General features: G+C 37.7%; 3 protein-coding genes across 3 annotated transcripts; all 3 read left to right on the forward strand.

Moving 5' to 3' along the window:
• The first annotated feature begins 23830 nt into the window (after positions 1-23830).
• Positions 23831-26672, forward strand: LOC111891069 (uncharacterized membrane protein At1g16860). Its single transcript, XM_023887158.3, has 4 exons — positions 23831-24798; positions 25442-25597; positions 25701-25912; positions 26088-26672. The coding sequence occupies exons 1-4, from the start codon at positions 24079-24081 to the stop codon at positions 26278-26280; spliced, it is 1281 nt and encodes a 426-aa protein (XP_023742926.1). The 5' UTR covers positions 23831-24078; the 3' UTR covers positions 26281-26672.
• A 3817-nt stretch (positions 26673-30489) lies between these two features.
• Positions 30490-34473, forward strand: LOC111891018 (EH domain-containing protein 1). The gene is made up of 16 exons (XM_023887104.3): positions 30490-30693; positions 31000-31079; positions 31617-31685; positions 31781-31838; positions 31944-31999; positions 32103-32145; positions 32231-32292; positions 32384-32509; positions 32597-32699; positions 32857-32906; positions 32980-33108; positions 33191-33442; positions 33533-33612; positions 33698-33824; positions 33913-34056; positions 34131-34473. Exons 1-16 carry the CDS (start codon positions 30609-30611, stop codon positions 34314-34316), a joined length of 1650 nt encoding a protein of 549 aa, XP_023742872.1. The 5' UTR covers positions 30490-30608; the 3' UTR covers positions 34317-34473.
• A 10008-nt stretch (positions 34474-44481) lies between these two features.
• Positions 44482-46557, forward strand: LOC111891004 (tropinone reductase-like 3). The gene is made up of 6 exons (XM_023887086.3): positions 44482-44722; positions 45226-45342; positions 45492-45626; positions 45715-45840; positions 45932-46033; positions 46159-46557. Exons 1-6 carry the CDS (start codon positions 44585-44587, stop codon positions 46306-46308), a joined length of 768 nt encoding a protein of 255 aa, XP_023742854.1. The 5' UTR covers positions 44482-44584; the 3' UTR covers positions 46309-46557.
• Positions 46558-72089: the final 25532 nt, after the last annotated feature.

Raw genomic sequence — 72089 nt, forward strand, 5'->3', positions numbered from 1 at the left:
TACCTATGAAGATGACAAGCAACAAGCATCCTATGAATGCATGGAGCTGTATATTTTGGGGAGCACAAAATAATTAGTTTAAATGTATCAATATTATTGGTTTTAAAGAAACAATAGATATATGTATACAAAAATATACCACATGTCTAATAGCCACAAAAAAGAGCTTGTAAACGATCCATCACATCAGTTTTGATGTGAGTGTATGTATGAGGGTTGGTTCGCCTAAGTTAGTGTAGGTAAACATGTAACACCCGCAGATTCATGCTAGTCATTTAAGTGTTAGAAATGACTTTTTGGATAAAAAAATTATTTAAGAAAAAATAATCTTAACAAAGTTATAGTATATGTGACAAGGATTCCTCACATATAAAGAACGCTGAAATCCAACTTTGTATGAAGAAGTTATGCTTCTTCGAAGTTTCGCGATTTAACCGACACGGCTCTACATATCACAAAATGTGGACTTTTGATAGATTACGTATTATCCTGAGTGATCTAAAAAAATTCATAATAGTCATAAAACCGAGAGCGTACATATAAAAAACATCCAAATTGGACTTCGTGAAAGGAAGTTATGGTTTTTCTAATATTTTAGTGTGCAATATACGACTCAGAAACCAAAATTAAAATCGTTCAATTGTTAGGAAAAACAATCTAAATGAGAGTTTGATATCTCGTTAATACCTATCCGTCTATATAAATATAGTCAGGAACGGATATCGTATGATAAAGTAATGAATTTTTAACGAATTTTAACAGGTAAGTCTGTTAAAATTGTAAATTTAAAAATAAAATTCAAAATCAGTAGACAAATTCTAAATGAGATTTGTAGATCTCTTCGATAGCTACACGTGGATATAAAACCTGTATTAAATGAAGCTCATATGAGCAAGTTATGAATTTTGTAAGAAAACAGAAAAAGTTGTGGGCAATTGTGCGGACAGACAAGATGTGTGGTGCGCATCCAGGGCCGACTCTATGTAGAGGATTTTTAAGGTAGCGCTTAGGGCCTCGAATTCTAAGGGGCCCCATATTCTTCAAAGTCCAAAGGTTTAGTCCATTAAAAAATTCAATCCGGTAACCACAAAATAAATGAAGCAGAAGAATAAATCAACGATCGTTGCACTCATGAAACTGAAACGACTTTGCATTCTTCTACTGATTCTGATTTCTGTGAAATATTCATCTCATCCGTTTTCGATTTCCGAGTATAGTAAAGGCCAAAGGGCCCCAAATTTTTGGCTCGCTTAGATCCCCAAAATGATTGAGCCGCCCATGTGTGCATCTGACATCCACCCAAACTCGGCATGTGGCACCACTCAAAGAATGACACATCATCACCCCGACCATTTGCGCAACGACCCGCAACAGTGTGCGCTGCGCACGTATATTTTTTCGACTATAAATACTTGCCTCCGTATATACTTCTCATATCCCACCCCTATAGCTCAATCCCTCAAGTTCCCTCTACATTAGATCCAACTTTCCTAAGTTTCTAGTACACCAATAAAGGACTACGACCCCTGAGTGATCGACATGTAGTAGCCTTCGAGTAAAAGCTCTGTCAGTGCAATTTCCGGACTTTTGTCTAGGGAATCTCTGTAAGTTAAATTACACTCTATATTATTTTAGTGTAATTAATATTTAAATTCATAGTCGTTTTTATGAATTTATAAATAAGATTTGTCAGTAAATCCAACATCATATTACTGATTGACCTACTTACGGGGATGATGTATAGGCTGCATTTAGTAAGGTGTTTAAACTGAAATTTCCAAACAGTATACTTTGTATACCAAACGGACCCTACCTTCGATATGATCCTACATGGTTGTCCCTTATCAACTATATATCAATATACATTGGGATTATTGAGGAATCTATGTTATCATTAGTCATAAGAAATACTAGACCAAGAGTTAGTGATAATTATAGTGCGTCACATCAAATGAAAAACTAAGTGCTAGAGAGAAGAGCCATCCGATTTCCAAGTCAACACTTTAACAGGCGAGTGCATAGTTACTTTCAACTTACACATAGATACAAGTATTTTAATTGCTTAAATGTTATACACGCTTTTCTGCTATGTTTAATATATACATGCAACATGATATAGTTATTACTTGGTTAAAATATCTATACTTTATCGTACTTAATAATACGATTGGGTAGTAATGGGACGTGTGAAATAATAAATGAGAGGTCGTGATAGAGTCGTGTGAGATAGTTGTTGTGATAGGCTAGCTGGAAATGTGCAAAATAATAAGACGTGTTAGCCGTGTCTATTCAAAGTACCATTGCACTATCGTTTCTACCGTGTTTGTCCAAAGTACTAATGTACCGCCATGCTTACCCAAAATATTATCATACTCTCATGCCTAATAATCTAAGAAGTATAAGTGTTGGTTGATAAAGATCCTTTAGGAAAGATCTCTTAAGATCATTATTTAAAGTTAGGAAGTGAGGATAACAAGAATGGGTAATTGGGTTATTTGTTTGCTAAAAAATATTTATTTAAAGATTATAATATTCTGGGTTGAAAACCGTATGTACTCACCAGGTTTCCCAACCTGACCCACTCAGTTTATTTGTATCAAAGATACTTGGATAATGATGTATGTGTCTGCTGAGAGATTCAATGACCGTTAGTATGTTGAGATGTTGTAAGTCTCCGTTTATGCTTATGTTTCTTGAATTAGTTATGACATCCCAGAATTTTAAAATATAAAATCTTCTGAAATGCCTTGATTTTGATATTATATCACGTCAATGATATTTTGGGACCAATCTGCAATAACAAAAGTATTAAATAAGCGTAAGCAAAAAGTTTTAAAATAATTGTGAAAATGGGGATGTCACAGTTGTTATCAGAACATTAGTTTAACTGAACTAGGAATTTTAGGATTTATACACTTAAACTTAAAATGCTAAGCTATGATTGTGAGTTATACGTCTATTATATTTAGGTAGTTTACCTAAATTAACACAAGAACTAGAATACTTTAGGATGAATGCCTAAATTGCTATTATGTGCTAAATGACTTATGCTATAACATGCTTTAGGGTACCAGCCTAGCTTGAATGAATCTATGGTCTGTTGCTGACCGGATCTAGAAATTTTGTGTTCGAGATTCTAAAAGTATAAATAATAGAACTAACATGAAATTTTTGGGAGAGATAAGGAGAATGTATGCGTCAAAACATAACTAAAATCTTCCTTATCATAATAAACTTGCCTCTCGGTATGTTGAACACCTACTTTGATGTACAGAATGATGTGACGATCACGAGACGCGGTAGAGTCGTCAATAATGAAGAAGTTCCATCACTGCATAATGTCGGAGTAGGAGCTGCTCAGCTCACCGTTCAAGATGCTCGAGCAATGATGCAAGATTTGCTCGATCAGCAACGACGTGAGTTTATGGATCTCCTAACTTAAGGGCTACTGAATTCTAGAAGCTGATTTCCAGTGAACAACAAATCAATAATCGATGATCAAGTCAACAATAGACCAGTTCCATCTCGTCTAACGACGGTCCAGGAAGGAAATGATGACTCGGAAAGCCAACAAGGACCACTCCCTCCTCCGGAAGACTCATAGATCCGAAGAAATGATGAACCCAGGGGTTACTGCAAGTATAAGGATTTCATGACTTGTAAGCCTTCATCTTTTAATGGAAAAGAAGATCCGATCGGAGTTATGGATTGGATTTCAGAAATGGAGCTAGCCTTCAAACGTGCGGGTGCACATGAAAGTTGTAGATCACCTACGTAGTGAGACAATTTAAAAGCTTAGATGTTCATTGGTGGAACATAATAAGAAAGATAATAACCCCTAATGAGCCATTACAACTGACATGGGTAGAATTCCAAGTACATTTCAAGCGAAAGTATTGTTTTGCTCAGTTAATACTAGAACTGGCCAATTCCTGACGTTAGAGAAAGGCGACATATCCATCGATGAGTATACTAATTCCTTTACGAGCAACATGGAATCCGCCTTACATATCGTCCCCGATGAGTTATCAAAGATCAATAAGTATGCTAAGAGACTTCCATGGGAATACTCTATAGTACTATAGTCTATAGCCTGATATAAAGCATGAAGCAGTAGTTCCACATAAATAGTAGTATAGTCTATAGCCTGATATAAGAGGCATAATATATGAATAAATGTTGTAAACATTTTCGAAAGTTATAAGATTTCTAGTTGTGTTACATTGTTGTGTGACACTAAGAAATTATGACTTCAACATGATGGATTGGTTAAGAATAAATTTTGGTATAGTGTGCCTTGTAGGTAGGACACTACACGAGAAAGAATTTATATCAAATGTTAGGAAGTAGAATTCGGGTCGAAGATACGTATTAAAATTAGACACATCTTTATGTATTAAAATCGCTTTCATGATTTTTAGGAAAATAGTAACTTGGGGGCTACTAGACAGTTCTTGAGATAAGTATGAATAGGTGTGGAAGGTAGTGTGGTTATGTATTACCGGAAACAAAGAATTCGTATTTGAATCAGGATGAGTTACAAGGTTACCAAGGCATTACTAATCGGATTCATTTTTGTTTGTGTCTATCATTACCATCGTTTCAATAATGACTAAAAAGATGAATGATATTTCGATCCTAGTGGTCATAGCAAACCGAGTCTGACTAAGATAAAAGGTACAAAGTGAGTTACTTGGTTTAGGGAACCAAGCTCGATGTAGCATCTGATTAGAATTCGAAGGGAAGGACAATCGAAGTGATCGAAAGAAGTATCGTAATTGTCGTTAAGACTAAGCACCTAGGGATGAGCAAAAGTGGGTACCCGACCAATTTTCTTGGAACGGGAATCGGAATCGGAACCGTCGGTTCCTAGAATATTAGAACCAGAACCGAAACCACCTATTCCGGTTCTTGAGATTTCAGAACCAGTGATGGAAATCGGTTGGTGTCGGTTCCAAAACCTGGTACCCTGTATCAAAATACATTTAAAATATTTTCAATATAGAGCGTAGTTGTAATACTCCCGAAATAGTTCAGACTAAGGCAAAATCAGTCCTATAAAACCAAGAACTTCAATTTTTTTTATCTAAAAACAGATTAAACAAATCAAGCCTATATAGAACCTTAGCAGCCCACAAAGGTAGGCACGCCAAGGACAACTCAAGGCCTTTCCCTCTTCAATCCTCAAAAGCCTTCCCATTTATAGGGAGTGACCTTCATTTTTTTTCCTTCCCACCACCGAAGTGGGATGTGAAGATTGAAACGTGGGATGTGAAGATTGAAACCAACTTCTCCTTTTTCAGCTTTTACCACTCACATCTATTTACATATACTATTAATTCGTATTTAGTATCTACTGTAAGTTGCATCGTATGCGATGTTTTATATATGCATATCTACTCTAATAAATGAATGTTTTTTTTGCCACATGTCACACTCTCATTCAATTTGTCAAATGTCATTTTGTGGTTATTTTGAATTAATTTCTTTTCCAAATGTCATTTTATAGGTTTTTCTATTTTAATAAATTTCACATCATATTTTAATGTAATAATTACAATAAATCTACTCTAACAAATGGAGGTTTTCTTGCCACATGTCACACTTTCATTCAATTTATCAAATATCATTTTATAGTTATTTTGAATTAATTTCTTTTCCACATGTCATTTTATAAGTTTTTTACTTTAATAGATTACACATAATACTTTTATGTAATAATTACAATAAATATAATAATAAATAAATATCAGTTTCATTAATAAAGTTACCTTCTTATTTCAAAATTCCTAAATTAAAGCTCATTAGTTTATTTTATTTATTTATTTAAATTTAAAAGATAAAAAAATTAATTTTAATAATTCGTTATTTTTTTTATTTCCTTATAAATCTAAAGTTCTTAAATATTTAAATATTTATATTTAATTTTTTTTAATTAACTCATATAATATATTAGTCTTACAAGAAAAAAAACTATAAGTTACTCATGTCCTCGACCAAAATTTAAAAGCAAAGATTTGTATAATTAAATTACATGACATTCATTTTAATATAAAATCTCGAAAAATGAAGACTATAATTCAAGGCACTTAAAACCCAATGAAACCACGTGATGTAATGTATTCTTTTATATATATATATATATATATATATATATATATATATATATATATATATATATATATATATATATATATATATATATATATATATATATATATATATATATATTCTTAAAACTCAAGAACTTTCAGATTTTTCCTTTTATTTTGCATTTTAAAATTGTTTTTAGATTGCGTCTCACGGTCTCACAAAATTAACATGATCTCAAATAAACCTATATATATATATATATATATATATATATATATATATATATATATATATATATATATATATATATATATTTATTGGGAACCCAACGGGTAGCGGTTCAAGAAATATGAGAACCGTATTCGGAACCGGCGGTTATATATATATATATATATATATATATATATATATATATATATATATATATATATATATATATATATATATATATATATATCAACGGGAACCCAACGGGTAGCGGTTTTAGAAATATGAGAACCGTAATAGGAACCGGCAGTTCCGAGGCGGTTCTAGTTCCGAAAACGGGACCCAGTTCTCGTGCTCATCCCTATAAGCAACCAATATCTAGAAACGCTATCTACAATAATGTGGTTGTACCACATTGGAACATGAAGGAGGAATCCCCCGTATTAGAATATGACTCAAAGAGACATGAGTCTAGCTAGTGCATCATAAAGATATGAACATTTGGTCTATTAAGGTAGCAAGAGTAAAGACCTCATCTTGTACGATTATTACTTAGGATGGAAAAGTTACTCGTAGAATCATAATCCAACCTTGTCTTAGTGATGATTATGGGATTTAATCATCATAAGGGAAGATAATTGTAACACCCGCATATTCGGGCTAGTCATTATAAGCGTCAAAAATGACTTTTTGGATAAAAGATTATTCACGATAAATAATCTTAGCAAAGTTATAGACATATATGATAAGGATTCCACACATATAAAGAACGCTGAAATTTGACTTCGTATGCAGAAGTTATCCTTCTTCGAAGTTTTGTGATTTAACCGACACGACTCTAGGTATCGTAAAATGTGGATTTTGAGATGTGGTCAATCTCCGTTTATGTTTATGTTTCTTGTATCAGTTATGACATCCCAGACTTTTAAAATATAAAATCTCATGAAATGCCTTGATTTTGATATTATATCATGTCAAATATATTTTGGGACAAATTCTGCAATAACAAAAGTAAACAAAGAGCTTTAAAATAGCCGTAAAAATGGGAATGTTACAAAACAGGCAGATTGTTAAAGCTTTCTTGTAACATCCTATTTTAGGTTGTTTTCATTTCGGAATGGTGATCAAGGATTGGGTGTTAGCAGGGTTTAAATCATTGAAGAAGTTAGTTTTGAGCTCATTTGGAGGTGGGTGATGTACTGGATGATCCGAGTATTCTGTTGTGATTTGGAGCTAAAGGGGTATTTCGGTAATTTGTTAGTTTGGGCTTTCATGGGAAGTAGATGTTCGTTCGGAATATCTTATGGCTGGTATGATTTGATAATAGTGAAAAACGTCTCGATACCTTTTCACGAATATAGGGATGGTCGGAATCGGAGTTGAATAAAAGAATTTATGGCTTTCAGATTGAATTAGGGTTTGGAGGAAGACCTTAGTACGTTGGGCGTACCAAGGAGGCACGCAGGGCGTAGTGACACGAAGAGATCTATGCCATGCTTACGGGAGTGTACGCTTATTGTACTGAGAGAAGTGGGTCGGGGTGCGAGACCTCGTACATTAGGCGTACGAGAAGGTACATTGGGCGTACGATAGAAAGTTAAAACCCTAATACCTAGTATTTTACCCTATATAAGCTTAATGTTGGCCCCTTTTCTTCATTCCAAAGCCATCCTCCATACCCTAGAAACCCTAAATCGAATTTGTTGTCTCTTGAGGGTGTTCTTGATCTCTTAGAAGGATGTGGTGCTCTTTTATGCTTTTGGGAAGGAAAAGAAGAGGAGTTTGAAGTTGCTTGGCTTGGTGGAGTGACCTTAGATCCATAACTATCATCTTGTGAGGAATCTATTCGAGGTATCAAGTTTCAATCTTGTCTTGTGTTTGATTAGATCTCCTCACCGCTAGTTTATTGTGATTTTGGCCTTCTTTTTGAGTTAATGGATGAGCTAAGTTTTTTAAAGGCTCATCCTTTTAGATCTGAGTTTTTTTGGTATCTTTGAGCATAAAGATGCAAGCTTTATGTGTATTATGGGTTCATGCATGTATTAAGTCAACCATTAAGTTCCGTTCTTGCTTAAGAGTCTTATTTGGTCATATGTGGACGTAAAGTTGGCAACTTTATGTGATATTCTAGCTCAAGGAGGTCAGATATGTGGTTTGGGAAGCTTTTCTTAATGGATTAAGTGTAAATGAGGTTTGGGCTGGATAGGATGAGTACACTGGGCGTACAAGCAGGTACGTGCAACGTACAAGCCTCCAAGCGAGTACGTTGCGTGTACATGCTTGTACGCCCCGCGTACTCGATCTGAATGGACTTTGAGTGTTGGGCTATCGTTTGGGCTTGTATTGCTTGGGGATTGTTGGACCAGCTGTGGATATGTGTTTTGGATTAGGAATAATTTGTTGGGCTTTAGGGTAAGGCCCATGTAAGGGTTTGGCCCAATTTTCCAAATTGGGCTATCAGTGGGCCTTTGTGGTCCAATGGGTTTGGGCCAAGAGTGGGCCTGGTTAGTTGGCTCTTCTTTGGGCCTAGTGTTGGGGTTTAGCCTTGTTTAGTTATTGATTATGGTGTTGGGTTGTTTGGCTCAATTCATGAGCCATTTCGTAGCAGCGGCGGCAGTGTAGGGTTACTCGTGTAGCGGTTGAGGTGAGTCTTCTCACTATACTTACCTGTGTGGTAATTTATGTGTGACCGGAGGGTCTTATTCGTGTTATTGACCAGAGGCTCTTGTTTGTATTATTGACCAGAGGGTCTTATTCACATTACTGACCGGAGGGTCTTATTACATTATTGACCGGAGGGTCTTATTTGCTTATACTATGATATGTGTTATTATGCATCTTGTCTTTGTGACTTATGCTGTTATATTATTTTGTATATATATTGAGTTATGGCCAAAGATTCCATACCGAGACGTGGGAACGGAGGGTCCTTATCGAGATTTAGCCATGAGAGGCTAATTATTTGTGTATGTGGTATTTAGGGAACTCACTAAGCTTCGTGCTTACCGTGTTGATTTAAATGTGTTTCAGGTACTATAGATTCCGGGATGGCGGAGGCACGACTGTACACATTCGCTGGCTCATGATGTCTTGTGGATTCTAGGATACTCTAATATTGTTTTGATAATGATCTATAATTCTGTGATGACTTGGATTTATGAATAATGTTTGGTGAATTAAAAATGAAAAGTTTGTTTTGAAATTTGAGGTGTTACAATTTGGTATCAAAGCCTTGGCTTGAGATTTTTGTGCACACCCTTGGGTATGTATGGACTCAAACTGAGGAGTTGATAACTATTCAAAAGAGATGATTTTTCATCACATGATTTTCCTAGGAAATTAAAGATTTTTGGAAGCAGGTCTGAAGCGGTGTGTACAATTAGCCAGAGCCCGATCGATGATTTCCGAAAATACCCTTACTTGATTATGTGTTGTTATTATGAGCTGATAGAATTGCATGCTAGTTTAGGGCTAAGAATATGCTCAGTATTGTGTGCTAGTGTGCCTGCTTAGGAGAGATGCCTTTATGCATGTTGTGTGAGCTGGTAGTGTTGCATGCTTATTATTAGTGATCTCTAGCAGCTGTGAGGTAGGATTGCCTGAGTTCGATGATGCATTTTGTGTTGTGGTTAGAGCAGTTGGGGTTGTATGCTAGTGTGGTTTCATGTGTGGGTTTGGATAGCCTGTTTAGGTTATGTGCTGGTAGGGGTTGCGTGATGCCCGAATGCTGCTTGCTTTGTGCTTTTAGAGACTTCCATTAATATCAACTAACTATTACTCGAATACGTTAGCTTGCATATTACAAGGATTAGATAATTTTAGAAGGTTAAATTTAGCTATATTGCGCAGCTCTCGTTTGAGTCTAACCAATGTAGGGTGGAATCTTGCAGTCGAAAATTATCTAGTGCATGTAGCATGTGATTGTATTCGAGTAGTTAGTAGGTATTAAAGGGAGTTCCTTTTGTAGCTGATGGTGGAAAGAGGTATGAAGGGAATCCTAGGAGAGCCTAGGGAGTATTTTCAGTCCGATGAGTGCGTTGTTTAGCGGTGAGTTCGCTGGAGAGCGGGCACGTGGAATGGGATTGGTCGATATGGGGAAGTTGAGTAGCTACCTAGAAAATCTGGAACGATCCTTGTGGAAAGTATGGATGGATGTGGAAGGTAGTATTGGGCCCATACTACTGAAAGTAGATGATCCATACTCGAAACAAGGATAATTCCATAGGCTCTAAGTAGAAGGTTGAGGGTAGATAACATGGTTTGGGTGCCATGATTCATTGCAGAGTGTGTTTCCGTCTTTACCGGTTATCCGGTTGTGGTTGTTCAGACTGAGAATGTGTCTGTTGATTATTAGGCTCGAGGGCCATGTCGGTCGGGTTTGAATGGAGTAGACCTTGCGAGGAAATTGATTTTAGATCACGAGGGATTTGACCGGTGGGGTGCCACTTGGAGTCACAAGACTCAAAAGGGAGATGGAGGTGATGCGTTGTTGAGGATTGAAGTTTGAGTCGAGTGATCGACCTATGGGTTGTGATGTCATTTTCTATGTTGAGGATTATATTATTCTAGCCTTTCCATATTGGTCGGAAGGTAGAGCGGACTTCTGATTGTAGAATTTAGAGGTATACCTCGTGGGGTATCAGATAGTTGCGGTATTTGCGCCAAAATATTCTTGTGGTATGACCGCCTTGAGGTATCTATTATGCCGTAAGAGAGTCATCAGTGGGGACTGTGACAGACGAGGGCAAGGAGATGCCTTAATTGAGTATATTAAGGCGTATTCTAGCAACTGTTTCAGGTAAGCAGGATGAGTATATCGGAATGATGACCCTTGTTGTTTATGCTGTGAACCAACTGTGAGAGTGAGGCCTCCTATTTTTATGATGATTCTTGCGATGAGGTGTTGGTTGAGGATTCATAGAATGAAGAGTGTGATAGTCCATTATTCCCAGATAAAGAGTCAATGCTATTTTAGGACTGTCGAACTATTTGCTTGTGCAGCTGAATGAGATTATTGGTGACAGGAGGCAATCACATTGGGAGGTTTCTGAGGTGTCCATTTGATATTCGGAATGCTTGGGGTTGTTTGTTCTTTATCTGGAAGGCCATCAGGTGTTGTGTGGATCCACAAGTCAAGAATGGTATATGTAGTGAGTTGGTTTGATGTCCAGTCTGTTTCGAATTCCAATTGGCGGTATTTCGAACCCTAAGTGGGGGAGAACTGAGTATTTTGTTGAAAGGATCGTCGATATGTTCGAGTTGCGGTTTCAGAAGATTGGGTTATAGGGATCTGCGGTCCGGGTATATGAGACTTGGGTCCAGATGTGATCAAGGCAAGGTGCATAGCGAGATGATACATGTGTTGTGTGTACTCATAAATGAATGAGTGTGTTCACTATAGGTAGCCACAAGGAGCTCGTTTCGGTCAATGTACTTCCGGGTTCGCCAATGTTCGGGTTATGAGGCGTTCGGGTCAAGTTTGGTTGTCGAAAGATTTGTCAGTTCGACATGTAGATTGCTATCTATACTCCAGGAAGAGTAGCGATTGATCTTTCAGTCAACTTCAAAGTTGGTATGTGTGGTTTCGCTTGGGTTTTGTTCAATAAATATTGGGGGTTTAGGTTGTTGTCAATGATTTCTCAATCATTAATGATTTTACGATCTTGAGTTCGAATACTTTAAAGGTTTCGAATTGTACGAGTTGAAGACCAGTGGTCATGGAAAGCTATCATTAAATTTTATGATGGTGTATCGTGGTTTCCGAGTATCTTGTTCTAAAGTGTTGGACTGTAAAATTATTATGAAACTCGGTTTGTTTTAGTGGTAAGTGGAGCATCGAATCAACTATCTACCTTGCCTAATTGTGAGTCTATCTGTTCTTTGTCGTCAGAGGAGATTGTTTAAGGGTATGGAATTGTATTAAGGTGAGGTACTTTGGACGCGCAATCTTCTTCGAGAGTAGGTCAGTGCTTTATCTGGTCGGGTGTGTGTACCCATTAATATTTGGCCGTGGAGTATTAGTTCAATAAACTCAGTGGTGGTGATTTGGTAATGGGGTCGTGGGATGGTTCGGTAATCTAGAAGTTTCGAGGTTGTAAGAGAGTGGATGTATTCAAGTGGGGGTATTCACTTGGGAATATCGGGAAAGACCATGGGGTAAGCCCACAGCAAGTGAGGAAGTGTTGTAAGACTGCGGGGTGTCGTAGCATTCACTAATCAGTGAGGGAGTGTTGTAAGACTACAGGGTGCCGTAACATTCACTAGACAGTGGGAGAAATGTTGTAAGACTACGGAGAGCCATGGTATCCATTAGTCAGTGTGTGATGCAGAGGGGTTCTTAGGCTGGGTAGCCTTGCCATATGAGTCTTTGGGAATATGGTGGTCGGACTAGGTGCGAGACTGGTGGTCTCAACAATGGTCTAGGACCATTATATCTCGGTTTAGTGAAAGGTTGTCGTAAATCAGGAGGATTGGGGTGTAATGCACGCGTAGTTTTACAGATCTCTGGTCATGAGTTGAGTATCAGGTTGGATATGGGTGGTTTCAATTTTGCTGTCAGATCAGGCTCTCGTATTTGAGTTTGGCTCCATCTATGTAGGGGATAGGTAGATTAGGATTCTAGATTTTCAGATGGATTTCATTTTGAGTGGTCATGGTTTACATCCGGTGTATTAGACCTGGGTGGGTCAGTTCGTTGGCTGGGGGAGGATCACAACATGCATGGAATTAGTAAGTGGTAGGCAACAGAGGTCGGAAGTGATGTGTGACTACAGATCGGTTGTAACATTCGCTTGGAGTAAAGCAAACTTAGTGATTGCATGTGCAATGTGATTGGTTGAGATAACTCTATTGGATTGAACGACTGTTGGAGTCGTTTTGACGGATGGGACAGGACAGCCTTTAGCGGTTCAACATTTGGGTTGGGAGATGATCTTGTATTCAGATTTGGTGTTAAGCACTGGAAGCTAGCTGGGGCTTATGTTTGCGGATATCAATGGATAATTTCGGTCGGGAATTATCATTCAGTTCGGGGTCAGAGCTGAATCGTCCTGGGTTTGGTATTGGAATGGTTTTGTCTGATTGGAGGTCATACATAGTGTAGAGTTTCAGCTTCCATGTGGATCGGTAGGTTATTCTTTTAATGTCTGAGGGCAGAGTATTGTGGTTCATTCTTCAGATGGGTTTTGATAGAAGTGTCGGTGGTTGGTCTTCGATACAAGGTGACCCTCCATTTCTGGTGGGTTCGGTTGTCTTGGGGATATCATTTTATGTTCTAAATTTTTGGTTGCGCTTCACAGGTTGTTTGGTATGATATGAGGGTTGGTAAGGAGAGATTTCGAGGGTGAAATCTAATTTAAGTGGGGGAGAATTGTAACATCATGTTTCAGGCAGTTTTCATTTCGGAATGGTGATCAAGGATTGGGTATTAGCAGGGTTAGAATCATTGAAGAAGTTAGTTTTGAGCTTATTTAGAGGTGGATAATGTACCGGATGATTCGGGTATTCGGTTGTGATTTGGAGCTAAAGGGGTATTTCGGTAATTTGTTAGCTTTTATGGGAAGTAGATGTTCGTTCGGAATATCTTATGGTTGGTATGAGTTGGTAATAGTGTGAAGCATCTCGATACATTTTCATGGATATAGGGATGGTCAGAATCGGAGTTGTATCAAATAAATTATGGCTTTCGGATTGAATTAGGGTTTGGAGGAGAACATTAGTACGTTGGGCGTACCAAGGAGGTACGCGGGGCGTACTGATGCGAAGAGCTCTACGCCATGCGTAAGGAAGTGTACGCTTAGCGTACCAAGAGGAGTGGTTCGGGTTGCGAGACCTCGTGTAACATCCATAAATTTCAAAAAAAAAATTAACTTTTTCAAACATCCAAGAAGCATTACTTATTACAAAATGTTTTCAAAATAGTTCATATCAGAGTATCCTAGAAATCAAAATCATAAAAACGTGCGGAGGTGCATGATAAACCCTTTGCCTTCCCGTGATCATCTGAAGTACCTGAAACCAAAACAAAAATTGTAAGCCCGAAGCTTAGTGAGTTCCCCCAAAATACCCGCACAACAAATAAAATATGATAACAACATACTATGGTCCCAATCAACTATCAGGTTGGAACTCCCCAGACCCTCAACCATCGGGTTGGAATGCCAACATACTATGGGTCCAATCATCCTCGGGATGGTATACCCTCGGCACACATCCATCGGGTTGGAATGCCCACATACTATGAGTTCAATCATCCCCGAGATGGAATACTCTTGGTCCACAACCTTCGGGTTGGAATGCCCTAGTCTGTTGGCTCTCGCACAAAGCAGATAAACCTCAACCACCAATCAAACATGTGCGCATATATCAAATAATCACATAGCAGTCTATAGAAAGACAAACCGATCTACAGATCACTAAGCATAATAACATCCTATATACCAGGATATTGATCTAACTGATCATAACCACATCAGAACATCTTATCTACATGGATACCGATCTAACAGATCACACTATCAATAAGCAGGATAACAATCTAAAGGGTCGGCCTTGGTGCCTTCAACCCTTTAGTATAGTGAGGAAAACTCACCTCACATTGTCGATCGAATCTTAAATATCAAACTCCCGAAACACGGCTCCAACCACCAATACCTACAACCACCATTGATCCAATTCCATAAATTCCCAAATTACCAAAATACCCTTAGAAGTCAAACTTAGTCAACCCTTCCTCCAAGTCAAAGTCAACGGTCAAGGTCAACAGTCCATGTTGACCCAACTCGTCGAGTGCAGCTTACAGACTCATCGAGTTCCTTCAGAACTAAAAAAGTTGCGAAAACCCCAGTCAAATCGCCATGTTACCAAGTAACTCATCGAGTCCATGTAGCATCTAGAATATCGGGAAAACCCTAACCAACTCGACGAGTTATCTCGATAACTCGCCGAGTTCATGCAAAATCCAGAAAATGGGAAACCCTCATCCAACTCATCGAGTTGACTATACAAATCATCAAGTTCCTTCAGTCCTTTTCTCATTAAGACGTTTTTAAGTGAAACCAAGGCTCCAAACCATAGATCTAAACTCCTCGGGTGTAGTTACCACGTAAAGTTGCTAACTTTACGTGCATGCAAGGCTTCAAGAAGCTAAAACACTCAAAACTAGCCTTAGGAAGAGGTTTAGGACATGGAGAAGAGTCCAAGCCTCATAAAGCTTGATGCTTTATGTCAATGAGGGCCTAGAGGAGTCCAGATTTGAAGTTATAACTTCAGATCGTGCCGAAAACCAGAAATGCTTCAAGGATAAGCTAGAAATGGCCCTAAACTCTTGAATAAAGAGATCTAATAAGAAAATGATCAAGGTAATGAATTTTTACCTTTAAATGAAAGGCAAAACTATGTAGATGCTGGATCTACAAGCCCCTTCTCGTTCAAAGCTTCTAAGTCTTCAAATTTGTGACAACCCGAATCTTTTTCCGTTAATGTTAGCCCGATTTTGTTAATAAAATTTGAATCTTATTTATTTCCGTCAAATTCTTATAACTTGGAAAATCATTTAAGTTATATAATTGAAATTTCTTTTATGAGTCGGAACCAAAATCACGTGAAAACCCGAGTTCCCTTCGAAAATCATCGAAAATTTGGCCTGACTGGTGTTCACGGCCGAAAACCCATTCTCGGTGAGTGGACCCCACCACCGACCATGAAAACCCCCTATAAATACCTGACTCCTACCCTCATTTACACTTTTTTGTCCCAAAACTCCCCCTCCCCCCCCCCCCCCCCCCCGCTCTCTCTCTCTAACCCCTCAACCGCAAACACTAAAATACCATCTTTCTTCCGAAAATCATCAAGAATCACCTTTGGGCGTTGTTGTGGAACATCTAAAACACATTTTTCGTCGAATCCAACAGTATTGTTCTTGAGTTTACGGACGTACACCCTTCAAATCTTCAAACCTTCAAGGGCCGCAAACCGTTTACAGCCGTACACTCTTCAAAAGTTCATATATCCTACAAGAACACCGTTCACGGCCATAAACCCTTCAAAGGGTTATTCACAGCCGAACACAGTTCATAGTCATAAACCTCTTCACGACCGTAAACCCTTCTTAAGTGGTGAACTTGGTTGAAAACCCACTTTTCCGATTCAATCGAGTCTCGGTAACATTCCTAAACCAAAAACAAGTGTTTTTCTAACACTATAAATAAGAGTTTCACTAATACAATACAATTATGTATTTAATTGTTGATTAGGATCCCGTTAAGTATCGCGTGCATCCACCCGAGGGTCTTCACTCCCAGCTTCGCTATCCGACTTTTCACACAACCAACTGTGAGTTCATACCCCTATGCTTTTACTATTTTTAATGTTTTCAGGGGGAATACAAGCCAAACACAAATGATTTTTGTGAACTTATACAAAAGAATTTCAACAGGTTTAAAACTTATGCAATTGATACAACAAAAAGATTTCCATGTTTTATAAAATATTTAGATATTTTATTCCTTTTATAACATGCCGAGCATAAGGGACATTTTCAACGTACAACCATAATTGCATAGTTTTCAGATCAATACACGAACCAAGTACACAACATACATGCAAACTATAATAGGTATAGTTTGGGATTTCAATACACAATTTTACAAATTCAGAGCTTATACATTAACAAACATATAAACTATGACAAATTTAGTTTATGATATACATTGCTACTTTCGGATTTCAAGGGTACAACATTAGATAATTATTTAAGTATAATTATTGTTTCACTACAACTATACAAACGGATTCAAATTCAAGAGAAACACTATAGAACCACACATAAACTAGTTAATACAGGATTGTGAGACATCTCTTCAATTGTACCCTTCGAGGGTACGTAATAAATCCTATGATTTTGTATAACCAGAGTCTCCTGGAGGGAGAGCGTGAGATTTGTGAATAGATCTATTCGGGACTGACAATCCCACACCTGAACTGCTAGCTACAGTTAGGCAGACATGCATGGGGTGACAAATGTCATATATCCGACACTTGAAGAACGTCGTAAAGGTCACTAGGTCATATCAAGCATGGTTATACGACCCACAATAGTATAAACTAACCGTTGTTTACGGAATTTCATTGTTCATTACTTTTATTGAAATAGAACTATTATACATTATACTGGGAGATTCCAGGGATACAACACATAATATTATTTTAAACAAATAGAACATACTATACATACTGGTGGTTTCCAGGGTTTTTAAACAAAATACAGTAACAAACATATATGTTAAAAAATATTGGATTTACTTGGGAAACACACATACATTTTACAGATTCATCGACAGGTTTTCATTACCAAAACAATTTATGAAGTCACCAGCTTTATGTTGATACTCTTTTCAAAACCGCTTGTATTCTTAGGAAATCAGTAGACAGGTACCTCAACAGACTTTAGAGAAGACGGAGCATATAGAGTCACATCTTTATATTTTACTATACTTTTGATGTATATGAATATGAATCAAATAGATGTAAATACCCTTTTTATATATATTCAATGTAATGGTTGTGTTTACTTTGATTATTATGATGCAAATGTTGTGATATTACATATGAGGTCCTCCACCCCCGAACATTTCCGCCGTTTCGGTTTAGGGTGTGACAAAATCTCTTCAAGAAATGCACCAAACACACACTTTTAGCCTCACACACTCAAAATAGGGTTATATTGATTAGGGTTTGATTATGGACGTGAAAAGGTGGTAAGGAGGCTAGAAGGAAGGACTTAAGGTCCTTTAAATAGGGTGCAAACCCTAAAAATTAGGGTTTTCATGCACATCCTCTACTTGTCGAGTTGGGGTCCCCCGACTCTTCAAGTATATTCCATAAACCACGCAGCCTGATCAGTCTCTACACGACGAGTTGGGGCAGCCAACTCGTCAAGTAGGTCTATATTTATGAATATAAAAGCTTTAAAATTTATACCTGGGAGTTGGGGTGTTACACCTCGTATGTTGGGCGTACGAGAGAAAGTTAAAAACGCTATTACCTAGTATTGTACCCTATATAAGGTTAATGTTGGCCCATTTTCTTCATTCCTAAGCCAACCTCCATACCCTAGAAACCCTAAATCAACTTTGTTGCCTCTTGGGGGTGTTCTTGAGCTCTTGGAAGGATTTGGTGCTCTTTTATGCTTTTGGGAAGAAAAAGAAGAGGAGTTTGAAGTTGCTTGGCTTGGTGGAGTGACCTTAGATCCAGAACCATCATCTTATGGGGAAGCCATTTGAGGTATCAAGTTTCAATCTTGTCTTGTGTGTGATTAGATCTCTTCATGGCTAGTTTATTGTGATTTTGGCCTTCTTTTTGAGTTAATGGATGAGCTAAGTTGTTTAAAGGCTCATGATTTCAGATCTGAGTTTGTTTTGGTATCTTTGAGTATAAAGATTCAAAGCTTTATGTGTATTATGGGGTCATGCATGTATTAAGTCACCCATTAAGTCCTTTTCTAGCTTAAGAGTCTTATTTGGTCATATGTGGACGTAAAGTTGGCAACTTTACAGGATATTCCAACTCAAGGAGGTCAGATCTGTGGTTTGGGAAGCTTTATCTTAATGGATTAAGTGGAAATGAGGTTTGGACTGGATAGGGTGATTATTTCGGGCGTACAAGCAGATACACGCAGCGTATAAGCCTCCAATTGAGTATGCTGCGCATACATGCTTGTACGCACCGCATAATCGATCTGGATGGACTTTGAGTGTTGGTCTTCGAATTTGGGCTATCGTTTGGGCTTGTTTTGTTTAGGGATTGTTGGACTAGCTGTGGATATGTGTTTTGGATTAGGAATAAGTTGATGGGCTTTAGGGTAAGGCCCATGTAAGGGTTGGGTCCAATTTAGAATATTGGGCCATTAGTGGGCCTTTGTGGATATTTTGGTTTTGGGCCTTCATGGTCCAATGGGTTTGGGCCAATAGTGGGCATGATTAATTGGCTCATCTTTGGGACTAATGTTGGGGTTTAGCCTTGTTTAGTTATTGATTATGGTGTTAGGTTGTTTGGTTCAGTTCGGGAGCCATTTTGTAGCAGCAACGGCAGTGTAGGATTACTCGCGTAGCGGTTGAGGTGAGTCTTCTCACTATACTTACCTGTGTGGTAATTTATGTGTGACCGGAGGGTCTTATTCGTGTTATTGACCAGAGGTTCTTGTTTGTATTATTGACCAGAGGGTCTTATTCTGTAACGCCCGTACATCCGGGCTAGTCAAATTAGAGGCAATAAGTGTCGAAAATGAATTTTCGAAAAAAAGATTATTTAGAATAAATAATCTTAACCAAGTTGTAGTATATGTTACAAGGTTTCATTACATATAAATAACGTCGAAATCCGAGTTATAACGAAGAAGTTATGACCCGTCGAAGTTTTGTGACGGAACCGGCACGATACCGGGAAACGTAAATAATGAATTTACGATAGAGAGAAATTTAGCCTTAGTGATCTAAACAAAAGTCGTAGAATACGTTAAACCGAGAGCGTCCATAAAAAGAACGCCCAAATCTGACTTCGTATGAGGAAGTTATGATTTTTTGAAGTTTCGGATTAGCAGTGTACAGCCCGAAATTCGAATAATAGATCGAGCGGTTTTAGCCGACACGACCTAAACGAGAATTGAAGATCTCATTAAGAGTAGCGTAACGAAAAAAAGATGGATGAAAACGGATGTCGGATGAAGAAGTTATGAGAATTTAACGGACCAATCCTGTCCCGGCCTGTTAATAATGTAACTTTTAAAATAAAGTCAAAATTAGCCAACGGAGTCTAAACAAAAGTTGTAGAGTACGTTCCCGCCTTCGTGTGGATATAAATAACGTTGAAAACGAAGTTCGTATGAAGAAGATACGAATTTTTGAAGTTGTAACTCGAATTTACGAAGCTGGTGCAAGGGGGATGACGTGGCTCGATCAGGGCCGTAGCTTGCTGGTCACGGTCTGGTCTTCAGATTCGGACACCTGTCCTTGCTACATCTCACGTACAAGAGGAACGCACCGCATCCGAAGAAGGTTACGCCCAACGGTCTTCGGTTGAACGGTTCCGGAGCATGCCACGATGATCCATCTGAGGAGCGCCACCTGTTGTTCTTATCCGAGCCTTACACCCCGCGTAGCCAAGGACTACGCCCAGCGTAGTCCGAGGCCTCACAGGTTATAAAAAGGCAGTGAGGGTAGCCGGTTTTCTTGCACCAAATCTCACACTCTCTCTAATAACTTTCTCTCTAGCCCCTTTTGAGTCCCCTAAAGTCTAGGTGAAGCCTTAGCACCTGAAGGAAGCCCAGAGGCTCCCGGAGTCCCGAGAAAAAAGGGTCTTTCGGTTTCGAAATCTGCTCTGAGCAAAGCCCGATTTTCTTTAAAATCCGTTGTAAGTGAGCTACGCTTACGTAATTTTTAATATAGCTTTCAAATAATTATAGTAAGGTTATTAGGTCCTTAAAATAATTATTTGGGCTATTATTATGAGTTATATTGAGTGCTATTTAACGCTTATATAATAATAATAATAGTCATACTATTAATTTGTCGCGGTTATCGTTAGACTAAACCCTAGTGGTATTGATACTAGGTTTTATCGAAGGAAATTGTTTTGAGAGTATTGAAGCGTTGTCCGAGTGCTGAGTCACCACCTTTCAGGTGAGTGCATAGTTACTTTAATCTTACACATAAATATGAAGTATTTTATGTAAATTATGTGCTATGTGTGCATATTATCTGAATACTTGCTGTCTATGCTGGATGAACGATTTTATACATGTTTTAAATGATTTAAACTGTATATGTATTTTATATCTACGATAATGTTTGGGGGAAAACATGGGTAGATGTAATAGATGGAATATGAGTTTGATGATGATTTAAGAGGTGTTGTAGACCATGAGGTGAGGGTGAGAGGTGGACGATGTGAAAAGCCTTTTCCCAAACGATGGCCCCGTCATTCAGCAGAGTATGGATGATAACCACGGACTATTCTAGACAGTCCAGTGGAACACTAGCAGGCTCGCAGCCTGTAGGTGTTGTGAACGATGTGTTCACCCGGTGTACTCTAAACCGTGGCGACCATGCAGACTTGGTGCCTAAACCTTGGCGATCATGCAAACTTGATGCCTAAACCCTGACAACTATGTAGATTTAGTGCCCGTTGTGTAAACCTTAGCGATCATGCAGACTTGATGCCTAACCCCTGACGACTATGCAGACTTAGTGTTTGTTGTGTAAACCGTGGCAACGATGAACTTCGTGCCGATTCCTTAGGATGATCCTTAGGAATAAATGAACGACGAATAGCTGATTCTTAGGGTAGATCCCTAAGAATAAAGAAGATAATGGGGATGAGTAATTGGGTTAATTGTTTAAATGTTTAAACATAATAATTATATTATTGTGGGTTGAAAACCCTATGTACTCACCAGGTTTCCCAACCTGACCCACTCAATTTATTTATATCACAGGTGTCGATATGAAGTGACATTACACTGAGAGATTAAAGAGATGTAGATCACTAGTGTAAATAAATATAAGTTCCATTTATGTTTATGTTCCTGTATTGACGATGACATCCCAAACGTTTTAAAATGAATAAAATACGTTTCTTCGAAAATGTTTTGATAACGTATTTATCGTATTTTTTTTTGGGAACAAATTTCGCAACATTTTTATGAAAAGAAGTACTCTGATTTTTACAAAGCATAAACATAATCGGTCTTTTCTGGCCGTGAAAAATGGGGATGTCAAATATTCACATTACTGACTGGAGGGTCTTATTACATTATTGACTGGAGGGTCTTATTTGCTTATACTGTGATATGTGTTATTATGCATCCTTTCTTTGTTACTTATGTTGTTATATTATTCTCTATATATATATTGAGTTATGGCCGGAGAGTTCATACCGAGACGTGGGACCGGAGGGTCTTCACCGAGATACATGACCGGAGGGTCCTTATCGAGATTTAGCCATGAAAGGATAATTATTTATGTATGTGGTAATTTGGGAAACTTACTAAGCTTCGTGTTTACTGTGTTGATTTAAATGTGTTTCAGGTACTTCTTTCAGGGAGGCGGATGCATAATTGTACACATTTACCAACTTATGATATATTGTGGATTTTTGGATACTTTGATATTGTTTTGATAATGATCTATAATTATGTGATGACTTGGATTTATGAATAATGTTTTGTGAATTAAAAATGAAAATTTTGTTTTGAAATTTGAGGTGTTACATTTCTTTGTGCTTACTCTCTAAGAAACTCATCTTGAAGCAGTTATAAGACATAATTACGTATGATCAAAAGTAAGCATCTAAGTACATGCGGACACACATATATGTAGGGGACAAAATTTGAGTTTTTTAATCTAGACTAACTGTCCGAAACGGGTCTCTGGACCTTGTGTCCGTGACTCCGTATTGTCACTTTAAAGTACGAGCCTGACAATTGTACATAGATTCCTGTTTCGGACATTAGTACTTCAAATTGTAAGTTTGAAATGTACGAAAATTATTATTTAAGACCAGAGCTCCAAAAATGAGTATCTGTCTTCGGAATGCATTAATCCAGGGAAAGTGGTCATTTAAAAAAAATTAATTTAATTATTATTTTTAAAATACTCGTTTATAGGGTTATTTTACTCGATTTACCATATATTTAACAATAATTGTAATTTTTTTTTCTTTTTAAAGAATTTTTCATTTCCTAAGTATGAATACAAACTCACTTGATTTATTTGACAATCAGAAACTTTATGATTATTCATTAATGTGAAAATAAAAAATTAAAAAAAAAAAAAAAAAAAAAAAAAAAAAAAAACCTAAACCTTAAAGGGAAATCCTTTTATCTATTTATAAAGTATTTCTATTTCTACCCTCAATAAGTCCAACACATCCAACTCAATATCGTACCCACTTAATTATTGACGGGGGTTACCCAATGGGTCCATTAACTTTTCATCTCTTTTACAACCATTTTTCTTTTATTTTTTTTTACAAAATTTGAAAGCACTCAAGGGCATTTTAGTAAAACTCGTCTAACTTCATGTTTGGAGCAACGAACAAAAGACTGTAGCAGCAAGTGGAAGGGACAAAAGGAGACACATGTCATTTTCTTAAAAACTCACCCCATTATCGTCATTGTCATTCGTTGCTTAAATATACCTCCTTTTAGTGCAATATAAATATAATAACTTAGTTAAAATATATAAATATTAAAAGGTTATAAATACAATAATATGTATGTAAGTGTTTCAAGTAAATTAGATCATCTAAAAGAAACTATTATTTTGAAAATATTAATGTAAAATCAAAAAAATCCATTTTCATCGTAACTTATTCTGCTATGTTAATTGACTGTTCGATTTGTTCATATAGTTGTTAAAGGAATATTTGATGATGTTTTTAAGAAAGAAATAATAATTAGGTTCCAAATGCATCAACCATTTGTATTGTACAAGTATGTAATGCACTTCAAACACGATTCTGTTGGTAGCCCTTTTCCATCGTCGTTATTTTCTCAATCCACCACATTCATCTCTTTCACCTACAAACACACACACTCTCTCTCTAAAAAACACAGACTCACACACTCTCTCTGTCTCTCTTCAACTTCACGCACTACAACACTTTCTTGAATCATACCCACGAAGAATTCTAATCTTTCTGCAATTTCATTCACAAATTCAGAGAAACGCATACTTTCTTTCCTTCTTTTTCGGTATAACTTTACTTTACTGGATTTTGAAGATGGGGAGCAGAATCCCATCGCACCAGCTCAGCAATGGATTATACGTATCGGGTCGACCCGAACAGCAAAAGGAACGCCAACCCATAATCGGGTCACGAGCCATACCTTATACCGGCGGCGATGTCAAGAAGTCAGGTGAACTAGGAAAAATGTTCGATATATCCGTTTCAGACCACCCACCTCCTGTTCTCAAGCCTCATCGTGCATCATCTTCTTCGCAACAAAGCAGCGGATCCCTTAGATCCGGACCGAATTCCGGGTCCGGGCCTATCCCTAAACGATTATCCGGGTCGGGACCGATGGTGGGGCTTCATCCAACTGGTTTACTACTGACCTCCGGCCCACTTGGATCGAGCGTTGGCCGGAGATCCGGTCAGTTAGAGCCACCGACAGTGAGTTCGAAAGGGAAAACTATTTACGGTTCCGCCGTTACGACGTTAGGCTATGATGACGTGAAGTTAGGGTTTAAAGTATCCAAAAAGTTAATGTGGATGTTGTTGGTGATCGCGGTGATTGGTTTGATGGTTGGGACTTTTTTAATGGTGGCGGTGAAGAAACCGCTGATTCTTGTGGCGGTTGCGGGTGTACTGGTACTCGCCGTCGTCGTCATTTTATGGAACTGTGCTTGTAAGAAGAGAAGATTAAAATCTTATTTACGGAAATACCCTGATGCGGAGCTTCGTGGCGCCATTGATGGCCAATTCGTCAAAGTTACCGGGGTAATTCACTAACTACACCCACACACTCACTCACACTTTCCATATATATATATAATTCACTGAAATTGTTAATCAAAAGAACAACCTTTATACAAAGTACGATTAATTATGCGTTACGTACAATGCTATTAAGAAATTACGTCTTTAAGACATAAACAACTCTGATAATCTGATTCTTCACATAAAAAATGTAATCTTTGCTTTACATATGGAACTCTTAAGTGTGTCGGATGGGTGAATCCACTTGACATAGAAAATTAATAGCCATGATTGGTCCTTACTATAAATAGTATTGTATTAGATGCCAAGATGGTGGATTGAAAGATGGAATTTAAAACCGATATTGTACACCAATATATTAATCAATTATTACTTTTTCTGATCCGATTACGTATGGGCAATGGGGTCAGAAGAACTAAATGATAAAGTCCACTTTCCAAATAAGGAAATCATTTGCAGGTTTTCTTGTCAGGGGTGTTAACTTTTTTGCGATCCATTTGAAATAAAGTGAAAGTATGTTTGCTATTGAAGTGGTTTAAGGAAAGTATTGTATTCCCTTGAATAGGAAAGTCAAGTCTCGAGTGATAGAATAATAAATAAAAAAAAAACAAAGTGAAAGTATGTTGCTATTTATCGCGTGTAGGTAGTGACATGTGGAAGCATCCCTCTTGAATCATCGTTCCAGAAGGTTCCAAGGTGTGTTTATGTTTCTACGGAGTTGTACGAATACAAAGGGTGGGGTGGTAAATCGGCAAACCCTAAGCACCGATGCTTCTCTTGGGGATGTAGAAATTCCGAGGTTTGTTTACCTTTAAGATTGACCTTTTGTCAAATGTCTAAAATACCCTTCAAGGAGGAGGGTAAATAAGGGAATTTTACATTTTGTTTCTTTTGATATGTAGAAATACGTGGCTGATTTTTATATATCGGACTTCCAATCGGGGTTAAGGGCGGTGGTGAAAGCAGGTTATGGAGCAAAAGTAGCTCCTTTTGTTAAGGAAGCAACGGTGGTGGATATAACCAAGGAAAACCGTGAGTCGTCTCCCAGTTTTGTAAGTTGGCTTGCAGACCGAAGCTTGTCTTGTGATGACCGTGTTATGCGCCTTAAAGAAGGGTAAGTTACTGACATACCATAACAGGTATGTTTGGTGTGTATTGGACTGAGACTGATGTCAACGAGACAAAAGTTGTACTTTACTGTGTTTAGCGTACATTGTGATTTGTGCAATACAAGGAGGACTAAAACTATTAGTTAAATATTTGACTGATTGTTTGTAATTGTGTTACAGATACATCAAAGAAGGAAGTACAGTTAGTGTGATGGGGGTGGTAAGGCGACACGAAAACATGCTTATGATTGTCCCACCGAGTGAGCCGATCTCAACAGGCTGCAGATGGGGTTGTGGGCTTTTTCCAACTTATGTTGAAGGTCTTGTGTTGACTTGTGACGAAAGTCAAACTGCTGATGTCATACCCGTGTAAAGCTATTCGAAGGTCTTCATGATGTTTCTTGCTTTAAGAATTTGCCATCCGGGTATATAATGTAAAATGAAAAAAAAAAGTTGTAGAAGAGGCGACAATGAGACGATAATTTGAAGAGTATTTAGTTTTTATGTAAAAAATGGAAGCAAGATTGGGAATGAGAGCTCCAAGATGAAGAACAGAAGTGTATTCATTGGAGCAGATAAAAGAATTCCCATATGATATTATGGAATTTGAGTTAAAAATTATGTATAGGTGTTGGTAATGGGTTCAAAAAGTGAATTCTGAAAATATTATTTATTTTTTTGTGTATTTATTTTGTTAGGTGTATCATGTATGTGTTCTCTCATCTCTGATGATCATAATGCAAAAGCCTCTAAATAGTTGGGTAATTTATCATGAAATTTGTAATAAAACAAACCTATGTTCGACAATGATGAGAGATTTTAAGTTTTAGCTTCTAAAAACATCGAATTATAGAAAACTTTGTTCGCAAGGACGAGCATGAGCATGAAACTTTTATTTTAAATAAAAACTTTTAATTCAAACGCCATTATAAAATTTTATCTTAAACAAAATTTTTTAATTCAAACGTCAGTTTAAACTTTTATCTTAAACAAAAACTTTTAATTCAAACGTTATTTTAAGTACTATCGAAGTAATGATAACTTTTAGATTTTAGTATTTATATTTTATGCCATTTTAACATTTTAAGAAAACTTACAACTATTTTTATTAAATGTTGCTATAAAAATAAAAATTACACTTCCTTTTCTGTAATTTTTTGAAAACGATGAATAACATTAAAAAGCCACGCGACTAGCAAAAACTAGCCGGGGCGAAAGCAAGGACTTCCACTTCTATAATAATTATAATAGTTAGCTTTTGCTAAACATCTTTAAGATTTCTTTGAATTATTAAAATACAAAATCAAGCATTATTAAAAGTTGTCACGTTTTGTTTGAGCTCAAGTTGATTGAGCTCTCTATTTCATTGCCTTTTATAGTAGGAACTTAATAATTGTGGAGGTTTTGGGTTAATGTCATATTATGACATATATATCCTAAGCCATGAAATTGCAAAATTCAACCGACATTTTGACACACCATCCACACATGTATCAATAATTGCACCTTTAGTTTGTTCATTTTTCGAAATATGTGTTCTTTATATCTTATCAAAAAATTTGAACGAGTTATAAATTTTGAATTGTGCAAATACGTATCAACATATTTCTTCTAGTGATGCACTAGTTTGTATCACATAAACTTCATGATATTTTTTTATTAGTATGACTATAAAAAGCATCTCGTACAGTCATGTCATGTATTAATATATTTCAATGAAAAAAATTTACATATAAGTTAAGGGTTCATTCAGCTCGCATACTGTTTTTAGAAGTAAATGAAATTTGTAAAAAAATTTAGAATTTTTGAACGAATTGAAATCCAAAAAAATTCTAACCAATTTATGCATTGGTTGACATGGAAGATAATCTGTTTTTTGTTTTGGCTTACAAATTTGTCAAATGAACTAGAAAGTAAATTTATAAATATAACCAATATACATATTTATTTATATCAGTAAGGTGTGTGTATTGTGTGTAAGGTTGGGGTTGGGTTGAGATGGGATGGATATGGTGTGGGTGAGAGTATGGTTGGGGGCGGGATGGGTATAGAATGGGGGTAAGGTGGGTGTAAGTGTGGGCGGGATTTGGTGTGGTAGGTTAGGTACGGGTATGGGTGTAGGCGTAAGTTAAGTTGGGGATGAGATGAGGTATGATACGGTGATGTGGATGTGTAGGTGTGGTTGGGTTGAGTTAAATATGGGTATGGGTTTGGATCCACATATGGATAGAGTGGGATGGGTATGAGTGTAGATGTTGGTGAAGATGGGTGTGGTGTGTAAGAGATAATGATCATAACCGGTTCGTTGATTTTGAAGACTCTATGTAAAAGATAAAAGTGGGCCCCTAAATAAAAAAATTTCTATATATACGCGAAATAAATTGTGCATGACTAAAAAGTAAATAAGTTAATTAAAATGACACAGATGTAAATTTAGTGTTAAATATGTGACTTTTAGAAAATGATTTAGCAAAAAAGTTAAAAAAGAGGGGCAGATTATGAAAATTGTAGAATAAAACAGGGGTTGGGCATGTGTGTTGGAATTGAAATAAAAGGGCTTGAAGGTGTGTATACATGATTCAAAAGGGCTTGAAGGTGTCTACACAGAATTGAAATAAAAGGGCTTGAAGGTGGGTACGGGTATGGGTGTAGGTGTAAAGTAAGTTGGGGATGAGATGGGGTAGGATATAGTGATGTGGATATGTAACTCTGGTTGGGTTGAGTTTGGATCCACATATGGATAAAGTGAGATGGGTATGAGTGTAGATGTTGATGAAAATGGGTGTGGTGTGTAAGAGATAATGATCAGAACCGGTTCGTTGATTTTGAAGGCCCTATGTAAAAGATAAAAGTGGGTCCCTAGATAAAGAGTTTCTATATATACGCGAAATAAATTATGCATGACTAAAAAGTAAATAAGTTAATTAAAATGACACAAATGTAAATTTAGTGTTAAATATATGACTTTTAGAAAGTAATTTAGCAAAAAAGTTAATAGGCAGGGGCATATTATGAAAATTGTAGAATAAAACAAGGGTTGGACATGTGTGTTGGAATTGATATAAAAGGGCTTGAAGGTGTGTATACATGATCCAAATAATGCAACGACATGAGGAGAAATCGAACTCCAGTTGTGTTCAACTGAAACTAACGTACTAACCATGTGAACTATATAGGATTTACGAGGATTTTTCGCAAACCTAATATACATTACGTTATAATCTACATTAAAAAGATAATTTTGACAAAGCTCAGACCCTTTTTTTGGGGGCTTTGTGCAACTGCACACCCGACACTCTTTCGGAGGACCTTATAATGATAATTTATACCGATTTGATGAATAATAACCAATGTTTTAAAACCTGGGTCGACCCGGCCGGATCAACCGGTTGGACCGTGACCCGGGGTAAAAGGCGGGTCAATTGAGACCGGTTTTTTTGTAAAAATACGAACCGACCGGGTTTCCCCTAAACCGTGGTTCGACCGCTTAGGTTGAACCGGTTAAACCGGATTGACCCGTTTTAATAGAGTTTTGATAGTTGGATACAAGTAGTGAACGCCAAAACAACGAGCCGTTTACGGTTTCTTTAATGTTTTTCAATGTTTAAACTTTGTGGACATCAAATTATTGGTTTTATATGTTTATGCATTATACATGAAAGTAAAAATATATACAAATAGAAAAAGATCATAAACCGGGTTGACCCAGCGGTTCAACCGATTGACCCGTGAACCGGTCATCACACCAGATCAACTAAAAACCCGGGTTTTAAAACATTGATAATAACTAAAATAACAATAACAAGATGGTGGGAAGATATTTTTATCTTTTTAATAAAACATAAAGAATAGAAATTAAAATATTTTGCTCTTAGGCAAAAAATAACAAATTTATTCAAACTATATAATTTCATAAAATTTAAAGAATTTCAATTTTTGTCTATTACAATTCACATTCTAATTCTTCCAATTTCTTTTTGAAATCGATGAACCAACATACCCTATGTTTTTTTCCAATGGTTGCGTTGTTAGTAATTTGTTTGTCCATATTTGATTGGGATATGAAGTTGATTAAAACATAATTGTCAAGAATATTAAAAATATTAAGATGAGTTTTATCCGTCAATCAATTACTATGTAATGTAAAATGTGTATAGCACTTTTGAATTAAGGTTGAGAGGGAAATTTGAATAATTTTATAGTAATTAGATTATCAAGACATGAAAGATCATGGGACCACTTTTTTGACTTAGGATGAAAACAGGCGCAATTCAATAATTCAAATACGATTTAAAATAAAATCATGATGAAGAATATCTACCATCTTCAATATTTTATTATTATATATAAAAAATTGACATATTATTTGTCATTATATATATCATTGTTGTAATCGTAATATTTTAATTACTTATTTAAGTTTTATTTATATGATACGTAAATATATAAAATATGATTTGGGACTCAAGAAACCGAAATAAATATGTAAAATATGATTTGGGACCCAACAAATCGGAAAGAAATGGCACTTGGCAACGACGTCGTAAGGCTACTTTGGTCCTATACAAGGGGGAAAACAGAAAGCGCAAAAAATGCAATTTCAAATTTCCAAACCCCAAATGTTTATCTAAAACCCCAACAAGAAGAGTAGAACCTCAGCCATCGATAACTTTTTCGGTTTCTTCAGGTTCATAGAAGAAAATGGTGATTGTATCAGGTACGATGGCTACTTGTTCGAAGGAGCATCAAAAAATCTATCAACAATGGTTCAACTATGTCGATTCAGGTTGTAATTCCATTTCATAATATTTAATTATCTTTGTTTCAGAGCTTTAATTCGTAAATCCTATAAATTGAATCATTTTGCACTCGTTTACATCTTGTATATCTGTATATGTGTGTTTGGTTGTTTGGTTATGTAGACGAACTATATACGTAGTGGTTTAATCTGTGCATATTATATGCAATTTCTACTGAATTCGTCGTTTTTGATCTATATCACGTACACACAGTGGTCTGCGTATGATTGTATCGGATATAGTACGGCTGTATATGTGAGTGTATACTTATGTTTGTGCGTTATTATATGCAGATGGTGATGAACGGATAACAGGAGATGATGCAACGAAGTTTTTTGCAATGTCGAATATTGAAAAATCTGAACTTAAACAGGTTAAATTGAAAACTTGCTCTCAAATGATAGACTTGACTTGACGCATTATGTTTTGCCCTTTTTATTATATAACATTCACATGATTGATGCTGAAATGGAATGAAATCCAACCAAGCAAAGTATAGAGAACTTTTGGCAATTAACTTTTGCAAAATGGCGATACTAATTTTTCTTTTCCTTGTGGATTCAATGGCTTCAAAGTATTTGTAGACCACACTGTTAATCCAAATTTGCTAATGCCTTTCGTAAGAACTGATTTGTCATGCAAAAGTTAGCTTTGATGCAAAAGTTAATGAAGTTATCATTCAGAAATGTAGCTGTTGACATATACTCTGTTTGCAACCAATATTCATATATGAAACATAACCAACCTACATGTTGGAGTATTTTGGGGATTTATGAGGCTCAGTAATATTTTTTGATATAATTTTATTCTTGTTCTATAAACATACTGAAGTTGGAAACTAATATACTAAAAGATAGCTTTTTGCAAAAACGATTTTGTTCTTTGATCATGGTTATTTCCCTTTTTGAAGGTCTGGGCAATTGCAGATACCAAACGCCAAGGATTTTTAGGTTTTAAAGAGTTCATCACTGCTATGCAGGTACTTCAGCAATCTTCTTTTATGTTTTTTCAATATTCACACTACTATCTTATCATAACTTAAAGTTATTGACTTATTGTTTTGCTTGAGAACAGTTGCTCTCTTTGGCACAATCTGGTAATGAAATAAGTGCAGAATCACTAAGAACCGGAGGTATGCAAATCTGATTATAAAATTTATGTCTTTGTTAGAATTTATCCATCTATACAAGTTGATAATACTCTACATCATCCTTGTTTTGTTTTTTCTTTCTAATAGTTGATCTTGAGTTTCTGCAACCTCCACACATGGAAGGTCTGGATTCACTTCTGGTGGTAAGCAATAACTAATAAGCATAATTGCATAAAGCATCCAATTTATAATTGATATTATGAAACTCTTTGTTGTATTAATGGTTTATTCTTCTCCCATACTCAGAAACATAGTGATTCAAGAACCAATGGTGTCCAAGAAACATATGGTTAGAGTACATTACATGTCTCATTTTTATGTCACAAAATCTTTTCTTATTAATTCATTTTACTGGTTGCTTTGAGATGATGTAGGCAGTTTGACTGGTCAACTCGTGCCACCAAAGAATTTATTTACTTCAAAACTTAATAAAAAGGTAGTTTTTCACCTTTTCTCACCTTTTTCTTACTAACATCTTTATACAGATTATCATCAAACATTATTTCCTATATTTCTTTCTTTTTTAGACACCTCATCATGCATCTCTTGGTAAAGTCACATCCATAATTGATGGATTAAAGAGATTATACAACGAAAAACTAAAGCCACTGGAAGTTGCTTATCGTTACAATGATTTTGCGTCTCCTTTATTGGTTAGAAAACCATAAACATTTTTAAAATTTTTAGTTTATATATCTCTTCCTCCATATTTTAAATGTTTTAATCTTTCATATACACAGACAAATAGTGACTTTGATGCAAAACCTATGGTAATGCTTCTTGGCCAATACTCAACTGGGAAGACAACATTTATTAAACATCTTCTTAAAAGCAACTATCCAGGTCACTTAATTTTCTTTAAAAATTTTATATATATATATATATATATATATATATATATATATATATATATATATATATATATATATATATATATATATATACACCTATTTTTTTTTTAAAATGTACAATTTTTATAATCTTTCTTTTACATGTACAGGAGCTCACATTGGTCCAGAACCTACAACAGACCGATTTATTGTTATTATGGTAATATCAATATATTAAAAATATTTTCATTTTGTCGAATGATTACATTTTTTTAATTGTTATTGCTATGTAGGGTGGACCTGATGATAGAAGTGTGCCTGGAAACACTATTGCTGTTCAAGCAGATATGCCTTTCAATGCCCTTACAACTTTTGGAGGCGCATTTCTTTCCAAATTTGAATGTTCTCAAATGAATCATCCTGTAAGCTCATAATTGGAGTTTCTTAAGACTACTATGTATGTATTAATGTATATCTATACCTATATCTGTAATAAATTTGCAGCTTTTGGAGCATATTACATTTGTGGATACTCCGGGAGTTCTATCTGGAGAGAAGCAACGTACACAAAGAAGCTATGACTTCACTGGAGTGATAAAGTGGTTTGCTGAAAGATGTGATCTTATTCTCCTTTTGTTTGATCCTCATAAACTTGATATAAGTGATGAATTCAAACGCGTGATATCGTCTTTACGTGGTCAAGATGATAAGATTCGTGTTGTACTTAACAAAGCAGACAAAGTTGATACCCAACAAGTAAGAACCAGAACCAAAATTAAACTTTTCAATTGAACCCCTTGAAGTTTGAATCACTTGACATGTTTGGTCCTTGTTGTTTTATTGAAGTTGATGCGGGTTTATGGTGCGTTGATGTGGTCACTTGGGAAAGTACTCAACACGCCTGAAGTGACACGTGTCTACATTGGGTATGTTTTTTATTTTTTTCTTTTTTTTGTAATATTGTTTCTTCTTTTTTAAATGTTTAATTTGTTGTGAAAATTATGTGAACAGATCGTTTAATGACAAACCGATGAATGAAGAATCAGTGGATTCCATGGGGAGGGAGCTTTTTGAAAAAGAACAGGATGATTTACTTGTGGATTTAATAGACATTCCAAAGAAAGCTTGTGATCGCCGGGTATATTTTATGTCTTTTTTTTTTTTTTTTTTTGGATTTTGATGGATGTTAAAAAAAGTTTTTTTTTTTTTTTTTTGGTAATTTTCAGATTAATGAATTTGTTAAACGTGCTCGGGATGCAAAGATACATGCTTACATAATTAGCCAGTTGAAAAAAGAGATGCCAGCTGTGATGGGTAAATCTAAAGCTCAACAGAAACTCATGAAGAATCTTGAAGAGGTTTTTGCAAAGGTATTTGTGTCTTTCTAATGAACGTACATTGGTATTTTATTATGTTTTAACATTTTTTTTTTTGGAAAATGTAGGTTCAGAAGGAGTTTCATCTGCCAGCTGGCGATTTCCCGGATGTGGAGCAATTTAGGCAAGTTCTTGGAAATTACAACATTGATAAGTTTGAGAAATTGAAGCCGAAGATGATTCAGGCTGTGGATGATATGCTTGGATATGACATTCCGGATCTCTTGAAAAACTTTAAAAATCCATATGAATAAAGCAACGAATTTATGATGGATTTCTCATCCATTTTCTCCTTGTGCTTTTTCAATTTGATGTCAAATGTTTTTGGTATTATTGCATAAATGCTGCCCATTTTTGTGATGGGCTTTGAATGGAAATCGCATGTGAAATTAAATTCCTTTGTTTGCTGTTTGGTTGGGTTGGTAGATTATCGTTTTCATTGAATATTTGTTGACATGGCAATTTTTTATTTTATAAAACACTTATAAATGTAACTTTTTTTTTTCTTTTCTTTTTTTCTGACTTTGCGTGAGTGAAAGAGTATGCAAGTACAATAATCATTTCCGACTTTTAGTATGTAAATCAAGATGGAGTAACCGAACAATATATATAATATTACCATTAGTTGTTTCGTACGTTGACAATAACGGATTATTTCTAATGTACTCGCATCAACAAGACACAATTGCTTGTCTTTTAAGACGTGGTATAACATATTCTATAGACAATTCACCATCATTGTTTGAGTAACTGGATATTAGAGACTGAAAATAAAATCTAACATAATAAATGAAAATCAATTTTGCCAAATGTCATGTTCTCATTGAATTTGACACATGTCATTTTCTATGAGTTTTTGAATTATTTCTTTTCCACTTGTCATTTTCTTAAAATTTTCATTTTTTTTAAATTTAAAATCCACATTTTAATGAGATTTATATATGTAAAGTAGATCATTCTATTAAATTTCATAATAAATGCTCTATAACCTTTATTACTTACTTAATTTATTATATTCTTTATATTTATGTAAAATTATTATTTTAAAAAATATGTAATGCTTATAATTTTATATTAAAGATTTTTTTTTATAAACTCGTGTAATACACGGGTCTCACACCTAGTATATTAATATATTCATTACAAACCAACATGCATCAAAGTATCTAATAATAATAAAATCAACTTGCTTAAACATATTCATAAAAAAAGAAAACATAATTGCAACTAATCTATCATAAAAGACTTGTCTGCATTTGCTTTGGTTCTATATTTCGGAGTTTTATTTGTTTTTAAATTAAGTTTTAACACCCTTTCTGATTTTTTTCTTAATTTTATAGGTATATTGGCTGGTCTATTTTTTGTTTTATTTTGTAACTTTGAATCTTGGTTTTTTATCTGTAAAAACAAAATTCCAAGAACACTTTAATACATTACCGTAAAAATAAATTAAAATTATAAATTTTTGTTTTTCGATTTTACCTTTATCGGACGCAATTTCGAAAGCTTTTATAAATGGAATACAACTTCATCGTCCATAAAACCTACTTTTTTTTTAACAACATTCACGCAAACTCGTCTTTGGACTAACATGGGTTATTAAAAAATATTTAGAAAAAAATGATAAGTATAGTTATTCCGGATTGATATCTCGTAACATTGTAAAATCCCAAAAAGAGTGATAAATTTTTTCTTGTAGAAAAAATCGTTAATCCCAAACATCAGATGTCTCAAAGTCAACCATGATACAAAATGTCAAATAATCAGAGTAAAAACAATCATAAGTGCAAAATCATGAGGGGGATGCTGTGTCATCATGCTGGACCCTTCCATTTCGTACCGGGAGTACCTGAAACCATAAACAAAAACTGTAAGCACAAAGCTTAGTGAGTTTCCCAAAATACCACATACCAAACATATAGTCGGGCCCAACCATTGGGTATATTCCAACCCAATATACAATAATGGGCCTATCCCTGGGGTTTCTTTCAACTCATCACATACTCATGGGCCCAACCCTGGGGTTTCTTTCAACCCAAACATACAACAATGGGCCAACCTTAGAGTTTCTTTCAACCCAAACATACAATAATGGGCCCAACCCTGAGTTTTATTTCATCCCAATCATACAACATGCAAGAGTCACAAAGACAACTAGCATCCTACATACACAATCCAGTGGGCTGAAATTGGTGTCTTCGACCCATGCATAAAATGAGAAGACTTACTTCTTAGAAAATGCTCAACTGCTACTACTCTCACTGTCAGAATACTGTTGCTACGCACCACCTATACAATCATACCATATAAACCCTTAGCTATTCTTCCAAACTAGGTGTTTGTCCACAAGTCAACTCAAGTCGAAAGTCAACGATGAATGTTGGCTTTAGTCGACCGCCACGTCGTGGCCTTCCATGTCCCTCAAACATCTAGATAATCACAAATTTTCCAGTCGCCATACCGTGGCGACCTAATACCATGTGTTGGTATTAGGTTTTCAACAATTTAATGGGTTAAGTTGTTTTCTTCGATCATACGAGCTCCAAAGCTTAAATATGGTCCGAAACAAGGTCTAGAAGGATAAAGTTTCCAACTTTACCCAAAAAGACCACCCAAAAGGTCAAAATCTCAAACCCTAGGTTACCAAAAGGCTAAATAAGATATGACTTCATCCATAAAGCACTTATTCCACAAAGTCCATATCTCACACACCCCAGAAGGGTTTCTAATACCAAAACCATCATAAAAGTAAGAGATTTATGGACATGCATGTCTAATGCATGTCTTAATGCCCTAAAGAGTAAAAAATAAGGGTTTTTGATAAAAATCACATGCATGGCTCAAAAAATCAATTACACCTCATATACAAATCATTAATCATACCAAAAGATCTAGAGATTCATAAAGTTTCAAACTTTATGATATCTCACCACTCCAACTAACTAGAACAAGAAGATTAAGGGATAAAACTTAAGATCTAGCAACCTATCATGATCAAAATTGAGTTTTGGACACTTACAAAAGGTCCAAAAGAGTGCTAAACTAAAGAGTAAAAAATAAGGGTTTTTGATAAAAATCACATGCATGGCTCAAAAAATCAATTACACCTCATATACAAATCATTAATCATACCAAAAGATCTAGAGATTCATAAAGTTTCAAACTTTATGATATCTCACCACTCCAACTAACTAGAACAAGAAGATTAAGGGATAAAACTTAAGATCTAGCAACCTATCATGATCAAAATCGAGTCTTGGACACTTACAAAAGGTCCAAAAGAGTGCTAAAACCAAGAATGAGGACTTACTTGCTGAATCTTATCTCACTTCTTCTTCTATCTTCCTTCAAGGACTTCAAAGAACACCAAAAAGGGCTTAAATAGAGGAGGAAGGAGATTAGGGTTTCTTATATCTTAAGGAGGTTGATGGAGGCTGAGGGTAAGCAAACCCTAGCCTCCTCATTCCTTTAAATAGGGAGCAAAACCCAAAAATATGATTTCTCACAAGCCAGCTACCACGCGGTGGCCATATACTACCACGTCGTGGCTGTTTAAATGAAACAAGCGATCTTATCTTGACTTATTACGCTTTGGTGCCTCCACCACGCTGTGGCAAACCCTAAAATGCCAAAAATTGAAAGCATAAAGTACATTGGGATCCAGGTGTTAGAAACATCATTTCAGAATAGTTCATCGGTTTCCGGACCACATTCTTCGTGTTCCGGACTTACAATACCATTCCAGAATCCCTACAAAACCTATTTACGAACTAAAAGAACCGATCCGAAACACACTACAAGGTACTTAAATGAGATTCATACATGTACAATTAGAAAAACATAAAAAAGGATACTCCATATTCGATCATAGTATTCCAGAGTCGTTCCTCGTATTTCGTACCATTCCCGAATATGTAAATCTGTTTATAAAATCAAATGCAAAGTAACTAAAAGAGTAGAACTTACTTGGCTTGACAGATTGTAACACCCTAAACCAGGTTTGACTTGAAACCCTCAAAGAAGTTACATTTTTATATAAATAGTCCCTTGAGTACGATGGGCGTACTTATGAGTACGCTTAGCGTACTCTGTATGGATGGTCGCGGAGGAGCTAGACGTACGCTAGGCATACGTGCCGAGGGTGTAAACCCTAAATTTCGGACTTGTGACCTATTTAAATGTCCTTAATCCACTTGAGCCTCACCCTCATCAGCCCTCTTCACCTTCAAACGTTCATGGAAGCCCTAATAGCCTTTATGAGTGCTTTTTGAGCCTTAAGAGTGCATTGTGGTCCTTTTTAGTGTTCATCCCAAGAAGAAGAAGTGGTCAAGAAAGCTTGGGACGAGTTGGTGCTTCAAGAATCTGCATCTTGGTCATCTTGTAAAGCTTCTAGAGGTAGAAAGTTTTCCCCTTTCCACTTAAATCTCTAGATCTAGCTAGGGTTTTCTAGTTTTGTCCCTTTGGTTGATTTTGGACCTCCATTTGTGAGTTAAGCAACTCCAGGAGATGGGAATGGCAGATATGAGGTCCCGTGGTCCTTTAGTATCATAAAAATGGAGTCTTGATGGGAGTGTTGGCCTCATGCATGTGTTAAAGACCTTGGAAAGGTCTTAATGGAGGTGTTGGGTGTATATGAGGCATGCAAAGGCATAAAGTTGCCAACTTTATGCCTTAGGACATCTTAACAAACTTAGATCTGGCTTTTGGACGTAAAGGAACCGAGTATTAAGCACTTAATGGAGAAAGTGCTTAATCTGGTAGTACGCTGGGCGTAACCCAGTGTATGCTGCACGTAGTCCCAAGACCCCAGTACGCTGCACGTAACAGGACGGTACGCCAAGCGTACGCATCTTAGCTGGGCCGAATCTGTTTTGGGACTTTGAGCCTTTGGGCCTCATTTGGTTATTGGTCATGGTGGTATTCTGGGAATTATTAGTTATATCATATGTTATGGGCCTTGGACATATTGATTGGGCCTTATTGGGCCAAGAGGCCCATTAATGATCTTGGACTTGGACTTTGGGCCCATTAACAAGGGAAGGATAGTTGGGCCTCATGGAAGGGTGTGGAGTGTGGATTTCTTTTGATTAAGTAAGGTCCTGACATTGATTAATATTATTATTCAGCACAGAAAGTTACGGACTGTTAGGAGAGCAACTTTTGTATTCAGCAGACATATGTGAGTCTTCTCACCATACCCATGGGTCTAAGGCACCAAGGCCGATCCATTATGTGATTATGATATATGTGTTAGTCATTCTGTGATTTGATATGATATGTGATTGTGTGTTTTGCATGGAAGACCCCGGGGGAGCCCGTGACATTAGATGTAAGACCATGTGGAGTAGCCCATGGCATTCCTAGGTAAAGACCATGTGGGGTAGCCCATGACATTAGATGTAAGATCATGTGGGGTAGCCCATGGCAGTCCTAGGTAAAGACCATGTGGGGTAACCCATGACATTGGATGTAAGACCATGTGGGGTAGCCCATGGCAGTCCTAGGGAAAGACCATGTGGGGTAGCCCATGTCATTCTTACATGTTTTATGTATGCATGACTTATGTGATATGTGTGTAACTTTAATAGCTAACAAGATATGTGTATGTGGATTGTGTGTGGTATGTGGGGAACTCACTAAGCATTTCGCTTACAGGTTGTTGATCTGTTTCAGGTACATCTGAGCCCAAGGTCAAGGGCAAGGCGTGATGGCGCAATGTGCATTCTATCTCTCTTTCACTGATATGGTTTGGGGACACTCCGATGTTTTAAAAATAAAATTGTAACGAGTTGGGATTTGAAAACAATTGTGTTGGGATTTCATGATTTATGCAAATGTGTTTGAATAATTAAAATGAAAAATTTCTTTGTAAAATTTGGGTCGTTACACGAATCTAGGTCCAAAATGCGGGTAGATCGTGCTTCAGATTTTCAAATTCCGGAACACATATTCCAGATTTTTGTGTGTGAGACCCGTATATATATATATATATATATATATATATATATATATATATATATAGAGAGAGAGAGAGAGACCATTCACATACAGTATTGGGCTTGATCCAGTTTTAGGTCCGGAGTGACCTATTCCGGACAAAATGGTTATTTTTCAAAAAAATAAAAAAATTAATTAATATAATAGGCTGGCGAAGTTTATTGGTTCAGTTGTTAGTTTGGAGCAGTCTGCTTTTGTTAAAGGGAGACAAATTTTTGATGGGCCTTGTAACATCCCAAAATACAAGCCAAAAATTTCATTTTTAAAACATGTATTTAGCAAAACATTAAGAATAAAACGTTCAACGTTCATATCATTTCATAAGATATTGCCTGTCTGGAAAACATTTTTGTAGAACATAAAAGTGTCAGAGTACAAATCCCCAGGAAGATCTCATAATGCGGAATACAAAGCAGGTGTGTGATGTACCGCTACCGCGCCGACTCCTTCCCCTTCGAAGAAGAGGTACCTGAAATCAAAACTGAAAACTGTAAGCACGAAGCTTAGTGAGTTCCCCCACTGTAAAACATACCATATAATCACATAACATACATATACTGCCGGGTATATCTGGGTGCCCGACCTACCCCTTCGGTCCTTACGACCGAATACTGTCGGACATATCTGGGTGCCCGACCTACCCCTTCGGTCCTCATGACCGAATACTGCCGGGCATATCTGGGTGCCCGACCTACCCCTTCGGTCCTTACGACCGAATACTGGGGACTATTTCACCCCCTACTGCTACCACATAACACATATCACATAACATCATATCATACTAGCACATAAACATAAACATAACACAGGTAGTAGCAACCCCAGATGAATATCACAGAGACAATCATCTATCAGACAACTCCTACTGGTGGGCCGACATTGTGGTCGTAGACCCACCGCTACTGGAAGGTAACTCACCTCAAAGTAGCTGCTGATCTGCGTGGGAACTGACTGTCTGCTGTTGCTGCCGCTCCGGAAATCCTCCGACTCTAATTCCCACAAAACCCTTAGTCAAATACTGCTAATCGACCTCAGGGTAAAATGACCATTTACCCCTTACCAATCAAGAGTCAAGTCAAAGTCAACTGCCAGTTGGCCCGACTCGCCGAGTGGACTTATCAACTCGCCGAGTCCCTATCCCTTTGTCCGACCATAAACCCGTCTCTACTCGTCGAGTTAAGCATTGACTCGACGATTTCTCCTTCTAAACTAAAGGCCAATAGTCCTTCATCCTACTCGCCGAGTTGTATGAACAACTCTCCGAGTTCTTCTTTATCCGAAAAACACTCTATGCTGAGACTCGCCGAGCTGTACGAACAACTCACCGAGTCTGTTCTTGAGGCAAGAAGATTGCCTTGAACTCTCCGCGTCATGGCATTGACTCGCCGAGTTACTTCATGAGTGAGTCTGGCTTCCGATCCACTAAGTCACACCCCCATGACTCACTGCTCCAACCCGCAACACGAAAAAGGGGAAAACTCGGGGACTCGCGACTCGACTCGCCGAGTCAGATGAACGACTCACCGAGTCTGCCATATGCAAATACTATACACGCGATTCTGCTTGAATCCAGCTCATGCCATGCATAGATCTGGGTTTCTAGGGCCTGATTAACACGTAAAGTTTCCAACTTTACGTGTAAATAAACACCCATGAGGGTTTTAGGGCTCAAAGTGCACCAAAAGAGTAGATCTAGGGCTTTCATGCAATATGGCTCCATAAAGGCAGTAGATCCAAGCTCCTGGAGCTCAATCATGCCTAGATCTAGAGGCTAAACAACTTATTACGAACCCTAAAACACAAACAAGCTTGGGGAAAGGCTCAAGAAGGACTTTCATGGAGCTACAAGTGCCAATAAGCATGAAAACAGAGGGAAACTGAGTTATACCTCAAGGAAATCACTGAGATAACACAAATATGCCTGGCCTCCTTCTTCTCTTCTTGATCTACTCCCCTTCCCTCTCCAAATCTTCAAGAAAACACACCAAAATGCTTCAATCTCACAAGGAACAAGGCTTGAGCGAAGTATATGGCTCTAAGGGTGAAGGGGGCGAGCTTAGGGGCGGATAAGAGGGTTTAAATAGGGTGCAAACCCTTGAAATTTAGGGTTTCATCAGACAGCGGGGACTCGCCGAGTCCAGAATATGGATTCGTCGAGTCGCCAACTTAAACGTGTTCCGGATCCCGTCTCTACTCGGCGAGTCGGACCTACAACTCGCCGAGTCCAAGGCTAAAAAATGAAAAACACTAAGATAAATTTTACGTACCAGGAACCAAGTGCTACAGGCCTTTTCTATTGAACGAGGTGGTTGCTTGGAGTAAGGCTTTGAAAAATCCTCTTATGATTTTTAAAGTGGATTTTGAGAAGGCGTATGATTCTTTGTCTTGGGAGTATCTTTTGGAGATCATGCATATTATGGGATTCAACTCTATATGGTGTAATTGGATAAGGGAGCTTTTGAGTACGACTAGGGCTTCGGTTCTAGTGAATGGTTCTCCTACTGATGAGTTTCAGATTATAGAGGGTTGAGACAAGGAGATCCTTTGTCTCCGTTCCTTTTTATTTTGGCGATGGAGGGCTTTCATGTTGCTTTGCTTAAATATCATCAAGCGAATGTTTTCCGGGGAATTTCTATTAGTGACATCCATATTTCCCATTTGTTTTATGCAGATGATGTTGTCTTGCTGTCTTCTTGGGATCCATATAATGCTAAACGACTTATACATATTTTGAGGTGCTTTTATCTGGCTTCGGGCCTTAAAATCAACTTGCAAAAAAGCATGTTGATTGGAGTGGGGGTTTCTTATAATCATGTGAAGTTTGTCGCTAATAGATTGGTTTGTGCTCCAGAATCTCTTCCCTTTTTTCATTTAGGTGTACCTGTAGGCCAAAATATGGCTCGGGTGTCGGCTTGGTCTATTATTGAGGATCGTTTTCGTTCTAGATTGTCGGGTCGAAAAGCGAAACGTCTTTCTATTGGAGGTCGTCTTACTTTGATTAAGTCAGTTCTAGGAAGTTTGGGTAGCTATTTGTTGTCCATCTTTATGGCCCTGATTTCTGTCCTTAATTCTTTGGAGGCTATTCGGTCTAGATTTTTTTGGGGTGTAGATTTGGAGGACACACATATGCATTGGGTTCCTTGGGATAGAGTTTTAGCCGATAAAAAAGAGGGTGGTCTTGGAATTGGAAGTCTCTTTTCTTTTTAATCGATCCCTTCTCTTTCGTTGGCGGTGAAGATTCTTTCATAACCCTGATTTGATACGGGTAAGGGTGGTGAAAGCTTTGCATGGTGCTGATGGGGGTTGTTCTTCTCTGTCCTTGACAAGAGGGTGGATAGGTCCTTGGAGTGGGATTATTAGGATGTTAGTGCAACTTAGAGACCAGAGTATTGATTTGCATTCTTTTGTCCGATTAGGGTTGGCGATGGGATTAAGACTTATTTTTGTCATGATGTTTGGAAGGGTGATCAGCCTCTGGTAGTGACTTTTCCTAGGATTTTTGCGTTGTATGTCCATCGTTTTGTATCGCTTCGGGATAAGGTTTTGGTTGGTTGGAGTACTGATTCTCTCAGGCGTGTTCCTAGGGGTGGCATTGAGCAGACCCAACGGGTTGCGTTTATTTATTTGATGCATGATCTCCGGCTCCATTCTTTTCTTGATTGGTTGGGGTGGTCTATTGATGCTTCTGATTCTTTTTCGGTTTCGCCAGCTAGATCGTTTATTGATAGTGGTATGCTATTTACGAGTGGGTGCTAGACTAGATGGAACAATTGAGTTCCTATCAAGTTAAATATTTTTATTTGGAGGCTAAGGTTACATAGTATTCCCACTAGAGAAAGCCTTTCCCGTCGAGGAGTTATGGTTAATTTCATTATGTGCCCTATTTATTCCATTATGGTTGAGTTCATTGACCACCTTTTTGCAAATTGTAGTCATCTGAGTGATATTTGGTCTCGGTTGCTATTTGGTGGGGTGTTCAAATTCATTTTCGGTTATCCATTGATTCCATTCTTTCTTGGTCTGAGTCGATTGTTTTAAGAGGCGGTTAAAGAAAAGCTTTTGATGTGGTAGTTCTGACTACTTTATGGTGTTTATGTAATTTTCGTAATGCTAGTATTTTCGGAAAGGTTTTGCCTAGGAAATCCTTTATTTTTGATGAAGTGGTTGAAATGTATTTCTTTTGGATTTCTAATAGGTGTAGTAAAACTAAGATATAATGAATTTCTTGGCTTCATAACCGACTTTTGCTTGTAATTTGTTCTAATGTTTTTTTTTAACTTCTTGTTAGTTTTTTAATAAACTTTTTTGCCGTTTAAAAAAAAATTAATATAATTAAAATAGCATTAACAATGATTAAATTACTAATTTCTATAAAACATCGGGTAAGTCGGATATCCGTGTTGTTAGATTTCTCAATTCCTCAACAATTTAAAAAATATTAAATCTCTAAAATTGAAAGCGACAAAGAAGAAAGAAAAGAGAGATGCCAAACTAGAAACTAGAAAGAAGCAAAGCATCAACAACAATGGAGAAATCGAAGATCGGGAGAAGATTTGAAGGGAAAGTTGCCATAGTTACAGCTTCAACTCAAGGCATAGGCTTCAGTATTGCTGAACGACTCGGCCTTGAAGGAGCCTCTGTCGTCATCTCATCTCGGAGACAGGTTCGTCTCCACCTACTTCATACATCTTTCGCCCTAGTTTCGTTTCATGAATTTGGCTCAAATTTGCAATCCTTTTAACTTTAATTTATCTAGGTATATCTTGAGTTCGAATTATATGAATTCTATATGTTCGACCTTATCCTATAAATTTTCAACATTTTGTTGATGATCTCGTTTTAGTTGCTTGAGAAAAGTACCCATGATAATTCGGGGTTTTCCATTATGTTACTAATTTTGTTATTTTAATTTCCATGTGACGAAGTGAGTAGTTTCAAGTTTCAACAATATGAGTTACTAATTGGGCATGAAAATGATCAGGATTTCTTGATCTTATTCAATCTAATCGACTTTCGTACACATATTCGAGTCAAAATTAAGCTTTTTTCAAGGTTTCTTGAGCATTTTTCTACTTAAAAACACCAATCTTGTATTTTCAGACTTGTTTGATTTTGTTCATTTCACTGAGGGCCGAATTTGAGTTGAAACTGATAATCAATTTTCAGAGAAACGTTGATGAGGCAATAAAAAAGCTCAAAACACAAGGAATTGAAGCGCTGGGATTGGTATGCCATGTTTCTAATCCTCAACAAAGAAAGAATCTTATTCAACAGACACTTGAGGTGAGAACTGAGACTGATTATCTTTAACCAAGATCTCATTGAGATAATCATGTAAATCTAATCGTATATGATTGTTGCTACCATTTTCCTGTTACTTTCTCAAATATTTTTCAAGCATAAGTTTATCTGACTTTAGTTTAATGACACAGAAATACGGGAAAATAGATGTAATCGTGTCGAATGCTGCTGCAAATCCATCCGTTGATGCCATTCTTGACACCCAAGAATCAACCCTTGACAAGCTTTGGGAAATCAATGTTAAAACCTCCATATTGCTTCTTCAGGTATAGTCCCTATTATATATATATAAAGAAAGAATTTATGTTATGACTCATAAGTCTTTCCTTTTATATCTTTCTAATGTTTTTACAGGATGCAGCTCCCCACTTAACAAAAAATTCTTCAATTGTTTTCATTTCTTCAATAAGTGCTTTTCAACCTCCATCTTCCATGGCTATGTATGGTGTCACAAAGACTGCGCTTCTTGGTCTTACCAAGGTATTAATAAACTACATATACATATTTCAGTATTCGTATTTTCTTTAAAAATATTTAATTTTTTTTTTTATTAATTGTTATTGTTGTGTAGGCGCTTGCAAGTGAGATGGCCCCACATACTCGTGTGAACTGTGTTGCACCAGGGACTGTGCCTACACACTTTGCTAGTTTCATCACCGATAATGATACCATTGTAAGCCTCTTCTTCTTCTTCTTTTTCTTCAAATATAATAGTATCTAACATTTAAAAAGATAAAAAAAGATAATTTCATGCATTTTGAAGCTTAATTCATGTCTTTTGATGAAACTGATTTACAGAGAGATGCCATTATGGAGAAGACACCACTCAAGAGGCTAGGGACGGTGGAAGACATGGCGGCAGCCACCGCTTTCTTGGCATCTGATGATGCTTTGTATGTAACCGGTGAGACGATTGTGGTTGCAGGAGGAATGTCTTCAAGATTGTAATCCTCTTTTATTAAATAAATAGGTTTCTTTTTTCTAACTTTAAGTGTTTATGTTTTTTTATTTTTTTATTTTTTTTATTGTATGTAGTTAATTTGAAAAGTAAAGATATGATGTCATATGTGGTCTGTATTATTGATAAAATGCAGTCCGGACTTTGAACATATTTTGCTCTTGGCAATAATATGATAGTTGGCTAAATACCTTAGGGAAAGTAAGTAGCAAATAAAGCTGGTCAATCCTTTGGAAGCATGTTTTGTTGTTATTTATGTCTGGGAAATCCCATGGATAGATTTTGTGATGCACTTCAAAAGAACAAACTTCACATTAGGCATACATTTTTCTTGTACAACCTATCACAACCATAAGGAAAGGCACCCTTCTAGTGTTACAACTTACAAGAGATATTTTCCCATGAATAGAACCATCTCATGAAACCATTATATATACAAATACAAAACTAAGAGACCGAGAATTACATGGGCCGTATACATAATTACATAAAATTAATACATTGGTCTATAAATAATAAATACATATTTAGATTAACATTCCTCTTGCAGTTTGAACATCGTTTGTACTTAGGATGTTCAAGTTGGAAAGGAAACAAAGAAACAAAGGAGAGACCATTTAGGATGTTCAAGTTGGAAAGGAAACAAAGAAACAAAGGAGAGACCATTTGGTGAAGATGTCTACAAACTGGTGAGAAGATGAGGCAAGGATAAAGTTGTATCTAACCCATTTTTACCTTGTCCTGAACCAAGTCTATATGGATCTCGATATGTTTGGTTTGGTGACGTTGACCTGAATCGGAAGAAAGGTACACAACACAGACATTATAACAATAAATAATGGTGGCATGACAAGTAGGTTATTGAAGTTTCACAAATCACATTTTGAATCCAAGATGTTTTTGTGATTACATTGCAACTTTGTGTATTCGACTTCAACACTCGATCAGGAAATGGTTCCTTATCTTTTGGACAACCAGGATAAGAGGTTATGTTCGAGAAAGACACAATTTTCGGAGGTAGAACGTTTGGTGGTGGGGCAACTAACTCATCAATATCTGAATATGCAGTAAGACATGTGGCTAGCTGAGCAAACAAGCGAAGTCCTTATCAATGTCCACGTATATAACTGAGAATTCACTTGAGAGAAATCAGACGAGGTTCTCGAGAATGTTGCATAAACATACATATTTGTTGAACTTCATATGTGAGATCTGATCAAGTAAAAGATAGGTATTGTAATGTGCCATTAAGGCTTCCGTAAAGAATTGAATCAATAGTACATAATTGAATTAACAACCGGGGGACTTAGCCATTAAGGTTGGCTAACGTGTCTACAACGGTCCAAGCAGGCTTGTACTTCAACATTGTTGCTCGATCTAAATATCTATAACATACTTTTGTTTGGAGATAAACATGCATATTTGATCTTTTATGACGATAATGTCAAGAAAGTAGTTCAAATCACCTAGATCGGGGAAAATTGGTGGCGAAAATACCAATAACCAGTCTCATGGGACTATCTAATGAAGCCTTTAGAACAATGTTGTCAATATACAAGATAAGATATGCAATATGAGCACCCTATCTGTATATGAAAAGTGAAGAATCACATTTGCTGTTAGAAAAATCAAGACAAGATTGTTGGTGATTTGATATCATCAATATTATCTAAGTGTAATAGGATTAAATTTGTTGACCAAAAGTGATCATGATAAATATTGAATAAGTTAGGATGGTATTGAGTGCACACTTGTTTAAGTTTTCAAGATTCAAAGTACATTGTTATTTAGGAGCGACGCCCCTGAATCAACGGGGGTCCGATGACAACGCCCCTGGGAGCGGGGTCCAAGGGGCAGAGCCTCTGGCTCGAGTCAAGCATCAGAAATCCTATTTTTAGAAAAGATGAGTCATTTCGACTCTTATCAAAAACTCGTTTTTATGACAGTTGAAACAGTCTTGTGACAGTTTGGATCTTGTACCCGTTTTTTGGTCATTTCTGGTACATCTTTAAGAACATTTTCACCTACATTCTCTCAATTCGAAAATCTATGAATTTTATCCAATTGAGTGTTCGATCTGTACCATTGAAATACTTCAATTTGAAAGTGTTTCACAACTTTCAGAAAATCCAAGCAATTCATTTACCTTATATTTCTAACAAAGATAAATGAGCAAAACAATGAAACCATGCTCGAAGACCATTTGAGGCTGTATAAAGATCAATGTAGAAGACAAATATGATAAGGAGCAAAGGGATCTTGAAAACCGGGAGGCTGCCATATATACACGGTCTCTTAAAGACGACTGTGAAGAAATGCATTCTTCACATCCTGCTATTGAATTGGCCAATTGTTGAGATAACAAGACCAAGAATAGTCTGCATAGCGACATGTTTTACCACCCGACTAAATGTATCGTCACAATCAATTCCGGATCTTTGGTTGCGACCATTTTCCATGAGGCATGCTTTATACTGAGCCAAAGAATCACCACATTATAATTGGTTTTTAAATAACCACATGCAGTTTATCACATTTGCATATGTGTGGCTAGTCATAAGAATCCGTTTTTGATTGGCCATAAGAACTTTATATTCCTTTTTCATGACATTTAACAAGTTAGGATTGTGGAATGCCTGTAAGTAGTTACAATGTGTCATATACTTAGAATCAACAAGAGGAGATTTAGTTTTTGTATATCTGTTTTGAAATTCCACCATGAGATCTAGTGGTTATGGAATGAGAAGAAGAGATGTGAGGATTTTGAGACGCTAGCGAATGGATTTGGACAGCCGAGTGATTTAATGGTGTCGTTGTTGACATAGTAGCAAGCGTTATCAATCTGACATCAGAAGTTGCGGGAGTGACAATTGAGGAGTGAGAGGTAGTCGTTGAAGGCAGGACTGACAATTCTCGACACGACCTGCGACACGACCCACGACACAACACGAAATAAATGAGTTTGGGTTGAGTTTTTCGACCCGCCAACTTGCTAACACGCCAACCCGCCAACCCGTTTATTAAACGGGTCATATATGGGTTTCTCAAAAAATAAACGGGTTGACCCGCCAACCCGTTTATATTTTTAATAAAAAATTATTTTATTTTTAAATGTATTTATGTATCAACATTGATTCATAGACCATTTGATTATTTTGACATTTTAACTCGTGGTGGATGGCCTAAGGGTGTAAGTCGCAACCTGTAAGGCTAAGTTTGTAACATGTTTTTATGAATGTTTTTAACTTTTATTTGGATGTTTAAGAATTAAATGTCTAAAATTCGGATATGTTTGCATCGACCATCAAGAATTTATTTATGTTTAATTATCAATTTATTTATGGAATCTGACCCACGAAACCAAATCTGACCCACGAACCCGCCAACCAGTGAACCCGTATAAATAAATGGGTTGGCGGATCATATATGGGTTTATGTTCCAAACCCACCAACCCGTGACCTGTATATTTAAATGGGTCGTGTTTGGGTTGACATATTTTGACCCGCCAACCCACCAACCCGCGACACGCCAACCCGAACACGACACGATTTCCAGGCCTAGTTGAAGGAATTTCTGATATGACAAGAAAGTAGGGCGGACTGGGTGCCGAAGTGGTGCTAGCCGAGATGGGTGAGGTAACAAAGGATATGGCATTTAGAGAAACCTCTATTGATGAGACATTAGATGTTGATATGGTTTTATGGAAGTAGATACAAGTGAATTTTATGGAGGACGATGAAGAAAACAGTTTGCAAATGAGGTTGAGTCATCGATTGTTTCAAGAAAAATATAGGAGGGTGGATTGTTTCATGTGATGGAACCAAATGTGAAAGTTGTTTCATCAAATATGATATGTTATCAGATGATTATTTCTTAGAGGGATATCTAAGAAAGTTACATGGTGTAGTTCTTGGAGTAAGTTTATGAGAAGTGATAATGTGTGGGTAACATAGACATCCAAACACACGTAAGTGAGTTGTTTTTGAAAGATTTTATGGTAAGGAGTGTCATTTTGAAGAGCGGAAAAAGGTAGTATATGAGAAGATGGTCTAACATATGTAGTGCTTCGATCAAATGTGTGTGTGTGTGTGATGGGGGAGGAGGGGTGTATATGAGCATGAAAAAGAAGAGGTCAAACTGTATTATTGATAGTATCGAGTTTCCCATTTTGTTAGGAGGCCCGAGGATAGGAGAATCAGATGTAAATGTCATTAGATACACAAAGTTGATGGAATTGGGCATTGTTGAATTCCCTACCATTGTCACAATGGAATGATTGTATTTCATGATTTAATTAATTTTTGACATATGCTTTAAAGTGGAGAAATTTAGAAAAGTCGTTTGATTTCATACACAATGGATATACCAAATGTAACGCCTGTAGACCAGGGCTAGTCAATTTAGAGACGATAAGCATCAAAAATGACTTTTTTGGGAAAGATTATTTAGAAGGAGTAATCTTAACTAAGATGTAGTTTATGTTACGAGGTTTACGAATATATAAAGAACGTCGAAATCCGAGTTATAACGAAGAAGTTATGACATGTCGAAGTTTCGCGATAGAACCGGCACGACACAGCGCGGCGTAAATAGTGAATTTACGTTAGAGCGATATTTATCCAAAACAATCTAAATGAGAATTGGAAATCTCATCGATAGTAGTGCAACGACGGAAAGACGGACGAAAACGGACGTCAGATGAAGGAGTTATGAGTTTATAATGGAGTTTTCTTGTCCCGGCCTACTAAAAATAATATATAAGTAATATAATTATAATATATTAAAAATAAAGTCAAAAATAGCCAATGGAGTCTAAACGAGAGTTGTAGAGCATAATCTCACCTTCGTGTCGATATAAAGAAACGTCGAAAATGGAGTCCGTATGCGAAAGTTATGAATTTCTGAAATTCGGGGCGCGAAACCCCAAAAATGTCAGATACCACGACGTGGCAAACAGTTCCACGGCGTGGCCAGTCTTCTGACACCTCCGAAAGTCCCCCATATGCAACTTGCGATGACGCATGCAGTGACGACCAAGCCCACGACATTGAAAAAGGTCCCAAGACGTGGCAAGGGCAGATTTTTCCCTATAAATAGATTTGAAGGGCCAGCCGAGTTTGGTTGCTCATTCTCTCATCTCTCAACTGTATTGCATCGATTTACGTGTAAAGAAATACCCCCGAAGCCCCAGTATCAACCCCGAGACCCGAAGCAAGTACCGAAGCCCGAAGATCCTGAGAGGTCCAATTCCCGAGCCGAAACTCTTCCCACGAGGAGCCCGGTTTTTGTGAAGATCTTTCAGATCTACCGAAAAATACTACTTCTGCAAGTCGTAGTGTTGTCCGATCATCTTCTGATCAAGTGAGTGTATAGTCACTTTCATCTTACACATAGATATGAAGTATTTTATAAAATACGTGCTATGTATATATATATTGTTGTTTATATGTGTGAGTGTGTGGTTATTTTCTTCTAACATAAAGATATGAAGTATTTGCTATGAAATACATGTTATGTGTTTATATATTGTTGTTTATTTGAGATGAGTGTGGAATGGATGTTTTATATAGGTGTTAAATGAGTTAATATGTATATGTATTTTATATCTACAAATATGTTGGGTAGAACATGGGTAGATGAATTAGATGATGTGTGATGATAATTAGGTGATGAGAAATAAGTGATGATAATTAGGTGATGATAGAAAAGCGATGATAATTAGGTGATGATAGACAGGTGATCTGAGATGAGAGGAGATACCATAACCTTGACCGGCGATGTGGCAATTTGGCGATGTAGTCATCTACCAGAGTCTAGATGGCGACCACGGACTATTCTAGATGACCCCGTGGAAACACCAGCAGGCTCATAACCTGTAGGTGATGAATTACGAGTCCAGGAGATGTTGTGGCTGCATATTCATGCGATGATACTCTAACCCTTACAATGAATTACGAGTTCAGGCGATGTTGTGACTACGTATTCATACGATGATAGTCTAACCCTTACTATGAGTTACGAGTCCAGGCGATGTTGTGACTGCGTATTCATGGTTTAGGAATGAATATATATATAGGAAATGCGATGTAAGAAGATGAGAGGTAAATACGATGTAGGAGATGACCCTTAGGATAATTCCTTAGGGAAGGTACTTAAGAATAAATGAAGATAATGGGATGGGTAATTGGGATGATTGTTTGACGATTGAATATAATAATTATATTATTGTGGGCTAAAACCCTATATGCTCAACAGACTCCCAAGCCTGACCCACTCAGTGTTCTTTGCATTACAGGTAATGGCACAAGGGTATAAAGTGGTGGACTTGACGAGAGATTTTGGATTATAGATCACTTGTTATAAATAACTGTTGTAAGGTCTATTTTATATTGTTTATGCTTTTGGTATGTATCGGAACATGACATCCCGAGGTTTTATTATTTAATGAAAATACATTCTCTTTGAGAAATGTTTTGATAAATGCTTATTATATTTTGTTTTTGGGACAATTTCCGCAACTGTTTTCCTTAAAAAGGATTACTCTGATTTTAAAACAAAGCATAACCGAATTGGTCTTTTCTGGCCGCGAAATTCGGGATGTCACAGTTGGTATCAGAGCATTAGTTTAAGCGAACTAGGAATTTGTAGGATTTCCAGACTTAAACTTAGAATGCTAAGCGATGATTGTGAGATGAGTGTCTACCATATTTTAAGACACGAGCACTAGTATATTTTAGGAATGATGCCTAAAATGCTTTTATGTGCTAAATGTTATATGTTTTCCATATATGCTATTATTTGTTCGGATCTATGGTCTGTTGCCGACCGGATCTGGAGACCTTATGTGTTTAGGATTCTAAGCGTTTGATACGATATTAGAACTAGCATGTAAACGTTTCGGAGTGATAAGGAGATTTATACGTCTATCGTAAATAAAGTTTTCTTATCTTAAATTCTCGCCCGGTGCACCGAACGTCTGCTTGGGTGTACAAAACGTTATGGTGAAGACTCGTAGAGAATTGAGTAAATGGAGTAAATGAAAGACTTATGATAGTGAATGACACCAATCGGAAGATATCGTAAGAGTGGTGTCTTGCCTTTAGTTTATGTTTGACAAAATAACGGAACGTTTAGAGGAGTACGGTACGTCTGAAGTACACCTTCGATTGGCAGGATGATGGAACGATTGGTGTAATTCTTGAAGTTGTCCCATAATCTAGAATTTCCATCACCAATCGAGTTGAAGTATGATTGATGATAAAAGATACGCATGGAAGAAGTCCTAGTAGAGTCTAGGAAAATTTTTATGATTAATTGGACACATTCGTATGTGTTAAATTGTTTGGTGATTTTAGGACTTTGGGACTGCGAGACAATACTTGGAACGAGTATGAGTAGGTGTGAATGGTAGTATAGATCTATACTACCGGAAGTACAAGAATCACACTTGGATCAGGGAAAGTCGCAAGGTTACCAAGAAACTAGTAATTGATTCTGTTTTATTCATGTATGTCATTACCATTGTTTCGGTAATGACTACTAAGGGGGTTGTTATTTTGACCCTAGTGGTCATATCAAATTGAGTCTGACTACGATGAGAGGTCATCGGGACATGACCCATCGGTCTGTTACAATAGATAAGGGAATGTACTTATCCTAAGAAGAAGAAGGAGTCCTCAAAAAGGATTTATTTTGTAACTCGAAGGTTATGATTGAAAGTCCAACATAGTACGAAGAGCAGATGCAGGATTGAGCATCAAGGTTATTACTTGGGATGGAGAGATAACTTATGGAGTCAGTATACGAATCCTATTTCGTTGATGATTTCGGGACGTAATCATCCTAAGGGGGATATAATTGTAACGCCCGTAGATCTGGGTTAGTCAATTTAGAGACGATAAGCATCAAAAATGACTTTTTTGGGAAAGATTATTTAGAAGGAGTAATCTTAACTAAGATATAGTTTATGTTACGAGGTTTCCGAATATATAAAGAACGTCAAAATCCGAGTTATAACGAAGAAGTTATGACATGTCAAAGTTTCGCGATAGAACCGGCACGACACAGAGCGACGTAAATAGTGAATTTACGTTAGAGCGATATTTATCCAAAACAATCTAAATTAGAATTGGAGATCTCATCGATAGTAGTGCAACGACGGAAATACGGACGAAAACGGACGTCAGACGAAGGAGTTATGAGTTTATAACGGAGTTTTCCTGTCCCGGCCTACTAAAAATAATATATAAATAATATAATTATAATATATTAAAAATAAAGTCAAAATTAGCCAATGGAGTCTAAACGAGAGTTGTAGAGCATATTCTCATCTTCACGTCGATATAATGAACGTCGAAAACGGAGTTCGTATGCGAAAGTTATGAATTTCTGAAATTCGGGGCGTGAAACCCCAAAAATGTCAGATACCACGACGTGGCAAGCAGTGCCACGACGTGGCCAGTCTTCTGACACCTCCGGGAGTCCCCCAGATGCAACTTGCGATGACGCATGCAGTGACGACCAAGCCCACGACGTTGAAAAATGTCCCACGACGTGGCAAGGGCAGATTATTCCCTATAAATAGATTTGAAGGGCCAGCCGAGTTTGGTTGCTCATTCTCTCATCTCTCAACTGTATTGCATTGATTTATGTGCAAAGAAATATCCCCGAAGCCCCGGTATCAACCCCGAGACCCGAAGGAAGTACCGAAGCCCGAAGATCCCGAGAGGTCCAATTCCCGAGCCGAAACTCTGCCCACGAGGAGCCCGGTTTTTGTGAAGATCTACCGAAAAATACTACTTCTGCAAGTCGTAGTGCTGTTCGATCATCTTCTGATCAAGTGAGTGTATAGTCACTTTCATCTTACACATAGATATGAAGTATTTTATAAAATACGTGCTATGTGTATATATATTGTTGTTTATTTGTCTGAGTGTGTGGTTATTTTCTTCTAACATAAAGATATGAAGTATTTGCTATGAAATACATGTTATGTGTTAATATATTGTTGTTTATTTGAGATGAGTGTGGAATGGATGTTTTATATAGGTGTTAAATGAGTTAATATGCATATGTATTTTAAATCTACAAATATGTTGGGTAGAACATGGATAGATGAATTAGATGATGTGTGATGATAATTAGGTGATGAGAAATAGGTGATGATAATTAGGTGATGAGAAATAGGTGATGATAGAAAAGCGATGATAATTAGGTGATGATAGATAGGTGATGTGAGATGAGAGGATATACCATAACCTTGACCGGCAATGTGGCAATTTGGCGATGTAGTCATCTACCAGAGTATAGATGGCGACCACGGACTATTCTAGATGACCCCGTGGAAACACTAGCAGGCTCATAACCTGTAGGTGATGAATTACGAGTCCAGGCGATGTTGTGGCTGCGTATTCATGCGATGATACTCTAACCCTTACAATGAATTACGAGTTCAGGCGATGTTGTGACTATGTATTCATGCGATGATAGTCTAACCCTTACTATGAGTTACGAGTCCAGACGATGTTGTGACTGCGTATTCATGGTTTAGGAACGAATATATATAAAGGAAATGCGATGTAAGAAGATGAGAGGTAAATACGATGTAGGAGATGACCCTTAGGATAATTCCTTAGGGAAGGTACTTAAGAATAAACGAATATAATGGGGATGGGTAATTGGGATGATTGTTTGATGATTGAATATAATAATTATATTATTGTGGGCTGAAAACCCTATATGCTCACCAGGCTCCCAATCCTGACCCACTCAGTTTTCTTTTCATTACAGGTAATGGCACAAACGTATAAATTGGTGGACTTGACGAGAGATTTTGGATTATAGATCAGTAGTTATAAATAACTGTTGTAAGATCTATTTTATATTGTTTATGCTTTTGGTCTGTATCAAAACATGACATTCTCTGAGGTTTTATTATTTAAAGAAAATACATTCTCTTTGAGAAATGTTTTGATAAATGCTTATTATATTTTGTTTTTGGGACAATTTCCGCAACTGTTTTCCTTAAAAAGGATTACTCTGATTTTAAAACAAAGCATAAACAAATCGGTTTTTTCTGGCCGCGAAATTGGAGATGTCACACCAAATGATATGGTAAAAATGATCAAGAAAAATCACATAGTATTTCGTACGCAATGAATATACCCAAAGGAATTATTGGGTAGCTCTAGGCGTGTGCAAAAAAACCGGTTCAGGAATCGAACCGGTCGATGAACCGAAAACCGGTTTAGTCCTGAACAGGCTCATGTAAGAATCGAATCGACGTTGAACCGAACCACCGGATTGGACCAATTCGCACTTTGTACCCTTGAGACCGGTTTGGTACTGTTTTTTTCTGAACCGGTTTGAGATTATTACCGTTGGTGAACTGGTTTTGAACCGGTTTTTGAATATTACCGTTTTTTTGTCTTTTCCGAACGGCTATATAGTCGTTTGAGGTTGTTGAAGACCCGATTTTGGCTCCTTTTTGACCATATCAACCATTCCTTATAGTATATATATATATATATATATATATATATATATATATATATATATATATATATATATATGTATTAGATGTTTAGGTCTAAACTTTACCTTAACCAAACCTCTCTTAGTTCAAAAAACGCTCTGAATTCAAACAATGGATTCGACTTCTGTTGGTGTTGGAGATTCATCAAAGAATCTTACCGTTGTTAGCATCAAAGAAACAAATAGAAATGTGCAACTATGATTTGTGTGTAATGTCGAACGGTACAAAAAGAGCGCGATGCAAGAAATGTGGTGCTTTTTTTTAATGAAAATGAGAATTCGACATTGAAAACTCATATGACCAAAAGATGCCCCACGGTGAAATTGGATCGGGACATAATCAAACAACAATAGCGAATGATGCAATGTAACACCCAAAGTTTTGGAGGCCAAGAAAGGAAAGAAAACCCTAATTTTTAGGGGCGACTCGTCGAGTCCAAGGAGGAACTCGGCGAGTCCGAGCGGGATCCGGGTCGAGGTGTAAGTGACCAACTCGGCGAGTCGGCCAAGTGGACTCGGCGAGTCTGGTCTGTGCGAGGAAAACCCTAAATCCGGGACTTTGGGCACTATTTAAGCTCCTTATTCTCTCCATTAGGGTTCCTTAGAGCCTCCCTCATTCAGAAAGCGAACCCTAAGCCTCTATTGTTGTGCATTCAAGCTTCCAAGCCATTTTTGGGTGAATTGAAGGAAGAAGAAAGAGGGGAATCAGTGAAGCTTCAAGGATTGGCTTCAGATCTGGAGTTTGTGGAGCCTTTCTGAGATATTGAAGGTAATAAGTCGTCTCTCTCCTTTAGATCTTCCATGGTTGTGAGATTTGGGGCTTTTAAGCCATGGTTTGTCACCCATTTGAGTTAGAAGCCGGATCTGGAGTTGCTACTTCAGATTCAAGTGTGTTATGGACTAGAGAAGCATAAAGTATCAGCCCTTGAGTTGATTATGGAGCCTCCTTGCCTTTAACCCTAGTTTATGGTGTATTTTGCTTAGATCTCCTTCTCTACACATAAAGTTTGCAACTTTACGTGAGGAATAGGCTTGGGAAGGGTAGATCTACAGATTTGAGTCCCTGCATGACCCAAAAGTCCTCTGCATGTATGAAGGACCAGATGGACTCGGCGAGTCCTTTGAGTGGACTCGGCGAGTAGCTTGAAGATGAGGAGGAACTCGACGAGTGGGATGAACAGCTCGTCGAGTCGGATGAAGTTGGGCATGAACTCGGCAAGTTGGAAGAACAACTCGGCGAGTTGGATGAAGATTGTCTTGGAATCGGATAGTTAGGTCGCGAAACCCCACACCCTTCGAGTTGAGACTCGAATCAGTGAGTCGAATGGAGACTCGGTGAGTTGGACAGGTCCGGACTTGGTAATCGGTAGACTCGGCGAGTCATGGACTGACTTGGCGAGTCGAGTCGCGAATAGAAGGACTCTGAACATATGAACTCGGCGAGTCAATAGGGTGACTCGACGAGTAGGGTTGACCTGGGAGGTTGACTTTGACCAGGACTTTGACTTTGGCAAGAGTTGACTTAGTTGACCTTTGAAGGTCAGTTAGACTAAGTGTTATGTTGATATTGAAGCTCGGGAGCTAGTGGAGCAGCAGTTCGGAGTCAGTGGTCAGGTAGTCAAAGGGATTAGCAGCAGCAGTTCAGCAGTATCAGGTGAGTCTCCTCACCGTTTGTATGGGTCTAAGGCACCAATGCCGGCCCATTTAGAATATGCATGAAAGACCAGGGGCGGTTCCTAGCACACAACATGTTATTATGTATGGTAGGAAGACCCGGGAGTTAGCCCTAGGCAATATGCATGAAAGACCAGGGGCGGCTCCTGGCACACAATATGTTATTATGGATGATAGGAAGACCCGGGGGTTAGCCCTAGGCAATATGTATGAAAGACCAGGAGGTGGATCCTAGCGCATTGTATGCTATTATGTATGAAAGACCAGGAGGTGGCTCCTGGCGCATTTTATGCTATTATATATGAAAGACCAGGAGGTGGCTTCTGGCACACTATATGCTGTTTAGCTAAGTAGAGTAGTATGTACGGTTGTCTTTGTGATACTTGCATAAAAGACCAGGGGGTGGCCCTTGGCACATGTCTATAAGACCAGGAGGTGGCCCTTGGCACTTGTCTGTAAGACCCAGGGAGTGGCCCAGGCTTGACCAGGAAGACCATGCGCGGCCCGTGGCATAATGGCAAGACTATGTTTGGCACATAGCACCTTACTTGATTATGGATAAGTCGGTTACATATGGTACTTGGCTATGAATGGTTTGTATGGTATGTGGTATCTGGGGAAATCACTAAGCTTCGTGCTTACGGTTTTCAGTTTTGGTTTCAGGTGCTTCCGATAGCGGATGATGGAGCTCGGGATGATCTCATGTCACACACCATAGATTAGTCAGCCTGGGAATGTTTTACTCTGATAATGATCATGTGTTTTGAAAACCAATACTCTGTTTATGTTTTGAAATGATGATTTTACTTTAAGTAATATTTTATTAAAAGAAATTTTTAGCCTTGAATTTTGGGACGTTACAAGTTGGTATCAGAGCCTTGGTTTGAGGGATTCGGACATGCTCTCGAGCATGTCTGAACTCAAACTAAGGGATTGGTATAGAAGTTTTCAAAATGAAAAGACAGTTTTGTACAAGAGAGTTTTGGGAAAGAAAACAATGTTAGAAAAGCAAAAATAATTCAGAAAGGAAAGAACTTTGAAAAGAGAAAAAGGGTGTGGTGCATGCAATCAACCGAGCTCAAGTAAGTACCCCAAAATACTCATACAAGTTTATGTTATGATTATCAGTTGATAGAACAGCATGCTAGATTAGGACTAAGGATCTAGGAATGATGCCTTATGTGCCTGTTATTTGTGCTTTTGAGCTGCATAGTAGTGCTGATTAGACAATAGTAGGATAACCTGTTTAGGTTATGACTGAGTTATGAGTTTGTGTTGCATGCTAGTTCAGATTTTTGCTATGTGTGTATGATTGCTTGAGTATGTTGTGGTTAGATTTTCCCCTTGTCTGAATGCTGCCTGCTTTGTGCATTGTGGGATTTTGAGTGATGGGAGTTAGCCATTAAGTGGATGCGCCACGTCACATGTGATCAGGGTTGAATAATCTCAGAGTGCTGGACTTGGCCCTATTGCGCAGCTCTTGTTTGAGTCTAACCGTTGTAGGGATGAGTATTTTACTCGAAGGATTATCTGAGCCTCATCACATGTGATGGTATCCAGGTGATGGCTAATTGGCATCGCGAGGAAGCCTTCAGCAGCTGAGGACTAGTTTGATTTGAGTCAGAGGTTTCCCTAGGGTCAGCCTAGGATGAGGTTGTGCTGGGAGCAGAAGTAGTAGAAAAGGGAACTGGTGGAGTCAAGGCAGTTCTTGAGGAAAGTACGGATAGATGTGGAAGGTAGTATGGGCCCGTACTACTGAAAGCAAAGGATCCGTACTCGATTCGGGAAGGGCCGAGACAAGACCGGGAACCTGGTAGTGCATGTGTTTGGTCTCGCAGCAGTGATCAGTATTTTGATAGTGGTGGTGTTATATTTTCAGCATGGTGACGTTGTGAGAGAGACCAGTGGACGGGTCAGGATCCGGTTCAGGATCAGGTTCGGGCGCGGGATCCGGACCAGTTGATGATGGGTTGCGCGAGTTCATCGCATTTGAGATTACGAGAGGCATCCTTGAGGCGACCCCGGTCATTTTCGGGTCGATCAAGGAGGGGATCATTGAGCTGATGGAGGATCGCCTCCGAGTTTTTAGGAGTGATTTGGCGTCTGGCCAGGCAAGTACGCGCACGTTGTCCTTCAAGGACTTCAGAGGGTGTGGTGTGCCGGATTTTCACTGGGTGAAGAACACCATTGCTGCCAGGAGATGGATCACAGACATTGAGTCTGCACAGTTGACGAGCTTCTGCCCGAATGGGTTGAAGGTCCGCTTTGTGGCGGCATGTTTGAGAGACAGAGCTAGAGATTGGTGGGAGTCAGTTGGAGACTCATTGGGAGCCTCGGTCGTCAAGGCTATGACCTGGTCAGACTTCGTGACCAGGTTTAGGGCAGAGTTTGCGCCGGCAGTGGAGCTTCAGCAGCTGGCCAGAGAATTCCTAGACATGAGACAGACGACAGAGTCGGTGGCAGAGATTACCGCCAAGTTTCGGGAGAGGGCCCTATTAGTTCCTCAGTATGCAGGGGATGATAAGATGCAGAGGACCCGCTATCATGACATGTTGAGAGCGGAGATTCGGGAGCATGTCAGCTTCTCGGCATGCCCGACCCTGGACTCTATGATTGCCAGAGCTAGGGTGAGGGAGATCGATCTGGAGCACATTGCGAAGAGGAAGTCAGATCAGCCATTCACTTTGGAGGGTCCCGGGAAGAGACCCAAGACTTCAGATCAGCGATTAGTGGGTCGGCAGGGCCGAAGTCAGTGCAGCACGTGCGGGAAACCACACGAGGGAGTGTGTTGTTCCAGGGGTTCCGGCTGCTACAAGTGTGGCAGTGATGGTCACGTCAGCAGGGACTGCCCACGGGGGGCAAGCCCATTATGTTTTCACTGCAATCAGGTGGGCCACAAGAGGACCGACTGCCCGACGATTAGGGGAGGAGCAGGGAGTGCGCCTGCCCCAACGACTATGAGGTTTACGGATGGGCGAGAGGGTAGTGCCTTGCAGTGACAGATGCGGAAGATCTGGATTACAACAAGGAATGTTGCAGGTACGTATCTATGGCTATTTTCATTCCTATGTGAATTAGGGAAGTTTTTACCCTGGACTCAGGCGATTTTATGTATGATTTGTCTCTCTGCTTGTATTTGGATTGTATTTTGGAATTGTCACATGCCAATTGCATATCAGGAGCTATTAGTAGCTAGTGTAGGTCATCATTCACTTCAGGTTCGAAGTGTCCAGTATCATCTCGGTTACGGTTAAAAATGGTTCGGGAGTGGTCAGCCACCATCATTAGGGTTTGATGGTTCTAATCTGGACGTTCGGGATGGCTTTCGGAAGCATCAAGGAAAGTGGCTTATCACCAAGGAGTATGTGCCCAGTTATTCGGACTATAGGGACAGTAGTCAGAGCTTAGGAAATTTTTTTAGCATCAGGGATGCGGGAGGTGTTCATCTAGTATTCGGTAATCATACGGTAGTTGGAGTGGGCTAGAGACAGATCGCTAGCAGGGATAGGGTGATGGTGGTTATCATGCCTATTGTGTAAGGAAGGAAGGAATGGAAATCTTCGGGTTTTCGCAGGCAGTAAAGACTTAGCTGAGGCTAAGTGGGGGAGAAACAATCAGGTTATGGGAGTAGAAGGGGTTTTGAAACTAGGATAAGTTTCGCTCTCCTATTAAGAAGAAAGACGGCCCAGGTGACTGTATGATTGGAGGATAGTGTAAATTGGAAGTTGGGAAAACTTGCGAATTGTGAGACCTCATTCTCGAAATTTCTGGTCGCGGATTACATAAGAATCGGTTGGGAGTTCCATGTGGGACATGAGTACCACTTGGTAGTACTCGATTGTGCTGTATGATTAACTATGGGTTAGTCGTAGCATCCACTAGCAGCTAGTCGGTGTGGAAAGGTGTTGTCAGACTACCAGATGGCCGTAGCATTCACCAGTGGCTAAATAGTAAGAGAAGTATATTAAGACTGCGGTGTGGTCCGTAGCAATCGTATGTGAGGATGATTAGTAAGATTGTGGTGTGTCCCGTAGCATTAGATTAGTAAGACTGCGGTGTGGCCCGTAGCATTAGATTAGCAAGACTGCGGTGCGGCCCGCAGCAATCGTATGAGAGTATGGTTAGGCTACGGTGTGGCCCGTAGCACTGGTTTAGTAAGACTGCGGTGTGGCCCGTAGCATTAGATTAGTAAGACTGCGGTGTGGCCCGTAGCATTAGATTAGCAAGACTGCGGTGCGGCCCGCAGCAATCGTATGAGAGTAGGGTTAGGCTATGGTGTGGCCCGTAGCACTGGTTTAGCAAGACTGCGGGGCGGCCCGTAGCTTTGGTTGGTTGGCAGCGTAGAAGTGTTGTAAGACTACGGGGTGGCCCGTAGCATTCATCGGTCCCTATTCGTTAGAGAGAATGTATCAGGTGTATGATTTAGTGGCAGAGTGGATTGAGCGGTTATTGGTAAAATTCATATAGTTGGTCGTGGGGTGCTCAACACCAATTATAGTAGAAAGAATGCCCAGTGGATACTGGCGATAATGACCCGTACTGGAAGTAGCGGGAGTAATGGATTTGGTGAAAATAGGATCTTCACAGTGGCAGGGGAGATAGTTATTTTGGGGCATCGCCTTGGGAAGGCAAGGGAATCGCGTGAGGAAGGAAGGGGTGAATCCCTATGGGTTCAGTTGCAGTACTCGGAGAGTACAAGAAGGTTGTCGGCTGAGTAATTTGTGTTTCCAGAATGATCAGGGTCAGAGTTGACCCGAAATGATTATCCGCAAGGATTTGTGTTAGTCAGAATGACCGAGCGGGAGGCTAGCGAAGGTAGGCAGCTGGTGTTGGATTAATTGGTGAGTTATTGGAGGCAGATCGTAGGCGGTGGGCCATAGCAAACTTCGAGGACGAAGTTTAGTTTAAGCGGGGGAGAGTTGTAACACCCAAAGTTTTGGAGGCCAAGAAAGGAAAGAAAACCCTAATTTTTAGGGGCGACTCGGCGAGTCCAAGGAGGAACTCGGCGAGTCCGAGCGGGATCCGGGTCGAGGTGTAAGTGACCAACTCGGCGAGTCGGCCAAGTGGACTCGGCGAGTCTGGTCTGTGCGAGGAAAACCCTAAATCCGGGACTTTGGGCGCTATTTAAGCTCCTTATTCTCTCCATTAGGGTTCCTTAGAGCCTCCCTCATTCAGAAAGCGAACCCTAAGCCTCCATTGTTGTGCATTCAAGCTTCCAAGCCATTTTTGGGTGAATTGAAGGAAGAAGAAAGAGGGGAATCAGTGAAGCTTCAAGGATTGGCTTCAGATCTGGAGTTTGTGGAGCCTTTCTGAGATATTGAAGGTAATAACTCGTCTCTCTCCTTTAGATCTTCCATGGTTGTGAGATTTGGGGCTTTTAAGCCATGGTTTGTCACCCATTTGAGTTAGAAGCCGGATATGGAGTTGCTACTTCAGATCCAAGTGTGTTATGGACTAGAGAAGCATAAAGTATCAGCCCTTGAGTTGATTATGGATCCTCCTTGCCTTAAACCCTAGTTTATGGTGTATTTTGCTTAGATCTCCTTCTCTACACATAAAATTTGCAACTTTACGTGAGGAATAGGCTTGGGAAGGGTAGATCGACAGATTTGAGTCCCTGCATGACCCAAAAGTCCTCTGCATGTATGAAGGACCAGATGGACTCGGCGAGTCCTTTGAGTGGACTCGGCGAGTAGCTTGAAGATGAGAAGGAACTCGATGAGTGGGATGAACATCTCGTCGAGTCGGATGAAGTTGGGCATGAACTCGGCGAGTTGGATGAAGATTGTCTTGGACTCGGCGAGTCTGTTCTTGGACTCAGATAGTTAGGTCGCGAAACCCCACACCCTTCGAGTTGAGACTCGAATCAGTGAGTCAAATGGAGACTTGGTGAGTTGGACAGGTCCGGACTTGGTAATCGGTAGACTCGGCGAGTCATGGACTGACTTGGCGAGTCGAGTCGCGAATAGAAGGACTCTGAACATATGAACTCGGCGAGTCAATAGGGTGACTCGGCGAGTAGGGTTGACCTGGGAGGTTGACTTTGACCAGGACTTTGACTTTGGCAAGAGTTGACTTAGTTGACCTTTGAAGGTCAGTTAGACTAAGTGTTATGTTGATATTGAAGCTCGGGAGCTAGTGGAGCAGCAGTTCGGAGTCAGTGGTCAGGTATCGGTCAAAGGGATTAGCAGCAGCAGTTCAGCAGTATCAGGTGAGTCTCCTCACTATTTGTATGGGTCTAAGGCACCAATGCCGGCCCATTTAGAATATGCATGAAAGACCAGGGGCGGTTCCTAGCACACAATATGTTATTATGTATGGTAGGAGGACCTGGGGGTTAGACCTAGGCAATATGCATGAAAGACCAGGGGCGGCTCCTGGCACACAATATGTTATTATGGATGATAGGAAGACCCGAGGGTTAACCCTAGTCAATATGTATGAAAGACCAGGAGGTGGCTCTTGGCGCATTGTATGCTATTATGTATGAAAGACCAGGAGGTGGCTCCTGGCGCATTTTATGCTATTATATATGAAAGACCAGGAGGTGGCTTCTGGCACACTGTATGTTGTTTAGCTAAGTAGAGTAGTATGTACGGTTGTCTTTGTGATACTTGCATAAAAGACCAGGGGGTGGCCCTTGGCACATGTCTGTAAGACCAGGGGGTGGCCCTTGGCACTTGTCTGTAAGACCCAGGGAGTGGCCCAGGCTTGACCAGGAAGACCACGCGCGGCCCGTGGCATAATGGCAAGACCATGTTTGGCACATAGCACCTTACTTGATTATGGATAAGTCGGTTACGTATGGTACTTGGCTATGAATGGTTTGTATGGAATGCTGTATCTGGGGAACTCACTAAGCTTCGTGCTTATGGTTTTCAGTTTTGGTTTCAGGTGTTTTTGGTAGCGGATGATGGAGCTCGGGATGATCGCATGGCACACACCATAGATTAGTCAGCCTGGGAATGTTTTACTCTGATAATGATCATGTGTTTTGAAAACTAATACTCTGTTTATGTTTTGAAATGATGATTTTACTTTAAGTAATATTTTATTAAAAGAAATTTTTAGCCTTGAATTTTGGGACGTTACATGTAACATTGTGGAGTTACGATTTGACTAAAGTTCGGGATAGGATGGTGAAGTTCGTGATTCAAGAATGCTTGCCTTTTGACCACTTCGACAACAAACGATTGACTTCACTCATCCAAGATACTCTCCAACCACGATATTGTCATGTGAGTCGTACTTCTATTAGACGTGATTGTATTGAAATGTGGAAACTTGCAAAAAATGAATTGATTTTAGGATTTCAATCTTTAGAAACCGGTGTGAATTTAACTTGTGATGTTTAGACGGCTCCTCACGGTTCACCAGATGCGTACCTTTGTGTTACCGCTCATTGGATTAATCCAACTAATTGGGTAATGATGAAGCATACGATTACGTTTGAATTGTTTGAGTACCCGCACACCGGTAGAAATTTATTTAAAATTTTAGATTGTGTGATCAAAACTTATAAACTTGAAGGAAATTTTTTTTCTATATCTTTTTATAATGCTTCAAACAACACCGTCGCGGTTGGACAACTAAAACTAAAAGATACTTTAAAAATGTTCCATGACAACCTTGCGGATCGTAATAAGGTTACGGCTTATCCGGAATCAAGTTGGGATACTATCAAACTTGTCACGGACATGCTTGATGTTTTTAAAAAAGCAACTTCTTTTTTATCGGAGGTTTATTATCCTACAAGTTGTTTAGTTTTAAACCAAATTTTCTAATGTGTGCGAAAATAAATGAGTTTGAAATGAGGAGCACAATGTTTGCTAATATGATGAAACCGATGCAAGAAAAGTTAAAAAAAATATTTTCAAGAAATGCCTCCCATTATTACTTATTTTGACACTTTGAATCCGACTCTAAATGTTGGGGGGTTGAGACTTTAATTGAAAATATTTGTTATGATTTGGGTTTATTGGATGATGACATGGATTATGCATCAAAGGAAGTTTCAAAATTTAACAAAGTTTTTCAAAATTTGTTTGAAGTTTATTTAACAAAATATGGTTCAACAAACATTCATGACATGATGCAAAATACGGGGGCATCCGGATCCACTTCTCACCAAAACAACGAAACAATTAGGCTTTATAATACTTTGAGGAATGAAAATTACAAACGAGCTCGGTCTAACACCCCTAGTAGCGAGCTCGGAAGGTACATTGGTTCCGATTTCTTGTCTCAAATGAGTATTCAAGAGTTTGAAAATTTTGATATTTTGGCTTGGTGGAAAGGAAAGGAAACCTAATTTCCAATTCTAGCCGCTATGACCCGTGATCTTCGGAATCGGTTTTTTCTGTTAGTGGCAGGGTAATATCACCAAGAAGAACAAAACTAACCCCTTTGTCGGCGGAAGTGTGCATTTGCTTGAAATGCTACCTTGATGGCGTGGTACGGATACAAGACGTTGAAGTAGTAGAAGACACATCATTGCATGCCGAAGCACGAGTACATGAGGAAGAAGTATCGATGGGAATGTCGGTGCCACTCACCCTAGAAGAGATCGAGTATGAGAGAGGATTACACAACGACATGACGGATGACGAATAAATACAATGACTACGGACTTGAAATGAAGACTACGACGACAACAATGTTTTATATATGAAGATGTATTAGTTTGACAATTTGAATGTTTTGTGTTTTTATGTTTGAAGTTGTATTATGTATTTCCAATATAAAAAAAAAATGAAAAAAAGATTGAAAATTGCTCCAAAAAATGTGTTGATTCAAATTGAATAATTTTATACATACATTATGTTTTTGTACATATACACAAACATCAAATTTAAAACCAAAAACAAAAGTTAATACATCAAAAGATAACAAGAAAAAAAAAATGAAAAAAAACCTTTTGGCATATATATGGACGTGTATATGTAGTATGTGTTTATTCCCATAAGGCTTTATGCCTTCCTAATTCCTTCAACCCCAAAAAACCTACTGTGAAGCCTATTTTTTTATTTTATTTTATTTTTTATTTTTTTTAATTATTATTATTATTATTATTTTTTTATGGTTAAACACAATTGAAAGCAATATAATCTAAACAAAAAAACCCATTTCTATTTTACACTTATTAGCCCAAAAACAAAAAAAAAATTAAAAAACCTTTTATGAGCCGAATCGGTTTTGAACCGGTTTTTCTGAACCGGTTTCGATAAAACCGAACTGGTTTACATATGTTTGGATTTTTTTGGGGCTGGACTGGTTTGGAACCGAACCGGTTTCCGGGTGAACCGGTTTTAATTACGTTGACCAAAACTATTTTTTGAACCGGTCCGGTTCATAAAAAAAACCGGTTTATGCATGCCTAGGTAGCTCGGTAAACACAATTTTTAGCCACTACTTCTAACAAATAAAATAATGCCTAAGGGCTAACCCTCAACCATGCGAAAAAAATGTTGAGCTGCGAACTTAGAGACATCCTATTACCCATAACACTAGAAGGTCAATCAAGAAAGAAGACCAAAATCGTTAGCACCAAGTTTTTCATCGTCCAAGCACCATTACAATACACCATAATTCTGGAATGTTCTGATACACCAGCTCTCTCAACTCTCTCTAGGCCATTACATTTACCTCCCATGGCATTATGAAATTTACTACACAAAGTGGAGTAACATAGAACCACCAGGCATCCTAACACAGTTTTCAACGAACAAGATCCAAAATGACATACCAAAAAGTACCCAAACCATATATATATATATATATATATATATATATATATATATATATATATATATATATATATATATATATATATATATATATATATATATATATATATATATATATATATATATATATATATATATATATATATATATATATATATATATATATATATATATATATATATATAGTTAATTACTAAAATCGTCCCTATGGTTTGGTCAAAATTTCACATTTGGTCCCTAATATTTTTTTTGCACTCGGATCGTCCCTATGGTTTGATTTTGTTGCGTTTTTTTTTGTCCCTATGGTTTGGTCAAAATGACACGTTTGGTCCCTAACTTTATGTATGTAAGGGACGAAAAACGCAACAAAATCAAACCATAGGGACGATTTCAGTAATTTACTTATATATATATATATATATATATATATATATATATATATATATATATATATATATATATATATATATATATATATATATATATATACACACACACACACACGCGCGCCGAATGTATTTTACAAGTTGTTGCCGCTAGTTGGACCAAAACAACAATATTTCTGTTTATGTACCAAAAAGGTATTCATAATTTTTTTTTAATTCAAAATGGTTACACTTGCCGATTGAGGATATTTATGGTGGTTTGTGAAGGACCTTTATTTGGAGATATATGATGACAACTCTCATTCTTTACCAATTAACTTCGGTGGTATGGGGCTATACTCCGAAATGAAATATAGGTTCATCCAATGATTTTATGGCTTTTATTAGGACCCAATTTTGGGTGTTACAAGGCTACATCTTATAGTTATAAGACAGTGAAATACATGGTATTGATTCCGATTATTTTTGTGTTTTGGATTGAAAAAACATCATAAATGGTACCCGTGGTTACCTAAAATCGGAAGTTTAATCCCTATGGTTTGAAAAATATTTTTCTTTAAATTAGTTGTTTTTGTAATGTTATGACAATATTTTTGTTTTTAATATTAATAGTGAATTTTATAACGGTTTGTCTATTTTTAACTTTAGAGGCTCATTTTTTTTTCCGCCGTGACCCACTATATCTTCGGACCGGTCCTGGACACTGTGCTGAGGTCCATATTAGATCTTGAAGTGAAATGTTGCTTCCACATTGAGACTTCCGAAAAGATGGATGCTAAAATCGACAACCTAGAATACAATGTCCGATAATGGCGATGAAGAGAAGATGGATGAAGCGTTATATGTTTAGTCTTGATTTAAGTCTGATGTAAGGAAGTAGCCGATGAATAATTAATTATATGAATGTTTGGGAGATTATTAGAAGATTAAGCTTATGTTTTATTCATTTTAGCCCAAGTACGCTAATGATTTTGTTTTGAGAATCAAATACATAAATACTCTCGTCCAACTACTGAAAATCTGAATACCATCCTTTGAACATAATGCAATGTTTCACTTAAAAATGTATACTATTAATCACTTTAAAAAGTTGGCAGGAGATTGCGTAAACCAACAATACATAACTGAATCTATAATACATAAGACTAGTGTCCTCGACCACCATCTGATGGTCCATCCTGTGTTGGCCAAAAAGCAGGCGACACGTGTCTATTTTGAGTTCGCCCATAAACTTGTGGGAGTGAAACTGATTCACTTTCTTCTGGCATCACAAATTCACCGGTTTTCTGGAAAGTTCTTGTTGCATGAACCGAATAGAGATCTTGATGTACAAATAAAAGAAAAAGACAAAGAGTTCGCATCAACATGGACACCATGGTGACTGTTTTTCAGCTAGAAATAGTAGAACAAAAAAAAACTCTTATACAAGATAGACACAGAACTAGAGATTGATTTTTGCTTAGTGCAGATCAGACTTTGACATTTATATACATGCCCGACCATGTTTTGCACCAAAAAGCTTAAATTTCATGGCCACATGGATAAAAAAAATGGTTGAAAATTGCTCCAAAAAATGTGTTGATTCAAGTTGAATAATTTTATACATACATTATGTTTTTGTACATATACACAAACATCAAATTTAAAACCAAAAACAAAAGTTAATACATCAAAAGATAACAAGAAAAAAAAAATGAAAAAAAACCTTTTGGCATATATATGGACGTGTATATGTAATATGTGTTTATTACCATAAGGCTTTATGCCTTCCTAATTCCTTCAACCCCCAAAAACCTACTGTGAAGCCTATTTTTTATTTTATTTTATTTTATTTTTTATTTTTTTTTAATTATTATTATTATTATTATTTTTTATGGTTAAACACAATTGAAAGCAATATAATCTAAACAAAAAAACCCATTTCTATTTTACACTTATTAGCCCAAAAACCAAAAAAAATTAAAAAACCTTATATGAGCCGAATCGGTTTTGAACCGGTTTTTCAGAACCGGTTTCGATAAAACCGAACTGGTTTACATATGTTTGGATTTTTTTGGGGCTGGACTGGTTTGGAACCGAACCGGTTTCCGGGTGAATCGGTTTTAACTACGTTGACCAAAACTATTTTCTGAACCGGTCCGGTTCATAAAAAAAAACCGGTTTATGCATGCCTAGGTAGCTCGGTAAACACAATTTTCAGCCACTACTTCTAACAAATAAAATAATGCCTAAGGGCTAACCCTCAACCATGCGAAAAAAATATTGAGCTGCGAATTTAGAGACATCCTATTACCCATAACACTAGAAGGTCAATCAAGAAAGAAGACCAAAATCGTTAGCACCAAGTTTTTCATCGTCCAAGCACCATTACAATACACCATAATTCTGGAATGTTCTGATACACCAGCTCTCTCAACTCTCTCTGGGCCATTACATTTACCTCCCATGGCATTATGAAATTTACTACACAAAGTGGAGTAACATAGAACCATCAGGCATCCTAACACAGTTTTCAACAAACAAGATCCAAAGTGACATACCAAAAAGTACCCAAACCATATATATATATATATATATATATATATATATATATAAACACACGCGCGCGCCGAATGTATTTGACAAGTTGTTGCCGGTAGTTGGACCAAAACAACAATATTTCTTTTTATGTACCAAAAAGATATTCATAATTGAAGTGTTTTTTTTTTTTTTAATTCAAAATGGTTACAGTTGCCGATTGAGGATATATATGGTCGTTTGTGAAGGACCTTTATCTGATGACAACACTCATTCTTTACCAATTAAGTTTGGTGGTATGGGGCTATACTCCGAATTGAAATATAGGTCCATCCAATGATATTATGGCTTTAATTAGGACCCAATTTTGGGTCTTACAAGGCTACATCTTATAGTTATAGGACAATAAAATACATGGTATTGATTCCGATTATTTTTGTGATTTGGAATGAAAAAACATCATAAATGGTTCCTGTGGTTACCTAAAATCTGAAGTTTAATCCCCATGGTTTAAAAACCTCATAGATGGTTCCTATGTTTTCAAAACTTTTGACGATTGGTCCTTATTGCTAACTCCGTTAACTTTTGTCCGTTAATTGAGGGGCATTTTCGTGATTTCACACCACAGGGACCAATTATGATCTTTTCAGTTATTTTTTTAAAAAAAGAAAAAACTAAATATAATTATTTAATATATAAAATCTCTCTCTCTCTCTCTCTCTCTCTCTCTCTCTCCCCCTCTCTAAAATTTGGTTACGTCTGCACAAGAAAAAAATCACCTCAAAAATAAGATCTTTCACTTCTTCAAATTCAATAACCTGTTTACAAAATTAACAAAAAAAAATGCAGAAGATTCACGCTCATTCCACCATTGACCATCTTTATCTCGACCTCCTCTCTCAAGATTCAAAGGT

The sequence above is a fragment of the Lactuca sativa genome, chromosome 7 (genome assembly GCF_002870075.4).
Source record: "Lactuca sativa cultivar Salinas chromosome 7, Lsat_Salinas_v11, whole genome shotgun sequence".
NCBI classification, from domain to species: Eukaryota; Viridiplantae; Streptophyta; class Magnoliopsida; order Asterales; family Asteraceae; genus Lactuca; species Lactuca sativa.

Coding starts and splice junctions, on each gene's coding strand:
- LOC111891069 (XM_023887158.3), top strand. CDS start 24,079: ATGGGGAGCAGAATCCCATCGCACCAGCTCAGCAATGGATTATACGTA. Junction 24,799..25,441: donor AATTCGTCAAAGTTACCGGG/GTAATTCACTAA, acceptor TATCGCGTGTAG/GTAGTGACATGTGGAAGCAT. Junction 25,913..26,087: donor GTTATGCGCCTTAAAGAAGG/GTAAGTTACTGA, acceptor ATTGTGTTACAG/ATACATCAAAGAAGGAAGTA.
- LOC111891018 (XM_023887104.3), top strand. CDS start 30,609: ATGGTGATTGTATCAGGTACGATGGCTACTTGTTCGAAGGAGCATCAA. Junction 31,080..31,616: donor AAAAATCTGAACTTAAACAG/GTTAAATTGAAA, acceptor CCCTTTTTGAAG/GTCTGGGCAATTGCAGATAC. Junction 31,839..31,943: donor AGAATCACTAAGAACCGGAG/GTATGCAAATCT, acceptor TCTTTCTAATAG/TTGATCTTGAGTTTCTGCAA.
- LOC111891004 (XM_023887086.3), top strand. CDS start 44,585: ATGGAGAAATCGAAGATCGGGAGAAGATTTGAAGGGAAAGTTGCCATA. Junction 45,343..45,491: donor TTATTCAACAGACACTTGAG/GTGAGAACTGAG, acceptor TTAATGACACAG/AAATACGGGAAAATAGATGT. Junction 45,841..45,931: donor CGCTTCTTGGTCTTACCAAG/GTATTAATAAAC, acceptor ATTGTTGTGTAG/GCGCTTGCAAGTGAGATGGC.